General features: G+C 35.5%; 6 protein-coding genes and 1 pseudogene across 7 annotated transcripts; 5 read left to right on the top strand and 2 right to left on the bottom strand.

Moving 5' to 3' along the window:
* The first annotated feature begins 5447 nt into the window (after positions 1-5447).
* LOC121248838 (transcription factor MYB1-like) lies at positions 5448-8412 on the top strand. Its single transcript, XM_041147428.1, has 3 exons — positions 5448-5683; positions 5903-6032; positions 7871-8412. Exons 1-3 carry the CDS (start codon positions 5563-5565, stop codon positions 8397-8399), a joined length of 780 nt encoding a protein of 259 aa, XP_041003362.1. The 5' UTR covers positions 5448-5562; the 3' UTR covers positions 8400-8412.
* Positions 8413-13999: 5587 nt separating this feature from the next.
* LOC121248109 (transcription factor MYB114-like) lies at positions 14000-33899 on the top strand. The gene is given in 5 exon segments (XM_041146465.1): positions 14000-14117; positions 14252-14345; positions 29680-29715; positions 33466-33475; positions 33477-33899. Coding segments are annotated over 5 exon segments (681 nt in total).
* Positions 33900-34737: 838 nt separating this feature from the next.
* Positions 34738-38375, top strand: LOC121248837 (GDP-L-galactose phosphorylase 1-like). The gene is made up of 5 exons (XM_041147427.1): positions 34738-35107; positions 35732-36156; positions 36260-36445; positions 36548-36808; positions 37739-38375. Exons 1-5 carry the CDS (start codon positions 34996-34998, stop codon positions 38066-38068), a joined length of 1314 nt encoding a protein of 437 aa, XP_041003361.1. The 5' UTR covers positions 34738-34995; the 3' UTR covers positions 38069-38375.
* Positions 38376-44362: 5987 nt separating this feature from the next.
* On the bottom strand, positions 44363-45225 carry LOC121248836 (probable calcium-binding protein CML23). The gene has a single exon (XM_041147426.1). It carries the CDS (start codon positions 45152-45154, stop codon positions 44675-44677), a length of 480 nt encoding a protein of 159 aa, XP_041003360.1. The 5' UTR covers positions 45155-45225; the 3' UTR covers positions 44363-44674.
* A 10570-nt stretch (positions 45226-55795) lies between these two features.
* Positions 55796-58714, top strand: LOC121248102 (annotated as a pseudogene).
* Positions 58715-59610: 896 nt separating this feature from the next.
* Positions 59611-60214, top strand: LOC121248835 (polcalcin Bra n 1). The gene has a single exon (XM_041147425.1). The coding sequence runs from the start codon at positions 59678-59680 to the stop codon at positions 59936-59938; it is 261 nt and encodes an 86-aa protein (XP_041003359.1). The 5' UTR covers positions 59611-59677; the 3' UTR covers positions 59939-60214.
* A 370-nt stretch (positions 60215-60584) lies between these two features.
* On the bottom strand, positions 60585-64865 carry LOC121248834 (probable serine/threonine-protein kinase PBL7). 2 transcript variants are annotated; one of them, XM_041147422.1, is made up of 6 exons: positions 63896-64862; positions 63558-63815; positions 63305-63477; positions 63125-63204; positions 62868-63015; positions 60585-61134 (listed from the first exon to the last, which is right to left on the bottom strand). In XM_041147422.1, exons 1-6 carry the CDS (start codon positions 64656-64658, stop codon positions 60781-60783), a joined length of 1776 nt encoding a protein of 591 aa, XP_041003356.1. In that variant the 5' UTR covers positions 64659-64862; the 3' UTR covers positions 60585-60780. The 2 variants fall into 2 exon arrangements, with proteins under 2 accessions (XP_041003356.1, XP_041003358.1); XM_041147424.1 differs by lacking the exon at positions 60585-61134 and adding an exon at positions 62137-62795 and having other exon boundaries at positions 62826-63015; positions 63896-64865.
* Positions 64866-72089: the final 7224 nt, after the last annotated feature.

Here is a 72089-nt window from a genome sequence, read left to right as displayed (position 1 = left end):
ATTGAATTGAGTTGAGTTGAGTTGAAATGATAAAATATTGTTAGAATATTATTTTTTAATATTATTATTATTTTAAAATTTAAAGAAATTAAATTTTTTATTATATTTTGTATTAAAATTTAAAAATATTTTAATAATGAGTTGAGATAGTTTGAATGATTCACAATTACTTCACGCGTTATTGTTTAAGGAACTATAATTGCTACGACACTATCAAAAGAGTGAAATATTTATAATCAGGCCTGTGCAGGAAACCGATTGGCCCGGCCCGGCCCATCCGTGAAACTCGACCCGACCCTAACAGGAAAGGTCGGCTTCAACTAATACTCGGGGTTCGATCCGTACAACCCGGCGATATTTTACAGAGGTTTGCAAACATAAGTCAGGAAAACATCGCAGATTCGCAAGGGAAATAAAAGAAGACAAAAAATGAAGAGCCGGTGAAAGGTTGAATAATTCAATGATTAGTAGTGGGTGGTGTGCTTACCGCTTCCTGGGATTCACCGGCACAACTCTTCAGTCTTCTAAGTTTTTACAGTACAAATATCGACAAACTTTTTTTCTTTTGCAGAGGCAAAGAGTTTTGGTGCAGAGGAAGGACGCATTGCGTTTGCAGACGCAAAGGGTTTTATATATGCAAATTGTACAAAGGAATTGCAAATCGCCAGTATTTGGAAATCTTGGGTTTGATTCTTTTCTTATTGAGTTCGGGGAGGCCCCGCCGTTAAGGCCAACAAATCCTTCTCGATCCCATGTTCTGGTCGCCAGTGTTCTGGTTGATTAATGGGTTGAACGGGGTAAATTGCCAGTGTTCTGGTCGAAGATCCCGTGTGCCGCCGGTGCTGCAGATCTCCAGCCCGCGGTCCTTCTCGATCTCTCTCTCTGCTGCTTTTCTCCCCTGCTTTCCTCCACAACTCTGGGCGAAGTACTCCTTCTTAAAACCTGACGGGAATCACCGGCTCGAGCAGGTGGTGTTGCAGGGGTCAACAACCCTTGGTTTGGGCGTGTACTTAGTAAAAAAAAAAAAAACCCGGGTTGACCTGATGAGGAATCTGCGGGTCAAGTCGGGTCTATCTGGCACACTCAGAAGCACGAGTCGGATCGAATCGGGCTCAAATCCTGAACGGGTATAATTGTCCATTCCGCCGAAAATGGGATGAAATCTGTAGGTTCAGTAGACTGGATACAAGAAAGTCTCATAGAAACACAATGGTCATTACCACAAAGAGCAAAAAAAGCTTAATTCATTGAATGATTTCTTTAATAATTTAAAAAAAAAAAAAAAAACTAGATGATCAGGCATTGGCCCATTGTGACAGTCTGAGTCCCATACAACAACTAACATGGGGAGGTTGGAAGACCACCATGTGAGAGTGCAGGAATTTTCAAATTTTTAGCCCTGTTGTTAATGTTATGTATTAATGTTACATGGTTTTTTTATTTTTCCTTTGTTGCTACAGGTACATACAATGAAGGTTCAACATGTAAATGACACTAGAGGTTGAAAGGAGAATGACTTTTTGTAAAGAAATATGGAGTTGAGAAATTTGAAGTTGAGAAATCTGACAAATTTGTATTTCCAGTTAAGAAATTTGTATTAGAAGTCGAGAATATATAGTACTGATAATGCATCTTTGGTACTGACAACTGTAATCTTTTATCGTATCTAAAGTTTGTATTTTGATGTTTGTATTGCAAACACGGGTAGTAGCTTTGGTAAATGTACAAAGAAAGTAAATGCCCGAGCAGCATACAAAATTGTTTTGCAACGGCAGAAAGCAACAAACTCAGTTCCAAAAAAAAAAAAAAATGCTTTATGGCATTTACAAGTCGACGTAATCAGCAAATTCTCTTTCAAGTAAAATGTTGTCATTGTTTTGTGATGAGTGTTTTTTTTTTTTTTTTTAAAACTGTTGTTCCAGGCTCAAAATTTTGATATGCATAGAGCCAACTCCAAAAATCAAAGATGTGCCAAGTAAATCATAGATGTGCAAATTCTCCTTCAAGTAAAATTTGATATGCTTCTCACAGATGAGCCAACTCCAATTTTTTTTTTTTTTTTTTTTAAACATAGATGTGCTTCTTCCGACACTGTGAGTGCAAAAATCATGCCAACTCCAAAAATCTTGCCAACTCAAAATCCTCAATAAGTATTTCTCTGCCACATTTCATCCTGCAAACAGTGTTGTGGTGGAAAAAAAAAAAATCCAAGTGATAGAGTTTTATTACCTTTTTGAGGGACTTCAAATAAGTTACGAATTACTAACATAAAAAAATAAATGCAACATAATTGAATGAACAGCAGAAAAGTCAACTTAATAATAAGCTGTCATAATTATATTTGTAGAGAATATACCACACATGTTAGGCTCCGATCAATTTATTTACATTTAAAACTAACATGATACATCTACAGTCTGAACCAACCGAAAACTATTACAAAAGATACGATCCAGTATTGACACAACAATAACCCCTACTCTCTACGATCATTCTTTGAAGTTCATCCTCTTGCTTGTGAAGCTCATTCTCTCTCTATTAGTTTGTCCTTTTGTTTTGGAGCTTCATACTCACGCAACAATAAAGCATTCCCCTCTCTTCCGAAGTTCATTCTCTCTTGTCAGGATTTTCTCAAATAATACCGATTGAAATATATGTGCCCAATGAAGAATTGACATCTCGCTTCTTGCTGCGAACAATTCAAGAAGAAATGAAAAGCTGTCTCATATATCTAACATCAATATGATTATAATTTTTAGCCTTAGTGCTTATAAAACAGGAAACACTTAGATTAGCATACTTACATGAATGATTAGAACAGGACAGTTGATCAGTGGAAATTTTTCAATATTCTGCACTCAAACAATAGAAAACAGTATCATATAGTGATGATGATTTGTCTACTCCAAGTCTGTATTGTTCACTTTGAAGCACAAGAGATGTACAATATTGAATTTGTACCATTTGAGTTATGCTATTTAAGTTGCTAGCAAGAAATGCCAAACCTAAAATTCCATCTCAAAGAAAAAAGAAGAAAATGTTGTATTGAATTTGTTAAATGGAAGAGTAGAATGGGTATTAATTTAAACACTATAAAAAGCACTATCATCTTGTTGTGGACTTCTTTTACGGTATCACACCAAGAATCAATCAAAGCAAATAATAGCTTCTTTTTTCAATTGATTGAGGAAACATTGATATGGGACAAAATAAGTCTTGAATATGAGTAAAAATTGAAGGATTGCACTATGTGAATCGACAAAACTTTTGCTATTATCCATGACTATGAGAATTTTTTTCCAAAAAAAAAACTGAGGATTTGTCAATTTCGCTATTACCCAGGGGATCTTGACTAGTCTTTTGTCTTATGCTAACAATGTTCGCTAATCAATCGGATTCATTCCCAAAAACACGTCGACTCCTACGCAATGCACATGTTCTTCGAAATTAATACAAGAGAAAATTTTAAATTTGTTCTAATTTCGCTAAATTATGTCAAAAACATATCAAAACATGTACAACAATATTTGAAGAAGATTCTTACCATGTTGAGATGCAGATCTGGACGCAGGGACGTATTCTACCTTCCAATGTTTGTGTGCAGCCACAAAATCATAAAGAGTAAAAAAGAGATGAGACTTCGAAATGTATGCCTAAACGCTAGAATCACAGAGAAAAAAATTGATGGAGTAAACCCTAGAATTTCATAGAATTTGTCGCAACCTTAGAATTTCATATAATCATTTTTTAAGAAGATTATTTCTTACAAACCCTAGAAAAAGTCGCAAACCGCAGATCTCTTCCGCAGATCTTTGCTCTAGATCTTTCTCGCACACCATTGAGAGAAGATGTTACATTTTGGGAGAAATGTAATGGACTACTCGAAGAGGGGGAGATGAAACCCAGGGAATGGAGTGGGAGCTGCAGATTTTGAGGGGGAAATCACAATGCACGTGAGGGGATTGAGAGAATCACAGAGAAGAAGGAAGAAAAAGAAGAAGAAGGTGTCGCCGAAAACATATTCCGTGATTTGGGATTTTCGAAATAGTCATGGGATTTTTGCGATTCACAGAGAAGAAGAAGAAGAAGTTGGATTAGAAACATGTAGGGACTGAGGGTTGAAACCCAGAAGCAGTTTGGGGTTTCCGTCGAAGCACTCTTTCGAATACGAGCCCAACTGAGGGGTGGGGGGGTGACGCGGGGGATGGGGGTAGAAGAACGAAAGAAGAAAGAAACGGGGAGGGAGGAGAGGAAGAAAGGGCGACGCGGGGGTTGAGGAGCGAGAGAAACGGGGAGAAGAGAGAATGAAAATTCAAAACGCAGCACCCCGTCTGAGAGTGGGAAACGACACGTAAGGTGTGTTATGGCTGATGCAAACAGTGGGCTAACGTGAAAATTAATTCTACATGTATATGGTTATTATTTCTTTTTCATATTATCTTTCTAAAATACATCTATTATAACGAAATTTTTGTTAGATCCTCCACTTTTTTCTCTTGTATTCTCGGGACTTGTTTGTATTCTTAGAATATTTTATAATATCTATGAATAGTAATAATGAAATGATTTATTAATAGTAATGAAATAATTTGAGTTAAAATATTTTATTTAATTTTAGAAAATGAGAGAGAGGAAATTGAATAAAAATAATATAAAGTTGAATATTGTTTGAATATAATTTTTAGTATAATTTTATTTTAAATTTTAAAACAAGTTGTATTATATTTTGTGTTTTGTTTAGGAGTTTAGGAAAGTTATATTAGATTTTGTGTTTAATTAGATAATGATTAAGAATTCCTCAAAAAAAAAATAGAGATAATGATTAAAAAATAATTAGATAAAAATGTTAAAAATTAAAAATTAATTTATATTTGAATGATATTGAGAAGTAAATATCTAAGTTTATCCTGATACATAAATAAAGTCGTAATTTTATTTTATTTATTTATTTAAAAAAAATATATCGCGCATGACGGACGCGGGTTATAAGCTGGCATTGCCTTTTGAAGCGACGAGACAGTTACTTCATGGTTTTTTCAATAATAAAAAAAGAGAAAGCAAAAAAACAGAAGAAAAAAATGGCACATGGCACCACATCAAAAGAAAATGCTGGTCATCTGGTAGTTCTCGCTGATTTATTTATTTATTTAATGATTAATTAAATATTTTTTAATAATATTATAATTTATATTTAATTTTTTTAAAAAAAATATTTAAAAATATTATATATATATATATATATATATAAAAAGTAAAAATAAATTCTCGGGAGCTCCCAGCGGTGAGAGTTACCACCCTCACAGCAAACCTTGAAGTCAGAATATGGACAAGTTGCAGTGTGGTGAAGCCTGAAACACACGTTACGTTTGTGGATGCAGGACATGCACGTGGGCCTGTACAATAGGCCGGAACTTGTCTATATATATACGGACTTCTCTGCCGATCAATTTAGTAAAGTAAAGTAATCCACGTGACTTAACAAGAAAAAGTAAAGGCTTTTGCCCTCTTACGTGCTTTTAGGTGTTGGGGATAATCGATCAAGATCAACACTGGTGGGGATCTATGGAGGGTACTTCTTTGGGTGTCAGAAAGGGTGCATGGACTGGAGAGGAAGATAACCTTTTAAGGCAGTGCATTGAGAAGCATGGAGAAGGAAAGTGGCACCAAGTTCCTCTCAGAGCAGGTACTAATTTATAGCTAGAGATCTAGAAGACATGAGTGAGTACGTATTTATTTAGTTTGTCTGTTAATCTTTGGTTGGTTGAGCAAGTTCTTTCTTTCTTTCTTTCTTCCCCGATCAATCCAAGAGAAAAGAAAGCATATATGTTCTGTTGTAAATAAAGTAATCTTTGTTGGATCTTTAGTTAGAGAGTTTTGCTTGTTAATTTCTTGCCATTTGCAGGTTTAAATAGATGCCGGAAAGGTTGTAGACTAAGGTGGTTAAACTATCTAAAACCCAACATTAAGAGAGGGGATTTCGCAGTGGATGAAGTTGATCTAATGATTCGACTCCATAAGCTCTTAGGTAACAGGCAAGTATAGTTGTACTTTGATCATTACTTTAAACCTGCAATTCTTCTGGTGTGGCTGATTTTTTTTTTTTTTTTTTTTACGTTCTAAAACTTAAAATTATAAACTATGAAAATTAATCAAATCCTAATTCAGTTATGACATGGGAGAATACCGTGTCATGTCATTTACTAGTTTGAAATATTGTAGTAGAAAGGTAGTGCCTACTGTATAATTTATTTTTTCAATACGAAAAATATAGAAGTTTTGAGAACTATATTAATATATATACACACACAGAGACAAAGCTTGAAACTATTTTCTTTTTGAGATTTTAATTATACGCAAAATGATAAAAAAAAATTTAAATTATAGCCAAAAATTTCATCACTAGTGAATTTTATAAATATTCTATGCAATATTTTTTTTAGGTGAGGTGAGATGAGAATTTTGTGAATAATTATTAAATAATTTGTGAATAGTAATAAAATAGTATGAGAATAGTAGTGAGATAGTTTAAGTTAAAATTTTATGGAATTTTAGAAAATAAGAGAGAAAAAATTAAATAAAAGTTATTATAATTTTAAAATATTATCATAATATAGTTTTTTAATATTATTTTTATTTAGAAATTTGAATGTATTGAATAATATTTTATTTTTTGTTTAAAAGTTTAAAAATATTGTAATAATAATTTTAAAAATATTTATTTTTAAATGACGTGAAATAGGGTAAAAGTTTTGAAATTAAATTATTTTACAAAAAAGCCCATATATCATGAGTACTTCCATCTTGTCGGGACACTTTCGCCCATTGAATAACCACCCATGCTCTGTCTCTTTCAAGCCTTCTCTATACATCCCTTCAATTATCTCCAGGCTGGCCAGAAAGTCTCAGGGCATGTCTACAAAGGAGTCCAGTTAATTTATTTTATCAAAATCTTAAATACTAACGTATGTCATATCAATTCATTTTGATCCGTTTATATAAATAAGTTGAATATATCTAAAATTAATCTATTTGACTTAGTTAAATTTAGTATAATTTTATATAAATGTTAAAATCAAAATATCTATAAAAAATATAAAACTAACTATAAATTTAAAATTACAATCTAAACAATAAAAATATTGAAATTAAAATCGTAACAATTTTATTTTTAGATATAAAGGTATAATTTTAATTTTATTTTTTTAATGGGTCATAATAGGTTATAACAGGTCAAAATAGCTTGACTCGTTAAATAATTATGTTTTAACAGATCAACTCATTTTGACTCGAATCTATTAAGGCTAAATCTTAACTAACTTTTATGATGTTGTGCACCTATTGAGTTAACAGGTCGTGTCACATATTATCACACCCCTATATTTATGTAAGAAGAATAGATCATGACAGTCCTATATGCAGGGATAAATACTTTAAGTTGAAATATATTTTATTAAATTTTATAAAATGAGAAAAAAAATAATAAAAATTAAAAATTTTATTGATTATAATTTTTTAATATAATTTTTATTTTAAAATTTTAAAATATCCTATTATTTTTTATGTTTTGTTTAAAATTTAGAGAGGTTGTAATGATCAAGTAATTATTAAATGTCAAAGATAAAAATTAAAATTTAAAAAATGTTTTATGCATAATTGATTTTTTAGAAGGATATTATGATAATTAAGATTTGAGATATAACTCACTCTCAAACATGGCCTTAGAAATTCCCTATATATATATATATATATATATCAACGATGCCAAATCAACAAAGATCACACTGTACCACCAAATTAATTAACAGTTAATAAATTGCATGATAATTATTTGAGCATGATTTCGTTTATATTTTTCGTTATTTTTGTGCAGATGGTCGCTGATTGCTGGTAGGCTTCCGGGAAGAACACCGAATGATGTGAAGAATTACTGGAATACACACCAGCGTAAGAAGTTGATTTCTCCCATTGTAGACGTACGGGAAGAAAAAGAACAAAACATGATCGTCAAAACGAAAGTAATAAAACCTCGACCTCGGACCTTCTGCAAAAAATTAACTTGGTTAAGTGGCAAGCCTAGTACAACAATTGAAGAAAGGACATTCCAACCAAAAGACAATATTGCTACAAACATCATGTCTCCAACGTTGACGCCGTCAGAGAATAGGATGAAATATAGGTGGGAATGCTTGTTAGATGACAAGGAGGCGGGCAATGAAAAAGCCACATGCGCATTGAATACAGGGTTTGATGAAGAGCTGAATACTCATACTTGGTCGGACGACGAAATAGCATCGGCAGCAAAAGTGGGGGGAACTTTTGATATTGATCAGGATGGCTTCAGCTTTTTCGCCAACTCCTCTTTCGACGCGAGCCTTTGGGATTTTCTCAATACGAAATAATTAAGCGTCTTCACTCTTCATGAGCTTTAATTTCTTGCATATTATTATTTCTTGCATATTTTAATTACGACCCTTTTTTTTTTTTTTTTTTTTTTTTGCCCTAAGCAATGGATGCGTGCTATTATGTATTTAAGTTGCAAAAAATTATTTTTAGTTATGCAGTTAAGATGAGATGTTTTATTAAAAATTAAATAAAATATTATTTTTATTTTAAAATTTAATTTTATTATATTTTATATAAGAATTTAAAAAAATTATAATAATTATAAGAAGATAGTTTGATTTTATATAATTAATTTTCATGTACAGAAGGAATTCCTCAAAAGCAAGCGGCCAGCTTGGCTTATCAGGTAAAACTGTGTCGGTGGTGTTTGTGATAAAAATTTCAAATCTTCTGAGGGAAAATGTCAAATGCGAGAAAGTAAGATTTGATGGAAGAACTACGAGTGCCATAAACCAATTTATTGTCTTTCTTTTGTACATAATAATCTCGACCCTACATTAATTTTGGGACAATAATCTCGACCCTACGCGTATACAATTTTAATTTTTTTTCTTTTAAATATATTTAAATATTTAAAAAAATACACACATTTACCAGTAATGAGTTTCTTAACCATTAAAAATATAACAAAAAATAAAACACACCAACGGTCAAATTGAAGGTACAAAATTAAGAGACAACTTAGTTTTTGAAAAATGATATACCCACCGACAGTGGGCCGTCCCGATAAAATCTACTAACTGTAATTTTTTTGTTGGTTAAGATAGTGTTTTTTAATTTTTTTGAGATTTTTTAAAAATATTTAAAGGATTTGAAAAAATGTTTGAAAAAAAATACCCGAAACTTAATAGGAAGGTCTTCTGTCTGTAGGCTTATACCAATGATCCTACTACACCCACAAAGACTCTCCATTGAGAATGCCAATCTTTTTTTTTAAAAAAAAAAACATTTTTGTAAGCTTGTTAAGCATTAAAAAAATAAAAGAAAAAAACGCACAACCTCATTAAAAAAAAAAAAACTTCATTAACCACTATGTTAAAAAAAAAAAAAAAAACCAAACGGTGAATTTTGAGGTGGGAATATCATTTCCCTCCCCTAATTTCTTTTTAGTACTCCGGCTATCATATCTCCGTCAATGACATTGCACACATACGTTATACACTCAAATTTTTTCGGACCGTCTTAGGTTCCGTTTGAAAATTGAATTGAACTAAGATAGTTATGTTTAATTGTAAATTGAGTCTAACATTTAAATATTAAACTTTCAAATTACTAAATTCATCTTAACTCATAATTTTTTTTTAATTGGAATCTACAACATTTTACAACTCAACAACTTTTTACATGTAGAACCTACGACGGTCTTTTTTAACTTTTTATAAATAAATTTTAACTCATCTTAATATCAAAACACATCTAAACTCATCTTAAGTGAGTATCACAAAACTCATCTTACCATCTTAACTCATTATTATTTATAAAGAACTTAATTTATCTCAACTCAACTTAATGCGAAACAGGACATTAAGAGGAAGTACTGCATGTATACGTACGCGCCGTAATATTTTGACGTTGGTGATGCTCGATGCTTGGTTATTAATAATTCAATTTGGTTATTATTCTGATTTAATTTTATAATTATCAAATCCATAGATATAATTATCATTATGATGAAAATTTATTTTTATGTAATCAATTACAATCAAGAAAAAGAAAGAGGTAGTCCTAGAAGTCTGTTCCCCTCGTTCTCTTTTTTTATTTTATTTAAATTTCTTTGATACCGGGTACGGCAAGAAATTTAGTTTTTTGAGACGAAGATTTTTGTCATAAAAAATTGAGATTTCGTTCTTAAAATTATTTGAGACAAAAAATTTTCATCCCCATTGGCTCAAAAAGCTCGTCCCAAAATGAAAATTCTTGCCAAAAAATGAGATTTTGTACCTAAAGACTATTTGAGATGAGAAGTTTACGTCCCTCTTTTGTCCCAAAAAGCCCGTCCTAAAAAAGATTTTGGGATGAAATTGTATTAGACCATTCGAACGCAGTCTAATGCGTGAGTTCAAACAGATTTGAGCTTTTGGGATGAAAATATTTTCTCCCTAATACCCGTTCGAACAAAATAAATTTCATTTGAAAGGTACAGCTGACTACTATATAAATCTCATTTGAATGGAAAATAACAATATACCAAAAATATATATATTTATAGTGAAAACAAGCTTTTATATATTTCAAGAAAATTGAAAACAAGAATGGAATCTATACAAACATACCTCAAATAAAAACTAAATTAGTAGAGTACAGAAATACATATTCAAACTACAAAAAATAAAATAAATCCCATTTGTTTGAAAGAAAAATCTTTCATTCCCTACTTCAAAATATACACATTAAACCTACATCAAGCATTCAAATTTTGTAGTAAATAATATTATAACTATAAAGAACAATGTAAGATACCAAAAAAAAAAAAAAACATTTATAGCAAAAAATGAGCTTTTATATATTTCATGCAAATTGAAAACAAGAATGAAATCTATAAAAACGTAGCTCAAATGCAAACTAAATAAAGTGAGTTTGGAGCACAAAACATCCCTTATAAAAACAAAAAAGAGAAATATTAGTAGAGTATAGAAAAAATGTATATTCAAACTGCAAGAAAAAAACCCCATTTCTTTGAAAAAAGAAATGAATCTCCTCATTCCCTACTTCACAAGAACACCCCCAAATCTCTCTCTCTCTCTCTCTCTCAAGATTTCTTAGACTTCGTAAAGTTTGGGGTGCTTTATATTTTTTAGGACATCGTGGGCTGATTGAACGGTAAATTTTTTAAAAAATTAGCGCGTCCTAAATTCTGGCCAAATTTCATTGAAACTTAACAATTCAAATGAATGGTAATTGCATTTGAAAATAACCAAACTTCGTTCGAACATAAACTATTGTAGTTCGAATGGAATTTGTGAATTGAGAAAAAATTGGTGTTTTACTTCCTGGGCAACATCTGGGTTAAATTTGCGTTGGAACAAAATATAATTTGTTCGAACGGATGTATACCGTTTGAATGAATTTAATATAGTTCAATTGTAGTTGTAATTGTTTGAACACATTTGTTACCGTACGAATATATTTCTTACCTTTCAAACGGATTTGGTACAACTCGAACGGAATTAAGATCGTTTAAACGGATATAGTAAACCATCCGAATGGACAATCACTTTTAGGGGCAATTAATTTTGTCCCTAAAAGTCAAATTTGTTGCTGTGAAGCTTAATCTTGTGAACTATTTCTTTTAAAGTTATTTTGCTACCTTTACCTCTACAAAATCTTCATCTCCATTCAGCCATGTATGCATTAGGAGTGCCTTTATTAGTAGTGAGCCCTTTTATTGAGTCTTAGTCTATTGTGAGTATTGTTTGTAGCTCTATATCAATTTTTTGGCCTTCCGATTTTTGCCCTTTAGTTGATCATGGCCAGATATAGCCCATTATGAGCTCAATCTTTCAGCCAATCGCTAGCTCTTTGTTGGTTTTGACCCATTTTCAACCTATTGATGATCATAGCTCTAGATTTGATATTCTAGTTGCCAATTACTTCATCACCAACGTTATTTTTATCATCTCATCAGTGATTAATCAACATATATGAAAGTCACACTCAAATTTTAAACTTAAGATTTCAAAATTTTTCACCTTGAGCTTGATGGAGGATGTTAGGACTAATATCAAATCAAGAATTTGATTTAATTATTATTATGATTTGATTTCATAATTATTAAATCAACTCAAGATTTTAAATCTCAAAGTTCTAGATTGAGAGGATGTTGGAGATAATACCAAATCAGCAATTTGATTTGATTATTATCTTAATTTGATTTTATAATTATGAAAATCAAAATTGATTTTCATAATTATCAAATCAAGAGATTTGATTTGATGAAGATGTTTACTTTATTTATTTTTTACGCAATCTCCTTATACATATACATATATATATATATATATATATATATATATATATAAGGGACCAATATTTTGTATTCAATCTCAACTGAGAATAAGAAAATGTAGCAATCAAATTCTCTCTTAATCCTCATATCATTTTCTATTTATTTAAATTTCTATCAAATACGAGTTATCAGTATACTTGTGGTTCAAAGAGATATTTGCCTTTATAAAAATATGCAATCTAAATATGTTACAACGACGTCTAGCTACTATTATATATATACTTATGCTGGAACAAAAACTAAACCATGTTCAATTCGTCACCATGCAAGACTTTCAAATTTTAGACGATAAATGAGTACGTACTGGTATATATGTTTCCCTCTTCATAGTTGCCATGGGTTTCTTTTAGGAGCATGATATTTATGTGATTTCTTTTTAAAGTAATGCTATATATAAATTTTAAATAGATAAATTTTATACAAGCCTATTATAAAACAATGGGTCTCACTAATAAATAATAATTTTTTTTATACTTTTTTAAAGTGGGGTTCACTTTTTTACAAAAAACTTATATAGAGTTTGTCTATTTAGAATTTGTATAAATCATTTCTCTTCTTTTTAACATCTGTGAAAAGTGAAGTCAGCAAGCACGTGTTAAAAAAATTTGGAGTACTTTTTTGTTTTTTTCCAAATAAAATAAACGAAATCATCATGTACATCGACATCAAACACATCAATTTACCTTTTTTGTTATTTTTTTAAAAAATATTTGTTACAATTTATTATAAATAAGAATAATGTTCAATACAATTATGAGTTGTATAAGATTTATTTTAAAAATAATTAGAGTTCACAATTAAAAATTTATCATTTTATTCAAAAAAAAATATATATATATATATATATATGCGCACTTGTACACTTTATAGCTATAAATATTATTTATGTAAAAATATATAACTGCTTAAAAAAAACACTCTTGAAATTAGGAAGAATTACTAGAATCCTGATCGCCTTCATTTTCCCCGAGTATGTATTCGGAGGTCTCTTTCCATGTATTTGACCGTCAGGCAAGTCATTTTCCAAACAATAATGGGCTGGGTTAAACATACATGAAATCATTGGAAGAAAAAATATCTCCATGCAGGCTGATCCGTGCGCGTACGAGTCGCCGGCATCGAGAGCTAAGATCACATGACAAAACCTTAGGTTTTGTGGATGTGGGACGTGCACGTGGCGTCGGAGAAACCGTCCATACGTGAACACTGAATAGTACTGTACACCTACCCATCCAAAATAATTACATGGATTTACCAGATATGGGAAACAACACTACTTAAAAAGGGCATGTGAGTTTTGGCACCTTTTTTTAGTCGAGGGATAAATCTCTGCACGTAGCATTAATTCAACGCTCGTTCGTAATGCGTATAAGGCGCTTCATGGAGGGCTCTTTTGCCGTGCGAAAAGGGGCATGGACTGCAGGGGAAGATAAGCTTATGAAAGATTGCATTGAGAAGGATTGAGAAGGAAACAACACTACTTAAAAAGGCATGTGAGTTTTGGCACCTTTTTTTAGTCGAGGGATCGATCTCTGCACGTAGCATTCAACGCTAGTTCGTACTGCGTATAAGGCGCGTATAAGGCGCTTCATGGAGGGCTCTTTTGCCGTGCGAAAAGGGGCATGGACTGCAGGGGAAGATAAGCTTCTGAAAGATTGCATTGAGAAGGATGGAGAAGGAAAGTGGCACCAAGTTCCTCTCAGAGCAGGTACTCTAGTACTACTGCATGATCTTTGAACGTTTTTATTTCTTTTATCAATCATCTGATCCAGCAAATGTAAGTTTTGGATGGAGTAGTACTGTAAAGGTTTATATATAATACGTTGATATTGGAATTTGCAGGCTTAAATAGATGTCGAAAAAGCTGTAGACAAAGGTGGTTGAACTATCTAAAACCAAATATCAAGAGAGGAGACTTCGAAGAGGATGAAGTTGATCTCACTACAAGAATGCTGGGCTTTTGCCATGAATTCTTTTCCCAATACACACGGTGGTGGCAAATAATTGCCGAATCACACGAAAGCCGTTCATGGAAAATGAAACAAGCGTTTTCCCACAAAATTTAGTCCGCAAGTAAAATTATGTGGGAAAAAAATGTTTTTACGGCGAAACAGGGTTTATTGTGGCGAATTTTGTTCGCCACAAATAGTCTGGGAAAATACTTGATCCGTTCGTGGGTAATAATTTTGTTACGACGAAGTTATTGACTTCTTGCGGCGACCATTTGTCGCCTCAATTAAACGAAAGATGAACACGCGGGCATATTAGTTAATACGCCCGCGTTTTCCCTCTTTCCCTTTCTTCCCCCAATTCCCCCACCCCACCCCACCCCACCCCACCCCACCCCCCGTCGCTCTCGTCTCTCTTTCTCCCTACGATTTCGACCCGTAACATCACGGCCTGTCTCTCGCAACTACTACGACCCTCTACCCCCTGCAGCGAGACCACACGCAGTCATCTAGAGCCAATCCCCCCACCCATCGCGACCTGACCCAGTTTGCTGCCCTTCCCCAACCACCTCCTCCTGTCGCAGTCCAGTGGACGCACTAGGTCGACACGGTGAGCCTCTCTCTCTTCTCCCTTCCCCTTCTCTCTGTGTAATTTGTAGATTTTCCTGATTGTGTAATTTGTTAATATGTGCAATGTGAATCTGTGAAATTTGTGTTGATTCTACTCGGTAATGTGTAATATGTGAAATTTGTGAATCTGTGTATATGATTGTGTAACATATTGTGTAATTTGCGATTATATGGTTGTGTAAAATCTGTCTATGAAGAGGATGATATGTGGTTGTGTAAAACATATTCACATAAATTTCGAAGAAATTTATGATGCCTTTGTTCTGATTGAAAGCTTATATATGAGGGACCTCACCCAATCTCATATTATTTTCTGTTGGTGGTCTGCTCTGTTTCTACACGTTTCCACTAAAGACAGATCCTTAAACCATTTTGCATCATTATTACTTCCTTTATTTCAGTAGCTTTTGACATCTGCTCCAACATATCTGTATCTACTGAACTACTCTTTGAATTCTAATCTATTTACTTCATTGTCCTCTTGTCTTCACCAACTTAGTTCAACATTCTGCCCTAAGCCACACAACATAAGCAGGACACCTCCCTTGCCTTAGACCCCTACAATCCTATATATATATAAATTTTTGTTTATTGAAGAATTCAACATTATTTTGTATGGTATCTTCTGAATGTTCTTGTGCCAGAATTTTTCTTTTATGTTGCATTTGAATTAATTAGCCTATGTGAAGCCCAAATCTTTGAGGTCTTTATTTCTACGTCCGTGTCGAGTAGACTATATTTTAGGTACCAGATGGTATATTCCCTTGGGAGTGTAATTTGCCAGTTCTGGTCCTTGCAAGGTGGTTTGGACTGCTTTTATTAAGTTGTGTTATGTGAGAATTTTATGATGTGAAGAAGATGCTTACATAGTAAGATAATGTGTACGAGGATGGTGAGACTTATATTTATAAAACTCTTATGCTTTAAGGTTCCAAGAGAGGCCTGCCCTTTATTTACTTAATTCAGTTGAATTTGGCTATGCCTAATTCACTGGTGGGTTTTGTTGCCTATTTGGAAAGGAGCTTATTAAGTTGCTACTTCAGATTTACAAATTTTGTACTCTAGCCTCTCAAATAAAGAGAGGTTATGAAGGCAGTCAAGTGGGATTGAACCTGCCATTTGGGATTGTTATAAATCATGAGTAGTTTTTTTTGTTCACGGTAAAGAAATTAAGTGATATGTCGACAAAATGCAAAATATTGAACCCAGGGATTCTCTTATATAAGATTGTGTTTATTTTGGCTAATACATGGGTCACAAGATTCCTTTTTTAAGCTTTCTTACCCTTTTTTGTGAACTTCTTTTCCATGTCTTTGTTAATTAATTCAAGTACTTGCTAATATGTTCAAAAGAGAGAGCACAATCTGAATTTCCTCCAATAATTTATTTGTTTCTTTTTTTATCTTATGGTTATATATGGTGTTCATGTCCCATGCATAGAAAGAAGAAGTGTTCAAAAATTAATACTTGAACAATTAAATCTTTAAATGGCCTATATATCCTTTATTGCTCTATTAGGAAAACTAAATTTGAATAATAATTAGTAATCAAGTTAAGTGTGGTAACTTTTGTTGTATAATTTATTTTATTTAGGCATTAAATAGGATATATTAATATGTAATTTATTATTTTAACTTAATGATATATTATTTAATTTTTCTTTCATGATAACATAAATGAATGGATAATGTGGTTTTATAACAGTAGTTGTCATTTAATAATAATATAGTGGGATAGTTGATGATATGATTCCATGTGAACAAAATTTCATTCTTTGAAGTTATATGGAGTGGATATTTTCCATTAGGAGCAAAGCTCTATTCTTTTGAAATAAGACATTGTATATAGTTTTCTCGAACTGGTTTTAATATTATTATTACTCAAGTCAAACATTATAAAGATTTTCTTTGCATATTTTTATGGTCTATTTGGCACCTTGCATTTGGGTTTAAGAGATCTAGGATATACTCCAACCATGCTGTTTTTTGAACGAAGAGTTGAGATGGTGTCCTTTGGTGTTGAGATAGTCTCTTTTGGGGTATGGAACACAAAACCTATTTATGATTTCGTAGGAGTTTGGATCATCATACATGCATTTAGGATTGTTTTTGTCGCAATAAGTTGTTTGTTTAGTTTATGCTAGTCCCATCACACTACTACAATCTTGCTAGCTAATATGATGTTGTAAATAGAATGAAGTGTGTTTAATCGCATTAAACTATCGAATGTCCAGAGCTTGATTATAATATGTTCTTAAACTTTTTTTTTTCCCACCAGTACTAATAACACTACTTTTGGAGCACGGAATTACATATCAAATACCTCTATTCAAACATGGAAGTCTCATTTACATGGACATGTCTATTTAGTATTACTTGTCAAATAAAATACTTGCTTAAGCAGCTATTAATTTGGATAGCTGCCTCAAAATCTACTTGGCGCACATGGACTGAAAAATGGGGAAGGCCAAAACACGGAAATCACTCACCAATTTAACAGTGCATCACACAAGAATTCACGGTCCAAATTGGCATACGTGCCAATTTCTAAACTTCCTTGTTCACCTCTATCTAACCACACCCCACAATTTGATTTTTACACCTATTTTAGAGTTGAATATTTTTGAATCTTTGACTTATCTACATATATGTGGGTTATGTAATCACAATAACTCCACTATAACAAATACTGCTTAATTCCTTCAAATACCATGTTAGCCACCAATTCTATCATAGCTATAAGCATGATAATAATACACAAAACTATGCATATTTCCTTCCGAGTTATTGAGATACAAAGCTGGTCTCTGGGGTATGGAAAGACTAATATTATTAATTTTCCCTTCGAAGGTCATTGCATAGTGTGCCAAACCTATCCTAATTAGCATTGAACAGTAGCTGGGCAGTTGCATATGATGGATAAGTCTTGGATGCTTATTGAAGACAGATTGCATTCCACTGAGTATGATGAAGGTGTTAGGCAATTCTTAGCCATGGCACAAGTTCATGCAGTGACAACTGATCAAATTAGGTGTCCATGTAGGAGATGCCGGAATAGAGCTTTTCACTCTATTCGTATTGTGGAAGATCATTTGTTTTTAAAAGGATTGATCCAACCTATACGGAATGGATTTTCCATGGAGAAGAGGATCCGATCCTAAATTCTACATTCTCTGATGAAGAATTTGATGATGCATCTTCTTATAATCACTACATTGATGATGTCGACGAGATGTTAGATGACATTCGTCATGGGTCGTTTATGGATGAGGAAGGTAGCAATGAAGGAAATGCAAATGATAATTATCAACCCTCCACCTCAAATGCTCCAACCAACTATAATTTCGACGAGTTGGTTGCTGACGCACGACAACCACTTTATCCTGGATGTGCTAAGTTCTCGAAGCTATCATTCATCGTCAAGCTACTTCACATCAAGAGCATAGGTGGTTGGATAGTGAAGTCCTTTGACATGGTGATCAAGCTTTTGCATGATGCATTTCCCGACGCTCTATTTCCAGATTCATATAACGATGCTCGTCGCTTAGAGCGTGGCTTGGGCTTTAATTATGAAAAGATACACGTGTGCCCAAATGACTGTGTGTTGTTTTGGAAGGAAAATGCATCGTATAATGAATGCCCTAAATGTAAAGCATCTAGGTGGATTGCAAGCACAAGTGAGCAGCGGATGATACCACAAAAGGTTCTTCGATACTTCCCCTTGAAGCCACGCTTGCAGAGGCTGTTCATGTCAACGAACATAGCCCAAGCCATGAGATGGCATAAAGATGCACGTGTTGACGATCCAACATGCATGCGACATCTAGCAGATTCAAGGGTATGGAAAGACTTCAACAACAAACATGTTGCCTTTTCCCATGATCCTCGCAATGTTAGACTTGGGTTGGCGAGTGATGGGTTTAACCCTTTCAATAATATGAGTAGGCCGTACAGTATTTGGCCGGTACTACTTGTGCCCTACAACTTGCCCCTTGGTTATGCATGAAAGATCCATACACCATGTTGTCGTTGCTAATCCCTGGCCCTAAGTCACCAGGGAATGATATTGATGTGTTCTTGCGTCCTCTTGTTGATGAGTTGAAGGAATTATGGGAAGATGGTATTCGGACGTTTGATGCGTACAGTAGACAAATGTTTAGCTTGCATGCAGCACTACTTTGGACTATCAATGACTTTCCCGCATACGCCAATCTTTCTGGGTGGAGCACGAAGGGCAAGTTGGCTTGTCCTTCATGTAGATCTGACACAAATTCACAGTGGTTGGTATATGGGCGAAAGCACTGCTATATGGGGCATCGACGGTGGTTGCCACCAAATCACAGTTGGAGACGGAAAAAGAACTCTTTTAACGGGTGCGAAGAGCATGGACTCCAACCATCAAGGGTCAAGGGAGAGGATTTGCTAGAACAATTACGTGAAGTTGCACATTTCCAGTTTGGCAAATCTACTTCGAAGAGGAAACGAACGCCGAATCAACTAAATTGGACCAAAAAATCTATCTTCTTTGAGCTACCCTACTGGTTAGATTTGGGCTTGAGACATAACCTTGATGTCATGCATATTGAGAAAAACATATGCGATAGCGTGTTGGGAACATTGCTGAATATTGAAGGAAAAACTAAGGACTCCGCCAATGCCCGTCGTGATTTGGCAAACCTTGGAATAAGGAAAGAATTGCATTTACAACATAATGGGGACCATATGACTATGAGTCTTGGTTGTTACATGTTAAACTTAAATGAGCGAAAGATTTTCTGTGATTGGTTATCAAAAGTGAAATTTCCTGATGGTTTTGCATCGAACATTGCCCGTTGTGTGAATGCTAGTGAAGGGAAGATCAGTGGAATGAAAAGCCATGACTGTCATGTCTTCGTGCAAGCACTGTTGCCGGTTGTGATTGGTGGGTTCTTACGGTCTGATGTGCGTCAAGCCTTAATAGATTTAAGCTCGTTCTTTAAAGAATTATGTTCTCGAACTTTGAAATTATCAGTGTTAACATGTCTTCAAGCTAATATTCCCATCATTCTTTGCAAACTAGAAATGATATTCCCTCCAGCTTTTTTTGATATCATGGTGCACCTTGCCATTCACTTGCCAGAGGAGGCATTCCTGGCAGGACCCGTGCAATACAGGTGGATGTACCCATTCGAAAGGTATCTAGGGAAGTTCAAGCGGTACGTCCGCAACAAAGCGCGGCCAGAGGGCTCAATTGCTGAGGCATATGTGCATCTCGAGTGTCTTACATTTTGCTCTATGTACCTCCATGATATTGAAACTAGATATAATCGCGAGGAACGCAACAAAGATGTTCGTATTGGGACAACTGATTTGGGAAATGAGCCAAGTTTATCTGTTTTCTCACAAAAGGTTAGACCATTGGGTACAACAAGTTCTCACAAATTAGCCGACACACTATTGGTCAAGGCTCGATGGTATATACTTAATAATTGCATGGAGATTGAGCAATACATTCAGTAAGTGGACCAATATATGAGTTCTTATGCACTTTATGAATTGTTATTGCTAAAACTACCTTTCCCTCCTAGTAATCGATTTGGTCACATATATTGACAAGGAGCACTATAACAAGATCCAAGAAGAGGACCCTCAGAACATTGACCGTAGGCACCAGAGTCAATTTCCATCGTGGTTCAGATCACGCGTAAGATACGAACACTGTCTGTCATTATAACTACATTCTTCTCTAATTAGTTTGTAAAACTAATTCACCTTAAATCTTTTCTGTCTGGTAGATTCGAGAGGTGCGTTCAGTTAGGCCTACTGCAGTAACAGATGAGATATATGCCTTAGCATGTGGTCCAGATCCGTGGGTTGCGTCCTATGCTGGATGCATAATGAATGGTATTCGCTTTCATACGAATGAGCGTGAAAGGCATCGCCGAAGTCAAAATAGCGGGGTGGTTGTGCATGGCGAGCATCAGGGATCCCATGTTGACTTCTACGGTGTGTTGCATGATATTATAGAGTTACGCTACATGGGTTGGCGTAAGGTATATCTCTTTCAATGCGCATGGTATGACATTGGTGACCCGAGAAGAGGGATACGTGTTAGGGACAAATTGACGATAGTCAATACTGCTAGGCAATGGTATAAAGATGAGCCTTTCATTCTTGCCTTCCAAGCAAGTCAAGTCTTTTATCTCAATGATCCAATATTGGGGGGAAGTTGGCAGGTTGTCCATAAAATTACAAGTAGGAATGTTTACAACATTCATGCAAGTAATACTGTTGAGGATGGGATGGATAATGACGAAACATCAGATGGTGACTTAGATGATGAGGTTGACAATAACACTAACAATTGTCCCCCTATTCTCGAGAGTGGACCAGCCATGACCGAGCCATTGAATCGAGATGATTCAGAAAATTTGCCTGTTGATCCAGCTTCCATATCGGGTCAAGACCCGATACAATCATCTGACCAAGAGTTTGATATTGATGATGAACTATCTGACGATGACTTGGGGCTGGAGGATGTATGTGCCGATGATAACTCTGGTAGCGAGGCTGAGAATCAGCTGAATGAGGAAGCTGATTCTGATTAGTAAATGTCTAGCTTTGTATTTGGGACTTGGTTGATAATGAACTTGTACGGTGTAGTATTTGAATTCACGTGGGTGTATCTTAATGCAAAATCACATCCTTGTATAAGTTTAATATTTTAGATGTGAAGTTCGGTTGGCTTCTTCTTTCTAAGAATTAAATTCGTGCATATTTCTTACTTTTGCTTTTGGGCTTGCCTTTTTCCGATCAAAAACCAATATAAGATCTTCATAATGTTAAGCTCGAGAAAGTATGATTGATTTATATTGAGACCTGTAATCCAAAATCCTTATGTTTATTGCATGATAAATAAATCAAGATAGAATATTAAGGCTGAAATGAAGCTTGGTCATGCATTGTCCATTCTGATATGTATATTTACTATTATACATATCAGAACTTTATCCACTGTGTTTGAGGTGCATGGTCTTATCATGCACTTGGAATAAATGTTCTCAAATATTCAATTCTAAGACTGACTATTGGTTTAAAAAAGGATATTATTATTATTATTATTATTATTATTATTATTGTTCTATTTGTTTAATTAGGGTTTTAGTCATTAGACATTGGGAAAGAAGCAGGAGATAGAGTAGAAATGGAGAGAGTGTGGCTTATATTGTTGCATGAACAATGCTTATAACATTTTTTAATATACACTCTTAATATTTAGGTGATCTCCCTTTCCTAATATATATGTACAAAACTAGCTTAGTCAGAAGTTGGATAAAGTTTTTAGAATTGAAAAAATATATCAGCCCCATGATGTTAGACATGCTAATATAATATATATATATATATATATATATATTATATAAAGAGCTCATGGTCTAGCATGTAGTTGAATGTATTTCTTATTAAGGCAGCAGCCTAGCTAGTGCTGATTGGTGAGTATAGTTTGAGCCGGATCTCTTTGTGTTTTTTTCTAAGTAATACAAATTAGCAAAATAACTATAAGTTCAAGTACTTATAGAGATCCTATCTACTGCACAATACACAACAAATCATCAAGTAGTTTATATAAAAGTAGAAGAACATTGCATAAAATACCTATTTATATGATCATCATGTTATGTATGATTTCGACCTTGTTGCTTTGAAAGGACTGGACTAAATGCAAAAGATACATGTTTTGCATTTAAGGACTGGTATTTTTTAGTTGGAGTGCTTCTAATAAGGAAAACTTAAGTAGATGTTGATAGCTACTAAAATAGGACAAAAGGTTACTCACAGGTGGTTTTTGCGTTGTATGCAGATTTTAGGCTGGTCTTTAAAGGCAACGTGCTACAAACCCCTATAATCATTTCTATGATGTCAAGTGGCTGGAAGGTTGTGGCAGGGGGATGATGCCAATGTGAAATAAATTGCCATAGCATAAGCATCTAGATAAACAGCCGCATCCAAAACTATTATCCCACAAATGGAGGTATATGCATGAGGAGGATCACAAACTCTTAACAGGGTTGCAAAGGGATCATGAACTGGCCTTACATCTCGGATTGCAACCCAGTTGGAGAATGATGGTTGTGGCACAAGTTCAAGTGGGAGTATTGTCCAGTCCATACAATAAACTAAAGAATATATATACAACACCATATAATGCAAAATCAGGAAATGCAAACAAACCCATATCTAAAATTACAATCTATATGCACACACCCATTTAGGTGGTCATAAATTTGAACTCAAGTTTGTTTCCAATAACACTCAATTTTGAGGTGTTGTTGGAAACATGGGATTTAATTACATAGCATACCGTGAGCAGTAAAATAGTTGAGTAATTTAAAATGGAGTTAAAAACATATTAGCCCTGCCAACAAAACATGTTTCATATTGTTGATATGTTCCAACTCCTGTCCAGGTGTGTTGCCATAATTTCTGATTATGGGATTCAGAAATAGACGTCCACAACTCCAAGATATTTGGTTTGTTATTTAAAATGGAATAAATAAGTGAATCATTCAACTAACCATGTTTATTATTGATGGTATTCTCACAACTAACAGCCTAAGTGTGTTGTTTAATTTTGGATAATGGTATTTAAAAAAATGGTCCATAAAATTTCTGGAATACTGTTGAAGAGCAAAATGGTAATTTTTCTTATGATAATATACAACAAGATTGGCCTATGTAAGGGGAGGGAGATGTTGTAAAGGGCGGGAGGGTAATTTTTTTGAGATGGGAAATGGCGCCATGATGTCAACTCCTAGTGGCTGGTTGGTATTTCCCATGGACAGGTGTCCCTCAATCCTGTGTGTTAGAGAAATCTTTATTTTCTTCTGGAAACCTCCACATCTGGTTCAGAAAAAGCACGACACACTTTGAAGTCCAGAAATATCCAAGGTACTCTTGAGCTGCTGTTGTTCTTCCAGCATCTGTACTATGCTTCCAGCAGGGCCATCAGGTTTGGTAGTAGTTTGATTTGCATTTTCCAGATTCTTTTCTTCCACTTTGGATCTTTAAAACTATCTTCTTCACATGGAATTACTGTAACAATATTATCTTATTTACAATTGTCTTCCTATGCATGGAGCTACTGCTTTTCTTCCATTTGAGCATTTTCAAAAGTTTAAAACCTATTACATAAACTACACATAATGGCTCCTCTCATTCACCTACTGCCACGAAAGCCAGACCAACAACCAGGTACTAACAACCCTTTTGTCTCTCTTGCCTTATTCTGTGACTGCGTGTTTTGTACTGAGATGTTAGATTAGGTTTACACAGGCCACCTACAACCATTTCATCATACTTTTGGATTTTGTTTTCTCTTCACAAGTTGTTTATATTTTTAGAATACTGGATATTATTTTTGTTATCTACCCCACTTGATTTTGAGTTACTATATTGGGCAAATGTTTTGCATGTCAATGGATGTAGAAAACACTGATTTGCCCTGTAAACATCTACATGCTAGAAAACAGGCAAGTAGATTCAAATACATACTATAAAAGCTAGAAAATGTATTGGATGTCATAAGGGTAGATGTTTCCCTGATTTATTCAGGATTTCAGTACACTTATAAAACTGTTTTTAACAATAGCAGGAGGTGTCCATGATAAGTCTTGGATTTAATGATATCTTATTTTAAAATAAATTTATCATTTTTATTACACGTGGGTGACTCAACCCAGCACATGTTGTTTTAGGTGGTTTCCAGTTTTCATGCAAAATGTTAAATTCACATTACAAATGTACTATACTTGGCCATAAACCAAGTTGAGTTCCCACTAGTTAGCCTGACACCTTTGTATTCTCATAGAAAGAGAATACATTGCATTATCCCAGATTGGGCATACAGCTTGGTGTTTATATTTTTCAGTTGGAAATCCTCCAAGAAAGGGTACATGTACTTAATAGCAAGAGCCCATAAACTCTTAATATTGCTTTGATTGTTTCTAGATGTGGATTTAGTTTGCTTACAAGTAGAGTATATATGAATGGTACCAACATAATAGTTAGAGGTTGAAATATCATTTTACATTATATTTAGTAGGTTAAATAGCATCTTACTCTATTCTCTCACAAATTGGTTGCATGTTAGAACTGAGTTAGGTTTGAAATTCCAGCAAAGCCAAGGATGGTGAAATCTATAAAGTTTCGGGGGGGCCGAGCTCGACACGGTAGCGCTCTCATTGGTAGCAATCAAGAAGCAGATGCGTTGCCGCGGAGAACCACATTGCGGGACGAGCCAGAGTCAAATGAATCGACGCAGGATGTAGGAGCTGCGTGCGCAAAAGAGGCAATGGGTGGAGCACTTGTTGGAGAGAGTCACAGTAATACAGGTATGGGTTCCAATCTGGTTCCTGAGGAGTCAGTTTATACTATGTGGTGTGGTAAAATTATATCTTTCTTTACAAGTATATAATTTTTCCTGGTTCATGAATGCAAAAAGGTGATTGGGTTACACGATATTAATGTCTTAATGTAGATCCACCTACTAAGAAACGAGGTCGAGGGCAGGCGAAAGGCACGCTATTTGAACGACTTAGGAAGATGGGTAAGATCCCTTTGGTTATACAAGATGGTCATCGAGGGCCTTCGTGCGAGAATGCCTCCATATTCACTGGTCGGCTGACGGGGATTATTAAAGTACATGCCGACATGAGGCATGCTAGTTGGAGTTATGTACCCGAAGAGGAAAAGCAAGAGCTCGTTGACCGTGTGCGGGTAGGACCTTACTTTGTCCTAAGAAAGTGATGAAGCTGGTGACTTACTCATTTGTTGTAATCAGGCATGTTTGATGAAAAATCCTTGTAATGAAGTACATATTTCATATTGCAGGCAGATTTTGTTCTGGATTGGACAAAGGACAACCATCGTGAGATGGTTGAAAGACATTTGGGCGATAAGTATAATGCATATCATTATGCACTACACAAAGTGTATTTAAAATATGCATCACATGAAGAGGCCCTACGTGGTGGGACGGACATGGTGGAGAAACCTGTATGGGAAAAGCTATGTGAACGGTGGGCAAGTTCGACATTTAAGGTATATTGTAATTTTATTCAGATTAGTATTAAGTGAATAAAATAGAGTAGGTTGATTTTTCTATTGCCTCAAATAGGAGTATATGATACAGTAAGGGTTTTTTCCAATTATGTTAAGCTCGAGAAACACACTATTGGGAAATGAGATTTAATTTTTTAGAAACAAGTGCAGGAGAAGTCCAGAAGAAACAGTTCAAATAGACAAAAACTAAAAGTCAAACATACCGGTGGACGAAAATCCTTTATACGGATATTAGAGGAGAAGGTTTGTGATAACTATGGGTATATATAAGTCCTCACCAATATGTTCAAATAAGAAAGTATATTTACTATTGCTTGTGTGTTTCAGAGGGAGACGGCGCCAAACATAGTTGCATTTTATAAGGAAACACATTGGTCAACTCGAAAGGGTAAATTCATTAATGCAGCAAGTGAACACAATTATGTAAGATTGTGTTTAATTTACTTTAAGTTAGACTATAGTAATGATAGGTATTTAACAACAATGCTGATTTTCCTTTCATCTACATTTTTCAGAATCTAATGGTGGAGAGGTTAGGTGAAAAAGAATCTGAAGAGGATGTTGAAGCAGTAGCTGACACTATATTCAAAGAAGTATTGGGACAAAAATCTGGGTACGCAGTAGGGATGGGACACATGGTTATTCCCGACCCCTCTCCTTCAATGAAGAAAAGTAGAGTATTTATTCGTCTCTCGGAGGAGAATGAACGCAACAAGAACGATGCGGAAATGTACAAGAGCAAACTAGACACTCTGATGCGAGATATTGAAGCGTTGAAGAAGAATTTTTCTGAGCATGAGAAAGTCTTATTCAACTATCGAATGACTGAGATTGAGGGAGGTACTGAGTCTCATAGAGAGACTCATCAAGATGCTTAGGCATCTCACTTTCTTACTATTTTGTGGAGGGCTTTTTTGTGGGGTTTTTTTATTTTTTGTGGATTGTTTATTGGATATGTAACAATCCAATGGCCAAACTGTTTTGTCCCTCGATAGTATATATTTGGTAGTTGCATATTATAGTTAAGGTGGATAAGTTTAAACCGGTAGTGGAAAAATCAGATAGTGAATTGACTTTTGAGTTGTTGGTAGTCTCTCTTGAAAGGTTGGGGGAAAAGAGTTGCAATCTTTAGTTGAGTAGCTTGATAGGGACATATTAGGTTCTTATGAAAGGGTAAGTTCTCTTACAATTACATATACTGGTTTAGAATTTGATATTTAGATTTGCAAAAGTCTGAAAACTGAACAAGTAATTCCATTTCACCAGTATTCTCCTCTTACAAGTTGGAGCAAGTCTTTTGATCAGCCATATGGATCATGGAATGCAAAGCAGGAGTTGGTGGAGATGAAGAGCAGGTTCAGATAAATGTACTATTCGCTGGGGCTGTATTTATTCTGCTGCAATGTAAGAATTAATACTTGCTTTCCCTTTTTTCCAAGTCATGTATGCACAATTCCAGTTCTAACTATATATCACACACACCCCCAATTGGAGCTCCATAAGCTTCAGGTTTTAAATTCTAGTATAAATATTTTGGTTAGTTTATATGGTGAGATAACCTCCTAACTAAGTAGCACAAATAGGTTAAACTGGACTGAAATAGTTTAATTATGTGCAAATCAGAAAACTCCTCATGGTGCCTAGTTAGTACCAATTGTGATATTATTAATACTTATATACATAAACTTAGACTTGGTTGCAAATAATGAATCCAATTTATTCTCTGACAACATTGATCCATTGCTATGATAGATGGGGAGTCACAAGTAGAGTATCAACAATTAATTTTCCCTGCTCTTGTATGTTTTATGAATTCAGATGGGATCAAACTTTTTAGAGATATATAGAACTGATATTCTGCACACGCATGGATGAGGCTATTGCAAACTCTATTATGAGGAATATGCAACTATTGTACTTAAGATAGCATAAAAATAATGGTAGTAGGTATTTCATTTATATTCCACAGGAATATCACTCTCATTGATATAATGTCATTTTCGAAATTCATGTTTAGAGTTAGGATTATTACTCAAGCAAATCCTAATATGGTTGTATGGGCAAGAGTTAATTAATTAAAATTAATGTACAAGGTATGGATGCACAATTACTATAGCAGCTTACTCTACCCCTACTGTCATGTTATGCTCCAATTAAGTAACTTAGTTTGACAAAGTGCTTGTTGAAAATTTCAGGAAACATGTTAGCACCGAGTGTAATTTGTGGAGCAAGATTGGTAAATCTGAATGTTGGAGAACAAGATAGGGGGACATCTATTGCCCTTAGTAATCTGTCTATATATCCAAAGCACTTATCATAGATGCTGTTGGAGCAAGAATGTTATAATTCCCTCATGTACTGCCATACACAGTTGCAACTCTTATGTTTGTACATGACTTTGAACTATTTGGTTTCAATGAATATTAGCATATTTGTCTATATGATGGTGTAATCACAAAATGTTGGCAGGTTTGTATATAGCTATGATGGTGATTATATATGTATATTGACAGGTTATTATTAAACAAACCATTTCGTTTGTTTGCTGCATGTTGGTGTGGTATCTTCCTCAAGTTGATAATTTTGTTGTCTTGTTTGGCTGAAAACTTCTTGTAGTCTAAAAGGTTAAATTTGTACTAGTTGTCATTGGTAATAAGGACACTTTTATAACGTGTTCAGATGGTTGAGGTAACAGATTTGGACAGTAATTTATAAATTACTGTCCAGTGGTTTCTTGGGAAATCAGCAATTGTCCATTTAATCGATTAGTGGGGAAAAAGAAAATTGGACGGAATGAGCTGCATGGACTCCGAAAAGACTATAGACGATGAGAACTGGTAATGTTTATTGGTGTGTTCCCGCAAAAGGTTGTCATGGATAAATAATGTATTCCTTGTGTTGCCTTTTTTTTCCCACGGACAGGTATGGTATTAAATGAAATGGTTGCAATGATCTAAGTTCACTGAGAATCATTGTTTCCCACCAATAAACATCATGGGACTGACTAATTTTCACCACTAATGTCATCAGAATAAAGGCTATTTGCATTTACGCATATATATTGTCAAAGACAATTAACATGGATAACAGAATTTTGCAAGGAGCTTGTGTAACGGGAAATACCTATTTCCCAAAATATATTGTGGTGGGTAGTAAGTAGTCCTTTCCAGATGTGTGCGTTACTATTATACAATTGTGTCCCAAAATTATCGTCCAAAAACCAACTGTAGTGATGAACTAGTGGATGGGAAGAAACTTCATGCCACTAAAGTTTCCACAAAAACCATCATGGATAAAGAGTTTTTCCCGCCAGTAGCTTCCATGGAGAGATGACCTATTTGTCACCACAAGCATTTGGTTGGCAACATATTTTCCCACGGGCAAAACACTGATTTGCCGCAAGATTTGGTCGTGGGAAAAAACCTACCTTTTGCCATGATAAACATATTTGGTGGGTAATATATTTTTCTCCATGAATTATATTCCACGACCCAGCCACCAGAAGAATTGGTGGGAAAAGTTTTTTTTTTACTGGTCCATAACTTATTCCCACCATTGTACTCCATTGCAAAAACTGTCATTTGTTGTAGTGTCTAATGATCAGACTCCATACGCTCTTGGGTAACAGGTAATTAAGAATACATATATACATACACACACATATATATATATATACATTTAGCATTTTTCATATATATATATATATATTTCATTCAATGATTTTCTTTTTTGGCCCTATTGGAAATTAAACCGACTGCACATTAACGTCGAGCCAAGAGTAGTCAATTGATTGAGTTTTGGCTCAACAGCACGGCGTTATTTTTCTTTTCTTTTTTTCTTTTGAAAAAAATGCTATATATATATATATTTTTTCATTTTTTTGTTATTCTCAATATCAAAAGCAAAACTAACTTTTGGTCCTAATTTACATATGAGAAAAATGTACTAATTTGCACTAATATTAGAGTGTCAACTATATTAATATATGCTATCAAAATTATTAATTTTTTTTTTCTTTTAAGTAGCAGTACTTTTTATCATATTCCTATTTCAGAAATTATATATATAATCTTGCTTATAAGAGTTGTACAAATAATGTTATTTTCCAAAAAAGTGATAGAAATACAATTAGAATATATTATATATATATGTATGTATTATATATAAGACTGCATCAAAATACATAATTTGGCACTGCATACGTTTCTAATTAGAGAGTGCAAGAGATGTAAAAAAAAAAAAAATATATATATATATAGTGTAAGAAATTAATATTGTCCATTAAATTAAATATAGTTTATTTTCTTTTATAAATATCTTTGTCGTCGTCTCAGAATGGCAACATTTTTAATTAGTTGTTTCCTGAACAAGTTTTCTGTATAAGGTTGAACTGTAGGTAGTAAGGTCTGTTGAGATATAGAAATACTCTCAATTTATCTTATGATCTAATCTTATTTTATTATTATAAAATTTTAAATTTTTATATAAAATTTAATAAAAAATTCATTTTTTTCAAATATCAAAACAATAATAATTTTAAAAAATAAAATTATAATAATATTTTATTTAATTCATCTAAAATCATTTCATCTTATCTCACTATCTAAATGAACACGACTACTTTTAGACATTAAGTTGAGTTGAATTTTTTATAAATAATAGTGAGTTGAGATGGTAGAATTAGTTTTACAGAGTACACCTAAGATGAGTTTAAGGTCTTATTTAAATGTTAAAATGAATTTAGATGTATTTATAAAAAATTAAAAAATATTATGAGTCCTGTATGTAAATAAATATTAAATTAAAAAAATTATAAGTGTTATATTTATAGAAATTTTAAATTAAGACGAATTTAATAATTTAAAAATTAAGTATTTAAATATTAAATTTAATTTAAAATTATATTAACTGAATTGATCTTAATGGATTAGTCAAACGGGGCAATGTTACAATGCGTGGCAAGATCTGGGAAGTTGCTGTCCTCGTAAACACCGTGGAATTGTTGCTTTTTCAGCTGACCTTTCGGCCACTCGGTCTTCTTTTTGTAATCATTTAGGCGACCTGTTCGTCTGATTTAAATATTGAATTTAAAAGGTCAGAATCTTGTACTAGCGTTGTGAGTTGTGATGGGTCAGTTGCTGTCTGTTTGCTTTTTTAAAATTGGCACGGGGTGGTCCGGATGGATAATATTTTTTAGTTATTTTCAGGATAACGTTAGATATGGTGCGGTTTAAATATTGAAACGAGATGCCATAGTCGTATATAAAAATTAAAAATTAAATAAAATATTATTTTTTAATATTTTTATTATTTTGAAATTTTAAAAAAATTAAATTATTTTATATTTTATGTGAGAATTTAAAAAAATTGATGAGATAAAATAATTAGATGAAACACTTTACCATCAAAATTAAAATAGTGTAGGGAAGTCTTGCGTGTATAGTTAGCAATGTTACAAAACTTTCCCAACCTCTACACGTCACAATTTTTTAAATTTTTAATTTTTTTTGAGTTTATTCTTTTTAAATTAATTCATTCTTCTATTCATTATTCATATATTAAATATTTGATAAAAGAAAAAAAATAATAAAAATGAAAAATAATATGGTGTGTGGAGGTTGTGTGAATAGTAAGAAGTTATGTAGATTTTTTCTTAAAATAAATTGAAATTTATTTAAAAAAATAACTTTTTTCATGTATGTCTAGGTACTAAAACCCACCTAATAAACTTTGTAAATCATTTTCTTATGGGCAATGTTACTCTGCCCCAGCATTTACCACTTGGCGTACTGCCCAATCCTTTTTTTTTTTCACATTTTTTAATACATTTTTATTTAAAAAAAAATAAAAAAAATACATCAATACACTTAAAATCATTAAATAAAAAAATAATAAAAATAAAAATAAAAAATGACCAGCAGTCAAAACAAGTAGGCAAATCAAGTAGGCAAAGAAGCTTTTCCCTTTTCTTATTTCTGTTGGACCTAGGCCTACAACCCGAGCAAACCGTCTATGTTTTTGGGCCGACCCGACCCGACCCGACCCGCATATTAAGGGTTTCTAGTCGGGTTCGACTCGGTTTTTTTTTTTTTTTTTTTTTTTTTTTTTTTTTTTTGTAAATTTAATTTGGTTGTTGGTTTGAACTTTGGGTATGTACTGACTCGCCTCTATGTATCGGCATCTCCGAGGCAAATAAACACACGTATTTGCTTTCCACTAGTGTCAAAAAAAAGCTTTACCCAGAATCGAGTATTTTGAAAATATCGGATTTTCGCACGGAGATGCGGTATAAATCGGAGATTCCCACAGCATACAATTATTGAAAAGGAAAAAAGAAACAAGCTTTATTCTTGTTAAACGGAATCAAGACAAAATGTTCAAATTACATGTGTAACAAAGCAGGAAGACCCATCAACGTATCATCGTCTTATTCGAAACATAAGGCAAGGTGATGATACTGGTAATCACAAGCCATTGAAGGCCATAGCTAGCAAGGTCCATCACCCATGAAAGGAGAGAAAGGAAACGAGGTAAAAAATAAAGGAAAAGCAGAGACGAAAATATCAAAACTTGAACATCAGAAGGAGAAGAGAAGAGAAGTCGATGCAAACCGAACGAAGCAAACAAAACAATCCATTGATTCCCTCCTAGTAAAACTTGTAGCTTTCGCCATGTGTCGTCCGTCGCTCCAAGTAAATCATTTCAGACTCTCGGGTTGTAGATGATAGCGTCGTGACGAAGAGAAGTGGGAAGGGGGCGAATGGAGGCGATGCAAAGAGAAGAGGGGAAGTGGGATGTGAATGGCTAGGGTTTCATGTTTTAAGAGGCGGGTTGTACGGGTCGAACCCGAGATGTAATTAAAACCGCTTGTTCGGTTCAGGTCGGATTGGGTCAAACGGACGGATTGGGTCAAGCAAGTTTTTGCACAGGCCTAGTTGGACCAATATATAACTAGCAAGCTTCAAAAAGGCCCTCGAGTTCATCATGTATGGGGTTAATTTGGATTCCAAAGTTTAATTGCTCATGGATTTAATTAGCAGTACTAGTTTGTAAATGGGTTTAATTGCTCATGGATTTAATTGGCAGTCATTGTGAAATGCACTACTCAAGACTCACTCCTCCAATTTGTTTAGCAAGCATCTTCTAGTTATATAAATCGTCGCTAGCTGATCATCGTACGTAAACCCTGCACTGTATTAATTCAATAATCACAACATATACTTTTCTCTCACTCGGATCTCTTAATTTGCTATCTCTCCCTTTTCTTATCAATCTAGCTAGCTGATCCTAATTTTGTACGTACAAAGATGAACAAGTCAACGCATGAGCATATATGAATAGGAGAATTTTGCCTATTTTTGTAATCTTTGTTGTGCAGATGGTCATTGCATTGCTGGCAGACTTCCAGGAAGAACAGCCAACGGTGTAAAGAACTATTGGTATACACATCTACGTAAGAAGTTACCTTCTCGCATTAAATTCGACGTGAAAGATAAACAAAAAGACATGATCATCAAGAAGGTGACTGTAATAAAACCTCGACCTCGAAGCTTCTCCCATTTGTTAAATGGGAAACCTACAACTAAAGAAAGCAGCTTTCAACAGAAGGACCATGCAGCTATAAACATGTCTCCATCGCTGATGCCATCTGAGAATACAATCAATTGGTGGGAAAGCTTGTTGGATGACTGGCAAAGTAATGAAATAGACCCATTCATGAGTAACGTAGGTGGGTTATGTAAAGAGCCAAGTCTTGGGGCTGATGTCTCTTTTGACATGAACAGCCTTCAGGATTTTCTTGGCGTGGAATAAGAAACAAGATTGGCCAAATAATGATCCTTGAGAAATGTTAGCAATCGTAATTATAAAAATGAGATTTACAATTTGCATTGATGTTGATGTGACAAATCAGATTTAAAGTGAAAAATTTTATAATTTGACACATCAAATCATATAATTTGTAAATTTTATTTTTATGAACATTTTAACAAATTAATCTAACATTTCTCAAGATCTGCAGCTCATCGATCTTATTATTTATTTCCATGTATTAGCTATTAATTGGTCATGCAAAAAGTAACAAAAACTCGGATACATATGCTATATTCAATTATTTAAATAAAATGATAAAAATAATAACTTGTGTATGGTGTGGAAATGATAATTAGTAGCATCTCTTCGTTTATATATATATATATGTGAAACATGGGTGTTGCAAAGAATGAAATAAATATTTTTTTTTAATAGAGGACAGAAACAAAAACAAACACAAAAAATTTAAGAATTCGGCTTACATCTCTCGAGAAAAAAAAAAAAAAAAAGATTGAAAAATGAACGGACGAGACGATTGAGGTAAAAAAAAAAAAAAAAGTTAATATCGTCTGTTCAATAACTAAGACAGACATGATTATTTCAGTTGATATAACTAAAAAAATAGAATAAGGAATCCATGAAAAACTGGAGAAAACGTACGTACGTAGAGTATATAAAACCACCTCTTGCATGAATAGCATATATACACGTGGAAAAAAAAAAAAAAACATCGAAGGACGTAACTAAACATGCATTGGGTTATACTGGGGCTTAAAGTAGAAAGCCTTTTTTGAGGAAGGTATGTAATTGAATGAGAGGTTCACAGAGCGAAGCGAACCGCACCGGCACGAACAACATTTAAAAGAAGAGAAGCAGAGAAACTAATGGAAACCTGCCGTGAGAAAATAGCAAAGAGGTTGTTGCGCCCAGCCGACTCTTTCTTGGGAAAAAGAAGAAAAGAAAGGAAAGAAACGTATCCACCAGTCCCGTCACTTCCACCACCTTAAAAATCAAACCAAAGAAGGAGAAGAAGAAGAACAACATCTCGTAGCAGTACAACCACCATTCTTTTAAGGCGGTGGCGGGTTCAAGATCGATGCTGAAGATCAAAAGGGTTCCGACCGTTGTTTCGAATTACCAGGAGGACAATATTTCGCAGAGCGCCTCGGGGTGCGGCCGGAATTGCCTGGGAAAGTGCTGCTTACCTGGTACGCTTGTGTAATTTCCCAATTTTTTAGTAAATAATTGTTTGTGGAAATAAATAAACTTGTGGGTTTAGTTATTTTTGTGTGTTTTTCTTATTCCTTCAATGTGGATTTTGTTCCGGTCTAAGAAAATTCTAATTAGAGGAATAGAAAACCTCCGGTGCAAAAAGATTTATTTTTTAGTTGAATTTAAAGATAGTTTTGATGATATTGATATCGTTCTCTCTCTCTCTCTCTTTTTTTCCCTTCAACTTCTGAGGAAAATCATCTAGGTGTATTAACATTAAGAAAATTGAATCTTTCTCTGTATTCTTTTCATTCATTTCTTGGATCGTACTCGAAAGGTTATTTCAATTGAAGCCCAAACAACTCGTATCTAGGCGCGGTCTTCAGTAACCACTTGATAAAAAAAAAACCTAAATATCAATGGTTGAAGACTTGATTGATTACATGTTCTCTTTACTTTCTTGGCTTTTCTTTGCAACCAAGGAGAACATACTGAAAATCATTGCTAAGGAATTTTTCCCAACTAATATTTCTGTTGAAACAAGCATAGCCCATCTTTAGTTTTAATTAAGTTTTTTCTCAACATTTTGTTTGTGTATTTTAATTGATTTGTTGATTCAGTTTCAAGACTTTCGCTATATGCATTCAAGATACAAACAGAGGATCCTATTAAAGATGGCAATGTTAACTCGTCTGAGGAACAACCTCCAATATCTTTCCTCCACAATTTGTTGCTTGGACAGTGGGAGGATCGAATGAGCCGAGGCCTTTTTCGCTATGACGTAACTACCTGTGAGACAAAGATTCTCCATTGCAAATACGGATTCATTGCCCAGCTGAATGAAGGACGCCACCAGAAGAAACGACCCACTGAGTTTAGGGTTGACCAGGTTCTTCATCCTTTTGATGACAAGAAATTCAATTTCACCAAAGTTGGCCAAGAAGAAGTGCTTTTCAGGTTTGAACCAAACAATGACAAGAGCTACTTCTGCCCCAGCTCAGAAGTAGCTTCAGATTTGCAGTCCCCTAGTGTTGTTGTCATCAATGTAAGCATACTAAGTATTAGTACCGCACGATTTTCTCTATTGAGCTTATGTCTCTGTAGGACGTGAGATTTTGCTTAAGGTGGAATTGGATTTTGATTATCAGGTGAGCCCAATTGAGTATGGACATGTTCTTCTTATACCCCGTGTTCTCAACTGCTTATCACAAAGGATTGATCCTGAAAGCTTATTGCTTGCTCTTCATCTGGCTAAAGAAGCTGCAGATCCCTTCTTCAGAGTGGGTTACAACAGTTTGGGTGCTTTTGCTACTATTAACCACCTGCACTTCCAAGTATCTTTTCTTATCCTATTGGCCTATATAGATTTAATGCTGATATATTAAGTTGATCTAAAATCTCAACTTCTGGTTTTTGATTGTTTAATTTCTACACAGGCGTACTACTTGGCAGTGCCCTTCCCGGTTGAGAAAGCTCCAAGTCAAAGGATACTTGCTAAGAAGGGGCTGCATAACAAAGGAGTGATTGTTTCGCAGCTCTCGTGTTATCCAGTGCGAGGTCTTGTTTTTGAGGGTGGAAATACGATTAGGGATTTGTCTGATGTAGTAGCTAGTTCTTGCATTTGCTTGCAGAACAACAACATCCCTTTCAACATTCTCATCTCTGATTGTGGGAAAAGAATCTTTCTCTTCCCTCAGGTATTGTTCCTCCTTATAACTGCATTTTCTGACATGGTATCTTCTTGGTGGCTTGGTGGGTTTCTTAAGCATATAGTCACTTTAACAGATAAAAAGGAAAGAGTGTAAATCTTACAGTTAGAGTCTAGAGTAGCTCCATCTATTGAAACGACAATTTGTGACTGAATAAAAGAATTCAGCGGTATCTAGCTAGGTAATAGATGAAAATTCCTGCACTTTTGTCCGCTATAGTTTGAGGGTTATATTTTTATATATATATAATATGTTAATTTATGGAAGTGCAGAGATTTACATGGTCTTGGTCGTATTCTACTTCATCACAAGGGAGGACATATTATGCTTTCTGCCTTTGTTGTTTCCATCATGCGGGAGAATATATTAATAGGACAGAACCATTAGATTCTTAACCTCTTCTCTGTGTCGATAAACTACGTCCATCCTTATGGGGCCTGTGACCAAGGCTACATGCCCTAGTTGATCATGTTGCCACAAAAGTGTTGGCGGTAGTGTTGGCAATTGGCAATAATTTCACGTCTAATTGCAGCTGTGTGTAGGACAGGCTGTAGGACGTCTTTCTGAAGTCTCTTTCACCTAATTCAAACTCACTGTTCTGAATATCTTCCTTGAAGTAGCTTAGTTTTTGTATGTGGCAAGTTAGAACTCTGATGAGCTTAAGTAGACCCGTTTGGTGGATCTCTCACCCCATAAAAAGTTAATTTCTTCATTTACTCTAGCCTGTATTGGGTATTAATACCCGGGCAGAGGGTCAGGGCAGCCACCCTTGCAACTTAGGATACCTGGAAATGGGCATGGCGCACATAATGAGAGACACACACTGATTACCCTAGTGATAGTTTGCCAAGTACCTCCCGGTAATATTGTGCTTTTCTTTTGGTGGAAAGACTAATTTGGTTGCATCTTCTATGTCAGTGTTTCGCAGAGAAACAAGCACTTGGAGAAGTAAGCCAGGATATCTTAGATACTCAGGTAAACCCTGCCGTGTGGGAAATCAGCGGACACATAGTGCTGAAGCGAAGGAAGGATTTTGATGATGCATCCGAGGCATATGCATGGAGACTTCTTTCTGAGGTTTCTTTATCAGAAGACAGGTTCCAAGAGGTGAAGGCTTGTATACTTGAAGCAGCAGGCTTGCAGGAAGCAAATGTCGAGAATACCTTAAACAAGGAAGTATCTCTTTACAAGCCACCTGCTGGTCGAGCTGCCCCGCATTTACCTCGGGATTGTCTAGTCCATCAATGAAGCGGTGGCTGAGGATAAAGGTATTCTCTTTCGCAGGCTATTTGCAATGAAATGTTGCAGCAGCTTCGGATAGGAAGTAAGGAATCACCGTAATCTGCGATTGCAGTCGGATGGATGTCTACGAGTTTTTCATAGTTGGACAGTACTATTGCTACATGTTTTAGCACATATTCAAAAGGAAATTGTGTTGAATTCTTAAAATTTTGGGTTTTATAGCATTTTTTACAACTCTCAGATGTGTAGTGTCGTCTCCTGATCAGTGATCAGCAGCATAATAAATCTTCTTGTAACGATTTTTTGTTGCTAATCTCTACAAGATAGTAATTAATTACTTCATAAGTTTGTTTGTGTTTGAACATATTCTCGCTTGAGACCTTCTTGTAGAGGTTGAAGAAACTGAAGAAGAAGTTGAAAAAAATATCCCTGAAATCGTCTGACTGTTTTCTTTTATCTACCCCCTCTTTTCACGTGTCTCTAGGGAGTGGTGAGGATTAACCGTCTTTCCTTTGCATGTCTGACATCCTCTATTCTCTCCACTTTATTTTTTTTTCTTCCCGTTTGTTTCTTCTAGACACCCTCATTTCCCTTGTCTCCTTATTGTCTCTCATTCTTCTCTCTTTCTTTGTCTTCTAGTGATGGAATCTCCTTTCTTGGGCTGGGCTCTTCTGGGTCTAATATATTTTACCCATTCCAGTTGTCTGCGATTCTTAAAGGCGCCAACTGTTATTGCAAAAAATCGCATAATAGTCTAGAAGGGGAGAAATAGTCATTTTCGACCCGATATACTATTCGGGCGTCGATCGGTGTGGTTTGAAACCCCCAGCATGGTCCAGTGTGGCAATGTGTACGTCCATGACAGTAAATGAAAAATAAATACTGAAAATATAAAAGAGATGGAAATACACAGATTTACATGATTCGGCATAAAACCTACGTCCACGGGGGTTTTAAGGAGGGAGTATCCACTATGATAAGCTTGTTTTACAGTCTCTCATCATCTCTCCTTTCTCATTATATAATAGAGATCTTGAATATATTTGCTGGAGAAGATGTTCTCGCTGGAGCCCCTTTTCTAGGGGTTGAAGAAGCTGAAAAACAAGTCCAAGTCGAAGTCGAAAAAAATCCACCTGAAATCGTCTAGGCATTTCCTTTTATCTACCCTCTCTTTCCGTGTGCCCCTAGGGAGTGATGAAAATTGACTTTTTTTTTTACGTATCTGACATTCTCTCTTCTTTCAACTTTCTCTATTTTTCTTCCTGTCTCTTTCTCCTGACACCCTCATTTTTTTTTGTCTCATCTTTGTTTCTTATTTCTCTATTTGCCTTTGTCTTCTAACGATGAGATCTTCCCCTTGGGCAGGGCTCTTCTGGGCTTAGTATACTTTACCCATTCCAAAACTTTTCAAATTCAGTTAGTTTTGGTTTACAGTAATGACTAATACATTCTATAGGAACTTCGAAATGCTTATGCGGAATCGAGCAAGTGCTACAAATGTAAGGTTGCTCAAGAGATTGGATGAATAAAGCTACAGGACAAAGCATTCAAAATTGGTTCATCAAACTCGAGTTCGAGTTGATTATTTTATAGAATGGATCTATGAATATAAAATCACGATCGATTATTAAACGATATAACTCGTATAGCTTGTATCAACACAAATAACTTCTTCATATTTATTATTTTTAACTTTATAACGGGAACATTGTAAGTACTTAAAAATATAAGATGAATTCATACTCTAGTATTTTTAACTGGAATATGCATGTTACTTGAACAAACATTATAAATATAGTATATATGGCCAGATATGTAAATTATATTAACATATCTATTAACTCAAATTAAGTTTATTTTTAAAGTTTATAATGAAGTTATAATATATAATATAAAAATGTATTTTGTCAAAATTAAATCACTCCTTTTTTTTTTTTTTAAAAAAAAGGGGGAAAATATCCCCTCAATTTATTAAAAGCCATCGCTTAAGGCAGAAGAATACCAACGTTACAAAACCAACCAATAAACCGAAGAGCCTAAATCAATAAACCAACCAACAAATATCTATAGTCGAAAACTTTGCAATCCCGACTTATCCATCCGAACAATTCTCCTCAATAATCTAGGCAAATTCCAATCACCTTCATAGCAAATGGACCTCCCTTCCTCACCTTGTCTTGCAAGAAAATCTGCCGATTGGTTTCCTTCACAAAATTGATGACCCACCATGTAATTAACCCCGCCAAGCTCCTTAATTAAATCATCCCAAAAATCCCACAAGTACCAAATCGAACGACCCTTAATGAGCCAGTCCACCACCAATTTAGAATCACTCTCAATGATCACATTAAAAAAATTAAGTTATTTGCACAAAACCACATCTTTTCGAATGGCTCTTAACTCAGCTTCATTATTAGTACCATAACCAAAGTGAGCGGAGAAAGCCCCTTGGACCCTGCCAAAATTATCCCTTATCACTCCCCCACCTCTGCTACTCCCTGGATTTCCACGGCAATTCCCATCACAGTTTAATTTAAACCAGCCTGTAGGAGGTCATGTACAAGCCATCGAACGATGTTGATGGAACAATTTTTCTGGCAAAGGCACACCTAGGTTGCATAGGATTTGTTCATCATGTGAAGACAATGGACCAGATGCCGCCAAATCACCTGCAATTGTACGCGTCCAGTATTTCACCGACCACCAAACAAACTCAACTGAATCATGCACCCCTTCCTACACGTTATCAAGCAAGGGATTAGACCAAGCAAAATACCTTTGACAATGACCTCTTTGCACAACTAAACCAGACCGATACTCTCGCCCACCAAGACATCAAACGCAACTGAGGAATTCCCATCTCTATGCTAGCTTTTTCCCATACAAGACTTGCAAACTCACCTCCACTCAAAACGTGATCAATTGTTTCCATATTTCTAATTGCACAACAATCACAACACGAGGCCATCGATACACCCCTACTCTGCACCCTTTCATCCACCACTAGAGCTTGATATCAAGCTTTCCAAACACATACAGACACCATTTTCGGAAGCAACTTATTCCATATCCACTCATGCCACTGTAGTGGTTCCCTTCTTAGTCTAACCACTTCCCAAGCACTAGCTGAAGAGAAAGCACCATCCTTGGATGGTTTCCAAATAAAAGCATCAGGCCCTGCCTTTCCCACTGAGATACTCTGAATTATTTCAGCTGTGATCTCTGCTCCCACCAAGTGCACCAACTAATCATAATCCCAGGTATTATTGGACCAACAATCCTTCAGTTGCAACTTCTTATTTTCAATATCCTCCACACAGGTCGAAAGAGGACCTGATGCAAGCCATCTATCAAACCAAAATGAAGCATTTCCACCTCTCACCATAACCTGCATGTTCTCAATGACTGCAAGTAAAATCGAACAATTGATTTCCAGAACCTGGAATCCGATGAAGAGGTAAGAACATGATGACCGGACTTCAAATATTTAGCACAGAAGAAATCAGCCCACATATTATTCATCGACATAATCCTCCAAGCAAACTTCATGTGCAAAGATCTTTGAATTTCCAATAGATCCCTCAGTCCCATATTATTCATTGGTTTAAACTAGATAAAATGAAATTTATCTGTTGATAGGTAACCAACGAGAGATTAATAACCCAGAGTAAATTTATAGCCATACTCGAAAGGACATGGCGCAACAAAATCAATCGTCCCCCTTGTGATAGAATTTTAGCCTTCCATCCCGCTACCTTATTACAAATTTTAGGCACAAGAGGTTCCAAAATTCTTGCTATAAGCCTCCCCACAACAATCAGTACCCCCAAATAAGTCACTTGGAAACTTCCTTCTTTAATGCCCATCAGTCTCATCAAAGCACATTTATGGGAAGGATTAATATGCTTGGAAGGATAAAAAGTAGATTTTTATTTGTTAATACTCTGACCCGACCATCTTTGATAAAGTTCTAGTGTCTCAATGAGCCTCTTCACCGACTATCTACCACCATTCACAAAAATTAAAATATTATTTGTATATAGTAAATGGGAAATCAAAGGCGCACCAACCGGATGGAAAAATCTACCAATTCGGCCCTCTACAAAATTCCTTTTTAACAATCGCGTTAAGACTTCCTCCATTACAATAAATAAATAAGGAGATAACGGATCTCCTTACCATAAGCCCCAAGAAGGTTGAAAAAAACTTTTGAAGGTTCCATTCATCATTACTAAAAACCATGGAGACAGAACACACTCTCCAATTAATCTACAGAAATTAGAAGAAAAACCAAAAGCTTTGAAAACCACCAAAAGGAAACTCCAGTCCACCCGATCATACGCTTAGCCATATCAATTTTCACCATTACATTACCTCCAATGGATCTTTACTCAAAAGAATGCGCCATTTCTTGAGCAAGCCTGATATTCTAAAAAATACTATGCTTAGGAACAAAAGCACCTTGTTTAGGTGAAACCAACTAATGTAAAAATCCCGTCATCCACTTAAGAAGGATCTTCGAAAAAATCTTATAAGCAATCGAACAAAGACTAATAGGACAGAATTAGATAATAAATCACTCACGAACAGGCTTAATTAGATAATAAATACGCTATTTCTGAACATAAAATGTAAGTTAATGATAAATTTCGAACTCAACTCACGTTGGAATAAAAGTTATATATAAAAGAAACCAGTTTGATTATCCGCTACTCACCCAAACTCAACTCATTTTCGCTGCTTGATAACACATGCTGAACTTTTCAAGTAACTTTTTAACTTGCGCAAGTTAGTTAAGAGTCTGAACAGTGTCATGCAAAGGAAATGAAGGGAAGATGTGGAAAAAGAAAACTAGAGAGGCTGAATTAAAGATGAACGAACAAAATTACAGCTAACCAGTAGGCGTGGAATCAATGAAGTTGGTTCTCAACAAATTCTTAATAATATATATTACAACGTGGTGTACGTAAGAAGTACTGGGGCAGAGATCAGAGAGAGAGGAGCGTACGAGTTAACTGATCATCAGAATAGCAAGCATGTGGAGATAAAATCTCAACTGTCCATTGATTACATTGCCTCGTTAACCTAATAAGAAAGCTCCAGCTTTTAGTTGTCTATATTTATTAATATCAACTTATTTATGAACCCACCAACTAACCAGTACTTTAGCCTAGGAAAAATAATGAAAAAAATATAAAAAAAATAATGATAATTATAGATCAGATTAAAATCAAACACTTTATAAGTAGCATTCATGATTTGATCTCCCGATCGATCTCAATTACCTCTTATATAAATATTTATAATTAAAAAGATTAATAATCTTAATTTTAAATAGCTACAATTTATTTCAAATAAAATTACAAAGTAGTTTCCAGTATTTTTATACATACAGTAAAAAAGAAAAACTAAATACGGTCAAAGGACGCAATAATATTGAAATTAGTCTTGAAAGTTGCAAAAGAAATCAGATTTCCGGGAAAGAAAAAGTGGGGTGGCTGGGTTGCAGAAAGCAAACAAAATACTGGCTTATAAAACCGCGTTGAGCTCAGCATTGATGAAGAAGAGATCGTAAAAGCTGCGAATTATCAGGAGTAGTTGAGAATCCTTTTCTCGAGAGGAATCAAAGGCCTATTAAAGCAACTACTCCGCGTTGAGCTCAGCAAGTATGCTGCACTGACGTTTGACTGAACTAATGCCGCGTATACATCACCCCCACAAAACACTCCACATTATTCACGCCAGTACCAATAATGGCCCCTCGATCACAATATAATTACGACGTTGCATGCGAGAAAAGTAGAAACTTCTAATCCCACTAATGTTTTTTAAAGTCAAGGTCAGAGTTATTCGAATAGAAAAATCAGTGACCCGGAATAAAACAAATCCTTTCAGCAACGACAATATATATATAGAAAAATTCTATTCACCTTGTTACTATCTCACTTTTATTTTACTAAACAAGATGTGGGTATATTTATTATCATTAAATAATTATTTATTATATATTTTTTTATTATCTAATAATAATTAATGTATCACGTATTATTTAATATAATTAAAATAAGATAAAAGTGTAATTTATAATATTATTCATATATAATATATATATATATATATTGGACCACAACAAAAATAAAAAGTAAAAGTTCGAGACTTTGATGCAATTACCAAACTGCGAATTACCATTAATTCCACCGCCTCTTTTGCTGCTTCCGCTAGTTCTAGGTTAAAGTCAAAGTTATTGAACAGCTAGTTAGATAGCGAAAACAGTTGTGGAAATAATCAACACAAACCACAAAACATGAAATCAGCATTCACAGGATTTTCATCATGAAACCATTCTTCCTAAAGCGAAACATTAATCTGCAAATCAAACCTACTCCTAGTTCAATTCCCATTTTAGCTGCTTTCAGTACATGAACTTCCGTGACCAAATTACAGCTTGCGAGAATAGATGTGGAAATTACTGGAAACTACAACCAAGTCCGATTGATATTGATCTACGTCAAATATCTAATGTACCTTTAATCTATGGTTAACTTCTTTTTTTTCACTATTTTTCCATGTTCAATATAACGTACCGGTGGTTCTGATGAGACGACGACCAGCCTAACCTTTTTTCATCATGTTCTTGAACTCCTCGAAGTTCACATGGGCATCTCCATCGGTGTCGACGGCGCTGATCATCTTGGAACATTCTACCATCGTGCACTTCTCGCCAAGACGTTTCAGCACCGCGTGGAGCTCGCTGGCGGAGATTAGCCCGTTCTTGTCGAGGTCGTACATGTCGAACGCGTCGCGGAGCTCTTTGGTGGAACCTTGGGAGCCGTCAGATGAAGATCCGCCGAGGTGGAAGTCCGCGAACTCTTCGAGGTTGATGAAGCCGTCGCCATCCTTGTCGACCTCGGACATTATACGCTTGACCTCGTCCGACGAGGTTCTCGACCCGAGCGCATGGAGAATGTATTTCAGCTCGTCGCACGAGATCTTCCCGTCCCCGTTCTTGTCGAACTTGTTGAATATCATCTTGACCTCGTCCATGGAGCCCAGATTAGAACTCGAAGAACGGCTCGAGTTTCTCGAAGCCATTCTAGGAGAGAAAAAAACACGCACGCAGACGGAGAAAGATAACTTGCTACGGTGATCTTAACTCACACAAAAAGCGACAACGCGGTTTTAATTTGTATATAAGCTAGCGTGTGGACTGCGAAGGTTTGAGGAACAAGTAAGGAAGATATTTTTTTTTCGTACGGCACGGCAATGATCATATATGCCCGGGCTTGATCATGATCCATGACCTGATTTGGTGAAAGAAGTAATGGTCAACGCTTGGAGACCAATAAGATATTGACACATCCGAGATGTATGTAATACAAGGAGTTGTTGCTTGCACACAAGGCAATTATAGTTCGCATCAGAGTTGGAGTCTCAGCCAGATCATGAGATTCCTACCCGTTAGCGCGTTAAACTTAAAACTGTCGAGCAACGTCGTGATCCAACGCATTATTATATAAATATATATATATATATAATATGTTATATATATTAATAATTTATTTATACCGAATTGGGAATTAGGTAGCTTGTGATCAATGATCATCATCATGAGAAGTTCGTTGAATGGCTTGAAGCAAAAGTGAACATTGGAAAGGGACTTGAGTTACGCAAACGCGTGATCCAACTCGTTGGCACCAGTTCGAACCACCGAGTGCTCACTACCCAAACACTTCTATAAGGAAACAATTTTTGTCTATAAATCTTCCATATTGCTTCTAAAAAAAAACTTATATAAAGGAGTCGTCCTTGGGCTTGGCGGTTAGGGACAGTTGAGTGTATGTTGGCTGGAAAAGCGGTTAGTTTAGTTACGTGTCAACTTTTTTTGTAATACTCCGATCCGTACGTGCTTAAATGAGGTGGTCCTTTGAGATCAGCAAATGATAATTAAAGAAATTAAATAACATAATAATTAGTCATATATATATAATATATATTAATGTAATTAGCATGAACCACATAAATTCCTCTCTCCTGCCTTTTGTGGGGGTAAATTAAAAAGGTTAATGTGCCTTTCTTGTAACGTGGTTCGTTTAATATTTACTATTTTGATGCAGAAAGATTCTCTTCCAAAAGACAAAATCACAATGAAATTTAAAAAGAAAAGAAAATTGATTCCTTGCGTGGAAACATGTTATAATGTCATTCTTAGAAGGCATACATGCATCTCCGGACCAGAGAATTAATTAATGTTATATATATAATATGAAGTAAGAGATCACTTGTTATTTATCCCTTCGTTTCAGGGGATCATTTTCTCGCCTTTGAAGCAAGGGATCTAAAACTTAACCCATAATTATTTGAGACACAGACTTCCTTTATTTATTTATTTATTTTTGAATCATTCATAAAACTTTCATTCACTGTAACTTGTTACAAAGTTTGTTCTTTACAGTATATTTTTGTATAGAAATTGGTACTTCTTCCATCTAGACTTACTCCTAATCATTCAAGAGAGCAATTTTTGCCAAATTGTAAGCCACTTCATTGCTTTCCCTATGGCTAAACACCACCTTCCAGTTTCTGTGTTGATATCTCAGCTGCTTTATGTCTTCAACAATCTGATCACCCCATGAGTCCACCTCCTCATCTGACATTACAGCCTCTATCAACTCCTTTGCATCCCCTTCAAAAATCACATCCACTATGTCAGTCTCCATACAGAATACCATGGCTCTCCATAGAGCCATACCCTCTACTAAGAAAGGGTTTTGGAGATCCCTTCTTGAAGCATTCATTGTAGCCACCATCTCCCCCTGTCTATCTCTAATCATCACACCCATTTCCATCTTCAAGAGACCCTTATTCAGAGCTCCATCAAAGTTGACTTTAAAAGCAACACCAGTAGGGCACCTCCAGTAACATCTTCCTCTCCCCCCCCCCCCCCTTATTTATACCAGTTCTCTTTTTAGTTGCAGAATAAAAACCCTCAAGCCCCATGACAGTTGTTTGTACAACCTTAACTGACCCCTAAAACTTTTGCTCAAAAACATATTTCTTTCTTTTGTACCATAAACCCCTCATTATTACAACCACCCTTTTTATAATTTTTTTTTTATCTATGCACCTGCAAAAGTCCAACCACATCTATACAAAGTCATAGTCACCAGTAGGCCACTTACTGATAGGACTCAGTGTATCCCCCCATACATCAACAGCAGCAGGGCAAGACCACCTCACATGAGATACAGTTTCCTCATTCATTTTGTAGATTGGACACAGTGGATCTTTTACCTTTTTTTTCTTCTATAAATTTTTCCTTGTAGGCAATAAGTCATTAACTGCTCTCCACATAAAAAGCTTTGTAGCAACTAGCACATTTAGAGCAGAAGGTTCACCACCTATTTGCAACATCATTTGTTAGACCATATGGTAAGCACTTCTCACCGAGTACTTCCCATTCTTAATTTGGCCCCAAATAAGTTTATCTGTTATGCCCCCTTGACTGATGAGAATTGATCTTACAACCTCAGCTTCCTCCTTTGAAAAAATTGCATTAACTATATCCACCTTCCAGCATCTATTCACCTCATCAATTAAATCACACACTTTTGCCTCAGCTTGCAATATCGATATCGGAGACTGCACACAGTGAGTAGATTTAGTTGGTAGCCATTTTTGTGCTCAAATCTTTATATCATTTGCATTCCCCACCCTCCATAATGCCCATTCCCTTATCACCTCCATTGCTGACCATTTACTTCTCCAGATTAAAGAAGGAGATCTGTTAAGTGTTGCCTCAAGCACCTTCGAATGCTTATAGTATTTTTCCTTATAAATTTTAGCAACTAAGGATTGTGGATCTTTTAGTAGCCTCCACCCCTGTTTGGCAAGCATTGCTAAATCAAAACTTGTCAATGATCTGAAACCCATTCCTCCCTTCATTTTTGGTCTTCCCATTTCACTCCATTTTCTCCAATGAATACCATTCTCATTTTGACCTTGGCTCCACCAGAATCTTGAGAAGAGGCCTTCAATCTCAGTGCATAATCTTTTGGGCAAAAGGAAAACACCCATTGTGTATGTTGGTACAGTTTGTAATACGGCTTTGATCATTATTTTCTTCCCAACTTTTGAGAGAAAAATGATCTTCCAGTTTTGAATCTTCAACCATATCCTTTCTTTTATTCCTCAAAAAGCATTATACTTGGACCTCCCCACAAAGGCAGGTAGGCCCAGATATCTTTCATAGCTGTCACACATCACAACACCAGCTTCTTGGTTGACCCTCCTCCTTACATTACCACTTGTATTTTTGCTGAACATTATAGAAGTTTTTTCCTTGTTTAATGCTTGGCCAGAAGCAGATTCATAGAGTTGTAAAACTCCATAAATTCTCCTCCATTCCTCTACTTTTGACCTGCAAAGAAGCACACAGTCATCAACAAAAAGTAGGTGATTCACCCTCAAACCACCTCTACACATTACATTCCCCTTTATATCCCCCTGCCTTTCAGCTGTATGAAGCATTTGGCCGAGACCTTATGCACAAATGATGAAAAGGTAAGGGGACAAGGGGTCCCCTTGCCTTATTCCTCTAGTTGGCCTTATAGTTCTCCCAACCTTTCCATTTACCAACACAGAGAAATTGATTGTTTCCACACATTTCATGAGCAAGCCTGTTATCTTGACCCCAAACCCCAGTTTTGACAACATTGCCCTCATGAAAAGCCATTTAACTCTCTCATAAGCTTTTGACATGTCCAGCTTGACTGCCATACTCCCTTCACCACCCTTCTGCCTCGACTTCATTGAATATAAGATTTCATATGCCACCATTATGTTATCAGTTATTAATCTCCTCGGGATAAAAGCACTTTGGTTTTGGGAGATCACAACATATAGGGCTTTCTTTATTCTATTTGCTAGAACCTTTGCAATGAGTTTGTAAAGCACATTACACAGGCCAATTGACCTGAACTCCTTCACTGAGATAGGGTTTTTTACTTTGGGAATCAAAGCAATCAAGGTATGGTTTAACTCCATGCTTATCTCACCACCATTCAACACATTTAATACTACTTTACAGGTCTCATCTTTGATAGTTTTCCAATGGTTTTGGTAAAAACCGGCCCCAAAACCATCGGATCCAGGGGACTTCATGGGAGACATTTGCTTTAAAGTCATTTCCACTTCACCCACAGTAAAATCTCTCTCTAAGCCCCTCCTCATACTATCATCAATTTTGGGACTAGTATGTTGCACACAATTCACAATATCAACAGTGGAAGGATTCGATGTTGTATAAATCTTCCTGAAATAATTCCAGAAAGTACACTCCAACTCAAGCTCAACCTCCACCACCCTTCCTTCCTTATTCATAATGGATTTAATGGTATTTTTATTTTTTCTTTGACTTTCACAGGCAAGAAAAAATTGAGTATTCTTATCACCCTATGCTAGCCATTGTTTTTCGGTCCTTTGCTTCCATCTCAAGTCCTCCTGCTCCAGCAAGAAACCCAACTCTCCTTCCAACCTTTTTATCTCCCCCATTTTCTCTGGTTGTTCATAAGCTTTCAGAGTGTTTAACATTTCAGTTTTTTCCTTTATTGCCCCCTCTCTAACCCTTATATATCCCCTACACCATCTACTTAAGGCCCTTCTACATCCAGTTAGCAAATTCTGAATCTTTTTCAAAGGCCTCCTCTCATTCTTATCTTTTCCCAATTCATCCATTACAATTTTACTACACTCCTCCTCCATACCCCAGCTCATCTCATACTTGAAGTTTCTTCTCTATTGAAAACCCTCAACCATCCCTCCCAGTTAGAAACAAGGCTTGGGGTCAGAAACCTGTGTTCCAAGTACCTTTGCCATTCTCTCCATGAATCTGCTCATCCACCTTTGGTTTGCAACCCCACGATCAAGTCTTTTTTTTATGAGAGTATGGTCCTCATGCCCATTCGACTAAGTGAATTTATTTCCCAGCCAACCCATATCATATAGCCCAAACGACTCTAACCCCTCTCTAAAACGAGTCATCTGCCCCTCAATTCTTTCCCTCCCTCCCACCTTTTCATCCTAAGAGATTATTTCATTGAAATGCCCCACCGCACACCACGCAGTCCCCTCTTGAGGCTTTAACTCTTTTAGAAGATCCCATAATTTTTCCCTTTTAGCTTTAGGGTTTCCATAAAAACCAATCAACAGCCAATCACCCTCTCCCCTTCCTTTAACCCACAAGCTGATGTGCTATTAGGAGTAATTGTAATTCCACCTGGTCCTCTTTTTTCCATAACATCATCAGCCCTCCACTCATTTCCCTAGGTTCAACAACTATACATCCCTCCATACCCAATTTCCTCTTAATCCCATCAGCTTTTTCAGTACGCATTCTTGTCTCTATTAAAAAGACAATCTTGGGTCTCTTTTCCTTTGCCATTAAGCAAAGGAACTGAACTGTCTGAGAGTTTTCAAGCCCCTGCAGTTCCAACTAAGGATTTTCATGACTTTTGGTGGGGCTGCCCAACAGCCTCTGCCAATCTGTGCTCAAGGTGCTCCTCATCACATAATTTCAACTTCTTCATAACACCATCAGTGTGCTCCTGTTACCCTCCCATTTTTAATGCTCACTAGATTCGAAAAGTTATAAGACTTCCCTTTTTCTTTGGCCCTTCGCTTCCAACAACCATTTTTCTTCATACTAGACTCTACAATCTTCACTTCAGCACTGTCACTTTCTGCCTCTTCTTCTACCTCATTTTTTTCACTTAATATGATCTGGCCAGCACTCGCACTCAATTCCACCTCCTCTTCCCCCTTCTCCCTCCATTTCTTCTCACCCATTTTCATCTCTGCCCCAAGATCCTCACCTCTTCCCTCCTTAAATGTGTTCTCCTTTTCTACCACCATAGCTGGGCAGTCCTTATTAACAAACTCTTCACCCCTGGACCTCTCCTTCCCTTTTTCTTTTTCCATGCCAACATCCTTCCTCCATGGTTTTTCCTTCCCCTCACTCCCAAATCTAGCCTTATATCCATTATATCTCTCTTTTTGAGCAACCTCTGCCCTCAACCACGAACCAAACTGTGCAACTTCCCCCCCCCCCCCTCTCCTACCTCAATCCAGAACCCTTACCACACCCTCCCCTCACCATGTACTACCCAACCACAATTAAAACAAATATGAGACAACTTTTCATACCTTAGTGTTGTCCAAACTTGCCTCCCTTTCACCTTGACTAGTCTCCCCTGAGCTTGTGTTTTGTGTAGTTGGATCTCCACTCTGATTCTTAAGAATTGTCCCCAACCAACACCATCATCTGGAACCTTCACATCCATAACCTTCCCCAGAGAACCACCTATATGGACCCCTCCTTCTCAAGTCATCCAGACCATTGGAAAATCATAAATTTGTATCCAAAACAATTCAGTGGAGAAGTTCCACTGATTTGGTTGAGAGAATTCATCGAACACCTTTAAGACAAAAAGATGGCTATCGAATAGCCATGGTCTTCCCTATAGAATCCTTATCTTATCTGCCTTTGTCCCGAAAGTTATCATGAACAGATTCCTTCCAACACCTTGAAATTTTGCCGGACAACTCACTCTCCAAATCCTAGTCATAATCGCAGCAACCACTTCACAACCAATTGCCCTCTCCATACATACCTTCCCAATCAAGCTTCTCTCCCCCTTCTCCTGAACGGCATCACAGATACCGAATCCCAATCAATCCCTACCTTCTCTTCCTTAAATAATCGAAGATTACGACACTTCAATGTGAGTCCCTCTATCTCTTCACAATTCGAATCTACCATTTCTCGATCTCACTCCTCACAGATCCCTCATGACGATTGCTAACTTTTTTACCACCTCAGTTTTCGCGGGAAAGAAAACAGAGAGGAGACTCGCGACTTCCTTTATTAGGGTAATTATATATATATATTAACAATAATGATTATATTGGGGGGGGGGGGGCGTATAACCACTAGATCTCTAATTTAAACTTTGATTCGTTATGAATTAGATTCATATAAAATATGGCTGATTTGGATCATTCTAGTTCCACTGAAACTACTTTGAAATCTCATGAATGTAATCCCCATTACTTTCAATATCAATATAATATAATGTACCCTAATAAAATTCAAGCTAGTAGCATACTGCTTAGTACACATGTACCATAACCCTTCCAACTTCTCTCCAATATTGATACGTGTGATCTTATGCTTATCATGATCTGTGATGGAAGTTTAATTTGATCTGGTCACGTACTAATTTGTTTCTTCTTAATTTGGTTCTCACGATGGGAACCAATTAATATTGCTTAATTATTCCTATGTTTGCTAGCTCAATCTATTAAAACTTTGTATATTTGATGCAAATAATAACATGATTAATTATAAGTCTAAGCTTCAATTCTCGAAAGATGAGGAGACATGACTTATTGTAATAATGCTTAATATTCTTGTTGGTGAGAGGTACTCCATCTCTCTGATCTCTCTCTCATTGTTTATCAATCTTCATTTTGTTGACCTAATTAATCATGAGTGAGGTTTAAAAAAAAGATGGTCTCTAATTGCTGGGAGACCCAAAAGATCAGCGGATGAAATTGAAAAATATTGGAATTCAAGGTACTCCCACAAGCGCATCAAGAAATATTACTTCTTGTGGAGATAGGTTTCGCAGCAAAAAGCACTACAAATATCCACAATTCACTTTTCTCCGCTATTTTCCTTCACCCCCAAGTTGCGGCAATTATGGTGTCTCAATTGAGAATTTAACACGGAAAACAAATGAGCCGCAAATAATAGCTTTTTGCTGCAATTTATTTTTTTGGAAAAAGTCTAAAAAATTCGCCCAAACAAATGTTAACAATGGTTAATTGTCCCCAAGAGTAGTTGTTTGGCGCTTTTTAAGCCGGAAATGTTTTCCTCAACACTACGCGCCAGAAATAAGTATTTGAAGCGAGTGATACCCGCAGAAAATACTCATATGTGGTGAAATTGATCGTCGAAATAACTTGTATCAGAAAAACTTATTTCCAGCGAGTTTTTGTCTCCGGAAAAGGTCCCTTACAAAATTAAAAATAAAAATTTTGCAATAAAACTGGAATAGATTCACTAAGGTTGTATTTGGTTGTTGAACCAAATTCAATTCATCTCAAACTAATTATTGATGGGACCTACTACTTTTTCAACTTTTTATAAAGGAGTTAAACTTATCTCAACCTACTTCATACATTTCAACCTAACAAGTTAAACTCATATCAACCTATAAAAGTTAAACCAATATCAATGGGATCCAAAAAATACTACTATTCACAATTCAATTAAACTCATCTTAACATCTAAACGTAGCCTAAGAAACAAAAAAAAACCATATACGTAGGGCACATCTTGTTACAGAAATTAAAATTTGGTGAATTAAACACAATGTTAAATCCTTCACTTTAATTTTTTTTTTAAAGTAATCAAGAACCTTATTCATAAGAAAATGAGGCATAGCCCAACTGTCCAAGTACAAATCCTTCACTTGAATTCAGGTTCTGCCTGAATTCAAAAATCAGGTTACATGACCTCTTTGGACATTTTGAGCCACAGATAAATGCACCTCAATTACCATACGCTAATTGGTTTAAAAAGATTCTTAAACATTAGCTGACGGGAATAACCCTAAAAGGCTTTAGCAAAGCAATGAATTAAAAGAAAACTGATTGAAGGAATGGAAATATTTTGTACCTGAACTGGAATAACAAGATCATACCATTTCAAGTTTTGTAGGCTTCACAATTTTTTTATCTTACCTTCTTGAATAATCCAAAGCAATAGCAATCCCAAAACAAGTAACACATCAAGCGGAGACAAGCAAGAATTATATAATTTCATACTAAACAGGTATACATTATTTTAATTTACCAATGCATCAAGTGCTAGAGCAAATAGTTCATTTGAGGTAGTTCCAAGAAAAAAGCAAACTTCTAGGGGTGTAAAAAAAATTTGGTGAACCGATGAATCGGACCGGACCGGACTGGATTGAACCAGTGGCTTTGGTCCGGTACCGAGTTTGGTTCGACCTGGTACTAGTTTTATTTTATTTTTTTAAACCGGTCAAAATCGATCCAGTTTCTATTTTTCTTTTTCTAAAACTAGACCAGACTGGTTCATATATATATATTATACTTTTTTATATTGTATCATATGATAAATTACTAATTAATATAATATTAAATTTTAAAATTTTATATCGCTATAGTCTATTGTATTAATAGTTACACTAATACTATATAGTGCGTATTAATAGTTATACTAATATTATATCAACTATATATTATAATATACTACAATATATTATCACTATAGTATTATATACTATAATATATTATTACATATATTATATAATATATAATATAGTATATTAAAACCTGAAAACCGGACCGAACTGGACCGGAACTAGTAAAATCTGAAGTATCAGTTTAGGGGTAATCGATGCGGAATCAATTCTTGAAAATGTAAAACTGATGCATTCCAGTTCGATCCCAAATTTTATCCAAAACTGGACCAAACCGGACCCGTTACACCCTTATAGACTTTTGTAAAATCTTAATGACATACGCAAAATCTGGAAAACCATCATGCAAGATTCCATTCTTGAAAAGGAAGATTCCCCCATATGCTATTTTAGTCGAACAGGAGTTGTTTGTACTCTACCTGCAACTTGGGAATATCATCCATTCTAAATTGAAAATAACCAAGATGTGATCAATGTGAGAAATGAGAAAATCACAATAGTTTAGGATAAGTTGAAATTTACTTCTCAATTATGACTCATCATGGAGCATGCAAAAGAATACAATCCATTGTACTGGGATATGCATAATAACAGTATAGAATAATCTTGCACCAAATGGAATGGGGATAATATGAATGTTTTTCTTTCAGTTTTTCATAGAGCACTGGCATTGACCTAGCTAAATGCCAGTGCCTAGCCAGATTTTGGCTAAGTAACTCAAAAGTGGTATGTATTAGAGTAGTCAAGATTTCAAGGCTCCACTTTTGAGCTACAGTAAATTCATCCCTTTCTTCAAATTTTGTTAGCCACTATTCATCTTCAAAATAATATTTTACTCTAAAAATATTTCCAATGGCTACTATTAGATAATTAGGTTGAGGAAAAAAATAGTTGAAAAATAATAATTTTAAGTATAAATTAAATTATTAATTAATATATAGAGTGTATTTGTAAAATATAGAAAAAATAATTAAAAAAATTTGTTAAAATATTTAATATTATATTATTATTTCAACTTTTGGATGGATAGACTAATGTGGATTAACCTCTCCAATAGCCAAAACTTTAACTTTTAGTCAAATTTTAGGCTTGGCCATTGTCAATACTCTTAGCTGATCTTAGCTACTAGTTCCTAGCATTAATTTAGGTGTTTCAGCTTATATACTTCCTATGAGGGAGTTCCCTACCCAAGCCCTTGAGATGGGCCCACAAAGGACCACGAAGGCCCAACCTGGCCTAATGCTATTTCTCTAAGGGGTTCATGCACCTCTTAGGATACTCGACCCATGAGCTACACCGACCCAGGAGACAATTCCCACGTGGGAAAGATAGATGATAGGGATAGATAGGACTCGCCACCCTGTCAGTGACATCTAGAACTTGAAGACATGTACCAACTAGAGGGTGGGAAACATGGACGACCATTGTTTCCTTGACAAAGGGTATGGGGCAACACTACACTGATTATCTACGGGTAAGGCGCCACTCGGGACATATATTGTCCTTTTTTTTCTAATGACCAAGTGGTAATAAACTCCTAGGATATCCTGAGATCAGATTTCAAGTACACTAGTTTTTTTGGGTTAGGTAATCATTTGGCTGGGGAAAAAAGTTCTCCAACCTGCTGCAATAAGGTAGTCCCCAAACGTCTTTCTTCTTAGCAGAGCAAGATTTTGGGAAACTGGCCATTTGATTTAATTGGATCAATCAGAATTTCACAAAGCATTAAGGAAATTCCTGATTTTGTAATCATGAGACATCCTGCTCCTGGTTAGAGTGAGATATTTGGAAACTGCTACGTCAATTACCATGTATTCTGATTCCATGTTTATATTTTTAACTCTATACATGGTGTGCACAGGTTGGAGAAGATGAATTTGGATACATGCTTGCTGATATATTAAAGGAGAATAATGTGATCAACAATGAAGGAATGTGTTACGCTGAGAAGTGATGGGGAGCGAGAGTTCATGTTTTTCCGTAACCCTAGTGCTGATATGTTGCTCCAAGAGGCTGAAATTGATTTTGATTTAATTAGGAAGGTAACTGAAAATTGTCATTATATCTAAACCAATATCAGGAAAGATTATATATAGTTATAATAATAGAAAGAAAGATCTTTTAAAAGAACAGGTATTTTATAGAGTAAGGCTGAAGCTATTCGATTCAAGCATCCTATTTGTTATGCTTAAACTAACTCGTTTCAATTACACATAATCAACAATGTAACAGTGAGCCTCCAAATTTAAAACTTGTGTACACATTTAAACATCTCGTCAATCCTTTTGGCAACCAAGCCCAGGATTGACGTTTGTTTCAACACCTTGTTGAGCCCATCCTTCCTATGCTCAAAACGGACACCCCATGTCAAATTTATTTATGTCCATGCTAGATGGATCCTCATTCTCCCCCAAGTATTCACCGATTAAATTATTGATGCATCTCTCTTTATCCCCCTATACGGTGGCAGGCAAAAATCTTCCATTATGGTTCTATTAGTCTTATTTCTGAACCATGCAAGTCAGCCCACATCTCTGCAGCAAAAGCTGCAAAGGATGCTGGTGTGATTGTATCATATGACCCGAACCTGAGGCTTCCATTTATGGCCGTCTGCAGAAAGTGCTAGAGAAGGAATTTTGGGTATATTGGAGACTGCAGATATTATCAAGGTAGTTACCCCGTAAGAGATGTAGATTATGTACTTCGGGATTCTCAATTGATTTTTTTCCGCTGTTCTAGAAGAGAGGCAGGTACAAGGAAATGCAAAAAAATAAAATTTCTGATTAATTATTTTAATGAATTCAGATAAGTGAAGAAGATATTTCTTTTCTAACTACTGGGGAAGATCCATATATACGATGATGCTATTGTTCGTAAATTATTTCATCCAAATCTTAAATTACTCCTTGTCACTGATCGAGGGCCCAGGCCCCAGATGGCAGATGGTGTGGGCACAGGATTTGAAGGTGGATACTGTGGCCCACTGATGCTGGGGATGCTTTTGTTGCCGGAATATTATATTATCACAACTAGCTGTTGATCTCTCCTGCTTGCTTCAGGTACTGCCTTACATATACAATACCGGACAATGCTTCTGTCAAGTCAATGCGTCATATTGATGTGTGTCCTTCGAGTGAAACTAATTTGGTTACGAAATGCATGTTTTATTTATATTTACTGCATAATCCTTTCCGTTACCTTTGTCATCTCATGAATTATTGACCCAACCATTAGAGTGATCTACCCCTGGCCATCTAATAAATGTCAGTGCTGTTATCATTGATATGAGGTATGAACCAATATACTAGACATGGCAAGAACAGTCAGGCAAAACTAAAGAGTTTGAAATGGGATATAGTTAGATAATCACTTGAGTATTAATAGTTTTAGGAATTGGTATGTTGTGAATATTAGTCTAATGACATATATATTTGTTACCAAAGAGAGTATGGCCTCTGGATACTTATTCCTTGAAAATAAAATATAATGTCCTGCATGGCTTATACCTGCAGTCATTTACTGATCTTACCTCTGGGGGGAAGGTTGGCTGATCTTTCTAATGATAGTTATTGAGAAACTAGGATGTCATCTTGATATTTTGTGAGTTTTAAGAAAGCACCTTCTAAATCCACTTTCATCAATTAGTCCATGCAGGTTGTATATATATTCTTCACCATATATATTTCTTCTACAGTGAAGAACTCATGCATCGTAATAATGAAATTCGCTTGATTTTTATTTTAATTTTTCGAAAAATCCTCAGATACATCAACCAGCCACATTTTTTGTTCGGTTATGTTATTTTTCTTTTCATTTTATATGCAATGCTTCTCAACCCGCAAGTTGATTCTGGAGCTAATATCACCTTTACTAGATTCTCATTTCCCAAGTCTTAACCAGAAATAAGCTTGATAACGTTACTTGTGATCTGTAGCCTTGTTTAATTGACATAATTAGGGTCTCAGCTTCTTTAACAACCGTGTAGTGCATCTGCACCTTAATAATTGGTTGGCGATCTATCGTATTTAAATTGTAGAAAGAGGACTTACTGAGAGACGACGCGCGCTCTTAAGTTTGCTAATGCTTGTGGTACTGCACTGACTGTGATGGAGAGAGATGCGATTCCGGCTTTGCCAACTAGCTAGAGATGCTGTGCTGAATGCCATGCATGCTTCAGTGTACTGTACATTCTTGTTTCTTTGCTCTTTGTTGAACACGATGATGATATAGCCGAATGAACAAAAATTGATAATAAATCATTTCATCATATGCGTTAGTTTCTCATCTTGTAGTACTGTAATCCTTAGCCTAATATTCCTAATTATTGCATTCCAGCAGATTCAACAGATCATCTTCTAAAAGAGCTCTTTGGTAATCGAAAACACTCGAGATGTATGTCAACATAATAGGCATTGTTTATTGTTAGCCATCGAAGATAAGATCCAACTTAGGAAAGGTCTTTTACGATTTCTTGGTTCTTGGATCTTTTGATTATTCAGTACTATCCTCTTCTTTGAAAAATAAAAAATAAAAAAAAAACTAGGTTTTGAGGTTATGCTAGTACGTACTGAGACTGGATATATGTTGTCTAAGTTTTTTTTATGAATTTGGGAGGAAGGACAAGAGATTTACTATCAGAGAAGTTGGATTAATATAGATTTTCCTTGCGCTTTCTCCCCCTGGTTAGCTATGTTGCTCGATCGGCTTATTTTGGATAAATTAGTAGGTAATTCAGTCGACCAGTAAAACAAATTAGAAAATAAGATAGGAAAATTAATAATTAATGGACAACCCGCACTTGATGATGATCGAGGTTTCAGTCAGACTTGCTCACGCTAAAATAGTAAATGATCTCCATGCAGCGAATACATAGGAAATGTGAACACTTGTAAATACCAAGCGTCTATTTAGGAGAGGTCTTTTACGATTTCTTGGTTCTTGGATCTTTTGATTATTCAGTACTATCCTCTTCTTTTAAAAAATAAAATAAAAAAAAATCTGCATGCGACATGTCTTAGGCAACCCCATCTCGATTCTCTTGTATCTGGTAAATATTGGAACCCTTTAGTGGATGGAGTGGTTATTTTGATGAATGTAAGAAGTTAATTGCTTCTACCTTAATTTCAGTAGAACAGTTGGGGGTTACATTTGATAGGTGATCCGAGTCTTATGCTAAAACCACGAGAATGGAGGACGGCCTTAACCTTTGGAAAACCATCTCTTTTTAAGATCCCAAGTCCTCAACATTCCAACATCTCAATCTCCCATTCATTCCAAACCAAAACCAAAGAATACAGTGTCGATATCACCAACGCAACAAAAAGAAATGGCTGATGATTCACAGGTCATTGCTGAACGTGAGCGTATTTTCAAGCACTTTGACGCCAATGGTGATGGCAAAGTCTCCGCTGCGGAGCTTGGGGATGCCCTGAATAAAATTAGCTCGGTCACAACGGATGAAGTGGCACGTATGATGTCCAAGATTGACACTGATGGTGATGGGTACATTTCGTACCAAGAATTCATGGCTTTTGCCAGTGCTAATCCTGTTATGCTGAAGGATGTTGCCAAGATAGTTCAACCCTAATTTCTCACCAAGTGATCTTCTTTTCATGTCTTCCCCATATTTTGTTTGTTATTCATTTGCATGACTACTAGAGTTGAGCTGATCATGAGGGCCCATTTGGATTTTTCTCATGATAGAATTGTTTTGGTGGTTAATTACTACAACTGTTACTTCTTGAATTCTGATATGAATGCTTGTTACTGTTCGCTAGACCAGTCTGTATTTTAAGGCCCAATTGTGCCGAAAATCTATCTTATTTGGACTTGGTCATATATCTTCATTCTTTGCAAAATACAATGCTTGTTCGCTCATTTTTACTTTTTATTTATTGAGATGAGTTATTGGTTTATCTTTGTTCCTTCTTTTTTTTAATACAAAAAAACAGATTTTTCATTTGGAAATCGGATCATATGCCTAACTCTGGGCAGTTTATCTCGTAATGACCCCTGTTTACGACTTATGAGGATGATGTCATGTTGTGCTCCACACTCGTTCCTTTCCCACTAACCAAATCATGGGCATTAACATATATTAATTCATCAATTTTTTTGTTCTAATATTCCCTTTCACTCCTGTGGACCGGACTTCCTTTTAATAAATTGAATCAACAGGCAGCTAGAATTATGCAACCATGTTTCAAGATCAAATGAGGTTCAAAGCCATAGGGACTCTGAACTTGAAAAGATCTATTACACTTTTCCCTCGTAGAAAAGGGACAGGTAATTGAAGATATGTACACACCAATCATTCAATAGACTCCTATTCCTATTTACAAATTCAACCCTCTTCCACTTCTAACTTCTCGGTCTCTTAAACAACTTTAAGAAAAATCGGAAAATCCAGAAAGTTCAATTTCACATGCCTCATCGGCAGAAAAAATTATCATCATCTTCAAACTCAGAAACTCCTAGCATTGCCAATGCTAAGTGACTTCTCATCTCACTATTGGTTTGCTGTAATTGAGGGTAACAATCAATAACACATCCGTTTCCCAGAAATCCGGGCTTCTTCCTTTTGGAGAAAAGAGGTGATTCTTCACCCTTCAATATAGCAATAATCTCTTCAATGCCAGGCCTCCGAGATTCTTCATTGGTTACGCAGGAAGCCGCTGCTTCAATCATTCGTGCTATTTGATTCGAATTTTTCAAGGTACATTTGATATGTGGATCAAGCAACTCTTCAATGGCTCCTTTCCCTTTCTGCAAGAGGGGTTTTGCCTGCAAAAGAATGTCAAGTTCATTGTTTCAAGTTTTCACTTCTACAAATATATCGAGCAGAGATATTTAAAAAGCATTTGAATTTCTGCCCCCACAAAAACAAAAATACCTCCCAAAGGTGGTGGTAAACTCTTTTGCAAGTGAATGAAAAAAACCACAGGTATACTGCCTACAGGCACCAAGTAGATTTGAATAATATCTGTGTTTAAACACCGCTTTAAATTCTGTGTAAATTAGGTTCAAGCACTAATTCATCCAAGAGATCTACCGAAGTACAGCTTTGTAGCAGCTCAGATACAACCATTCAGTCCGTCAATCTGAATAATTTTTTCTTTTTTTGGGTAACATAATCTGAATAAGGTTCCAAGTGAGAAAACTCTGGTCAGATTTGTTTCTCATTCACCATCAATTCTTAGATAATCTGATTCTTACTTTAAAAAGCCAAGAAGTCTTAGGACTAAGAGGAAATATACAAACGAGATCTTCCTGGATTAGGTGCTTCATAAAGTTTTTAGAGATCCTATTCTCATATAAGACATGATTTCTAGATGGAAACACTAGTAAGTGGAATAACTGTTAACAACTTAGACAAAAATGAAGGTTTCATAATTTCCCTTTTTTTCTTCAAACAGTTATTCTTGAGAATAGGCCTCCTCCTTGGTGCCGAGATAATAAAAAGCAAGCATACAGGATATTTTGTTGTCGTCAGATGAATTGTTGGCCATTATGATATAGTTTTCACATAGAATAATTGATATAAATGCTTACTTTTGACATCAACAGCACAAAATAGCCAGCCTGTATCGGAAACGCAAATTCATGTAAAGAAATGAAGTAAGTTTTGGAGAAATGCATGTTAGCAAGGAACTGAAACATGCAGATACCAGTCAAGGTGTCCTGGTATAGTTTTCCCTACTTTCCATTCCCTCTTGCCAGAAGCTTTCCAATTCCATAAGTTAACAAAACGCACTATTCATAGAGAAACCTAGTTGTCTGGTACTACGCAAGTTAAACTACAATATTTTGGATTCCACCAATTAGGAACCATGCAAGAACCTATGGGAGTGCAATTCAAACTAATTTTAGGCTACTAAAAGTATGAAACCAGTGGCTTTAGAGAATCTGAGTGCAGTTAAAAGTATTAATGTAGCCGTCTGTGAATCTTAAAAACTATGGAACGAGGGGATTCCTTGGACCAAATGTCTAAAGCCCAATTTGAAATTCAATCCAATTTGGAAGTTCATTAGTTTCAGTGTGGACTCAAAACTAAATTGTCTGTTTTAAAATGCAACATTCAAGGTGCAGCACCAAACAGTTTTGGCAAGGCATAAAGAATCTCATACTCCTAGTCATGAGAACAATTTTGTACAGTTTAATAGCCATATGCCAAGGTCATATATGGTGTTCACCCATTTATATCTGCCTCCTTATAGAGAAAAATGTTGATCCCATCAAAAAACAATCTTTACAGAAAACTAATCAAATGGAGAGATTATCTAATATATCAGAAAACTGATGCAGTACTCTGGGACACCATTGATTTATAAGTTCTTTACCGATTGAGTGGTCCACCTGATCGAATGAATGTGTGTTTGACCGTTTGGGCTATGGACAATAATTTGTTATTGGAGAACTTTCTTTTTCCAATATGAGAAGCATATAAGGAACAACCAGTACATCACAAAGTCAGTGGAATTGAAGGCAACTTAAAAAGAAGCGGTAGTTTAACCTACCCATAGGAGCAAGTTTTCTTCTCCCGGTGGCCTTCTAGCTTCAATTGGCTTCCGGCCAGTAATGAGTTCCAGTAAGACTACCCCAAAAGCATATACATCAGTTTTATCGGATACTTTCCCGTGCTGGAAATACTCAGGAGCCAAATAACTGCGTATATAGTTCCATTCAATTCATGGAAGAAAAACAAGTCTTTATGTAACAATCAGCGAAAAGATTTCCTTTCTTAATGCCTAAAGAAGTTTCCTTGAGATCATACCCAAATGTTCCTTTGACAGTTTTGCAGAGGAAAGGAACTGATGGTGCAGAAGTCCACGTAGCTAATCCAAAATCGCATAACTGAACAACACCGTCAGCACATAATTATCCATCAGAACGACTTGTAATACCATAAGTTAAGTGGGAAATTAAATAAAGCCCAAAAGAAAATGCCCTCTACCTTCGGTCTCTTCTTTGAAGAAAGGAGAATGTTAGAGGGCTTGAGGTCTCTATGAACGACACATCTCTCAGTTCCATTATGTAGATATGCAATTGCCTCTGCAATCCCAATAGCTACCTTATACCTCACAGACCATGGAAGTGAAGAACCAGCTTTTGAGCCCTTCTTCTTCCCTGCAAACGTGTGTCACAAAATCACTTCAAACTCATAAAATCCAAATCAAATTCCCAAATAAAAAACCTTCAAAACATACCATGCAGATGGCGCTCTAAGCTTCCACCAGAGACATACTTGTACACCAAGAAAAGGCCCTCCTCTGGATCAATACAAAAACCCACCAGAGGAACAACATTTGGGTTGTGAAGAGAGCTAGCAATCATCAATTCCCTACAGAATGCCTTTGCAGATTCCTTATCTTCCTTGTCCAATCGCTTAATCGCCACGGCCGTTCTCAAGAGCCCAACTCTCGCCCTAAAGACACAGCTCAAAGCCCCTCTTCCCAAAACTCTGCCTACCAATACAACAAAATCACTTACAATCATATAGAAAGGAACAAAATTTGATTCAAACAAACGAAACCCATTACAGTACCTTTCGAGAAATTGCGAGTAGCCGAAACAATTTCACCATAGCTGAATCTGATCAGAGTATTGGCCACTGGGGAAATGCTCCTCTCCAATGACTCGATTCTGCGCCACTTGAGCTCTCTTGCTCGAGACTCCGTCATTCCACTATCCAAATTCACCATCAAAATGGTAGCAGCAGTCGACGAATTCATGTTCAGAGTATCGAGTTCAACCTGGGAGCAAAAACTGAACCTGAAAGATGAATGAACCGATTGTGGCTCGGCATTTGTCAACTCCGCACCACACCCACCAGACTCTGCGAGCAGCCATGCCTTGTTGTGTTCCAAATTCTTGTTGCTAATGCTGTTGCTTTGGTCAACCTGGCTCTGGTTCTTGCTAGAGCTTCGCCTGAGGCGAGCTGGAAGAAAACGTGCCAAACCAAGTTCCCAAATCATTTTCCTCAAAATGGACTTGACTTTGTGCTCATTGTAGTCACAGTAGTGATTTTTAGTTAGAGCGGAAGAGTCATTCGGGCCGTAAGGTGCCTCCCTTGAGCTACTACAAGTGCCTTGGAGAAGCCCCATTTTGAAGCAGATCTCAATGAGAGAGCACGGAAACCCAGAAACCAAAAGGAGAGAGAAATATAAAGAAAGGTAAAGGAAGGACCCCAAAAAAAAAAACGAAAACAAAGTGAAAGCTGCTTTGCTTGCAGGGTGGGGGAGAGAATTTCTGTACAGAAAAAGAGACCGAGAGAGATGGGTAACTGGTGTGGGCAATATATATAACATGGAATTGGAATAAAGAAATGCTACATTATAGTGGGAGATGGTGAAAATGTAGAGAGGAGAGGTGTATGGTGCTGGTCCCCCAAGGAGACTTCAGATGAAAGAACGTGGTTATACACTAACATGGTGTTTGTTTATCAGTTTATGAGTAATGCATATATTTTAAGAAGAGGACCGTGGGTTGAATCAGTCGATGTTCAAACACAGAGAGAGAGAGAGAGAGAGAGAGAGAGAGGGGGGGGGGGGGGGGGGGGGGGGGGGGGGGGGGGGGGGGGGGGGGGGGGGGGGCTTGATCTTTAATGACAAAAGTGGGCTAGTGTTAACCCACGCAAGGGTAAGCTCCATGGATAATTTTGGATGTTGACAAAAGAAAGAGAGGCGGTCAGTGCCAAGGGAAAAGGAGAAGCTTGTAGCTTTTTTATAGGATTTTGCAAATTGGATTAAGAAATTGATACCACACAAAAATCATCCAAATCAAACCGAGAAGAGAGAGAGAGAGAGAGAGAGAGAGAGAGAGAGAGAGAGACAGGGTTTTCTTTTCTTTCCCTTTTTTTTTTTTTTTGGATTTGGTCAAGAACGTGAGGGGCCAGTGTTATGATGATGTGAAGAGGTAAAGGGAAAGCTTGTGACTTTGTGGTGAGGGTCCTTTAGAATTGGATTTGGAATAAAGATAACATTAAGATTAAGATTAAAATAAATAAATAAATAAAAAGAATTATACGAAGCTGAATTTTGTAGTTTGGTGACCAGCCAACACCATCCAACCTCCAACAACCCCCTCTTGACAGCCCAGCTTTGCTAGGATTAATTGCCATGGTTATCCGTCAGATCACGACTCCTTTCTGTTAGTCTCTAATAAACGTATGATCAAAATTATTGTATTTAGTTTCAAAATTTAAATCCACCGCACACACCTTTCTTCACTCATCTCTGAAGCCTGCGTATTAACATCAGACTCTAATATGTTGGGTACGTAGGTAACCTATTATCATTATTATTCATGTTCTCTACCTCTAATCTAATTTTGCAGCCATGCACAAGTTTTCAAACGATCATAGCCGACAACGTTATTTTTTATTAAATCTTATCATCTTTAATATATAACATATTTTAATTAATTTTAGTATTCTGTTACTTAAACATAAACTACCTAATATATGTCACATTGACCAGTTACGACATAAAATTTAAGATGAAAAGCATCATTTCCCTATTCCTTTGAGAAGGTATATGATTGGAGACATGATTTTCATCTATTCTTCTGAAGTAAAAGTGGGACACAAATGCTCTTGAATACTTATGAAATAAGAAAACCAAGGAGTGGCCGTAAGGCACAGCCGATAAAACAACCGAATACGTACGATCGATCTGAATTTATGAAAATTAGGATCATAAATATCATAACACTGTATCAGTCTTTAGTTTTCTTTTCAATCATAAATATATGAATAAACATTGATTAAACATGCTAGCTAATGTGAACGGAAAGACCCACAAGTGTAACCACTTCTGTCTTTTTATTCTTTTTTCCTCATGTTTTGTCGGTTATTTGTTCTTTCGAGGACTATGAGTAAATAGCATGTAACATTATTAATGTGCAACATGTTCAAGGAGCTGCTGGCTTAAGCTTGAGCCAGGCTAGGATGCATGCACGGCTAAGCTAGTACTTACTAACATTTTTTTTATTTTTTTATTTTTTTATAATAACGAATCAAATTACATTCATTAAAAAGAATATATAAAGTTGACTTAAAAATAAGTTAGTTATAAACGTTAATAACTTTCCAGTATACTTTCGTGACTAATATGGTCTAGTCCAAACTGCAGATCTCTAAAGACCTAAGTCTAACAAATAGCATAACTCTATCCACGACAGAGTTAACAGTAACCGGGTGACAAAATCTCATACCCCGACTAAGCGGAGTAAGGTGCACAACCCCACAATAAGCACCGCCTAAGCAGAGGGGGGACCACTTCATTCGGACTAAGATCCGAATACACTATTTTTTGGATTTATATTTTTCTAAAAAGTAAATACAGGACATGAATTAAAATACAATAGGAAAATACTGCGAAAACAAAAAAAATAGTGCTCCAAGAGATTGTTGTGGCACATGCTGGGAGGAAAGCCGACGGTCAATTTTGGAAGTCCCAAACTCACAGGCTATGGAAACGTCGCGCGTGTTGTTAGCAGAGGGCTTCTTGGTAGCACATGAGAGATACGCGCCAAACGTCTTTGAGATTTTCGTCCTGCGCTTGAGGGCTACTCGCCTCTCTATTTGGCGCCGCATTCAGTGGGCTTGAAAATTGGTGGCTGGGCAACACTGTGGAGGGGCGTGTGTGGGTCTATAGACGTCGAAGGTTCCAGATCTGCAATTCTTCTTTATTTGGCCGCAAAAAATACCAAAAAAATAAAAAATAAAACAAAATAAAACAAAACTAAATGGAACACTGCACAGAGAAATAGGGAGGGGGAAAGGAGTCGAAGCTCCCACTCCCTCTAACCTGATCTGTAATGAAAGTTTAGAGAGAATGGAGAATATTTTTTCATAGAGAAAGAGAGCGTCACTTCAATCATTCTGGTACTTACTACCTTAACCATTATTAATTGGTCACAAAAAAAGTGGACCCAATTTGATTCCCTAGCTAACAAATTTGTTTCATCTCTTTCATGGAGCCCAAAATATCGTGCGACAAAAGGAGGGCTCTCTGGTACGGTTGGTCGCCACTTAGTTCAGATTAATTGGTCAAAAAAAATTAAGGCAATTGGATAATTAGGAAGATATATGTCCCTTGCATGTGAGGCAGCCAACTGTCGGTACCTAATAAATTGGACCTACAAAGTAAATCAATTATGATCTTAACATTTTGGCTTTCTATAAAATAATCTTTCTTTTGAAGGTGCAAAATCATTGTGTATGGCACAAGTAATTAGGTTCGATCATTTGTGCTACTGCTCTGCTCACTCTTTGAGGCATTTACAACATTAATGTAATCATGATGGGATTGCTATGATTGATCAGATCAATCTGTTTTTCATTTTGAAATATGATCAGCACTAATATTTTTTAATTAGACCCAAGATCATTTCTTAATTAGAATTAGGGGATCTATAAGAGTAATTTAATGGATCTGAAAGGCTAGCTGGAAGAAGTACTGTCGTTTTGGGACAAAGTATCACACCCACTGTAAACGTCGGTTGGGTGCTTCCTCGACTGATGACATGACGAGAGTTGCCATGCAAATCTTGTATATATTATATGTATTATATACGTAGCGGCAAACTCTAGTCTAGCCGATGTAAAATTTAATGGAAATAATAGCTTAATTAATTAATTATAATGCATTATACTAAAGAGAGATGATAAAAAAATATAGAACGTCCTAGCTGCGATTGTCTTAACATGTGTTTTAATTATGTCAAATATCGTAACTAGAATATATATATATATATATATAAAAGAAATATTTTAACCATAAAAATTTTTATAAAAATAAATTTATAAATTAACGTAATTTGATATAGTACGTTATATTACAAAATTACTTTTATTTTAAAATTAATCTAACATATTATATGAGCTCATATATATAGCACAAGTAGAAGACAAGGATAATACAATTATAAGTCCATAGAAATATAATTATTCTACTTTTTCTTTAATTATATGGGGTTATGTGATCTTTTAGGGAGATATTCCTCTTAGAAAATGTTTTAGCGAGATCAATGATCATAATATAAAATATTGAGAAACTACTCAGCTTCAAAGCTTAATTAAGCATATGATCAGTTTATAATTGGGGTCCAACCATGCTAATACCTATTAATTACCACTCATGCTTATTACGTACATATTTAATTGCTAGGTGAAACTTGAACATTTTATACTTACACGGTACGTGCTAGCTACTTTATAACGATATTCCTAATTCTCTCATTTTTTTGGTAAAAACTTCCAACCAGTGGGATCGAAATCATGCAGTTAAGGAAAAAACACAATGGCGGCTCATAATGAATTAGATGTGGATATATATATATATATATATATATATATATGCGTAATATTGTTAATTTTTATTCTAAATTGAAACATTCTAAATAGTTTTATGTCATTTCAACCATTTAATTGACAGTTACTTAAAATTTATCACATAATAGATATGATTGGAGATGAAAAATTTAAAGTAAAAAATAATATTTTTTACAAGAGCCATTGGATCGTACATACATAAAAAAAAAAATGCAAACTATATGCCCGTTTAGACGTAGCAATTTATGAAATTGGAGTCAGTAGTACTGCATACTTCACCACGAAATTATAATAAATAGCTAGGCCAACGAGGAATGGTTTTTTTCCATGAAAATTTGGGAATATTATTCCCTGCATGTGGTCCTTCAGAGTACATAGCACCATATATATAAGGTATACACGTAGTCTATTTCCTAAGGGATCGAATTAAGTTGCTTAATTTCTTACGCATCAAAATTCCTATCTAATTCTCCATCGGCGACAAATGCATTTATTGATCTCGTAAGCACCTTTTTTTTTTTTTTTTTTTTTAAGGAAATCATTTCATTAACAAAATGAAAGAGTTACTTAGAGTTTGTATCAAGCCATAGAGCTTGTGATACCGACATTGGGACATTTGCCCCCCACAACTCTATACCCTCCATATTCCAAGCATAACGGGCAAGTTTATGAGCTAACTCATTATCTTGCCCATAGACATGCCCCATTTTGCACTCATAAAAAAACTACATTAAACTCAGAGTTTCTTTAAGCAAATTCCCAAGCAAAGATAAAGAACAACTTGATGTTTGTAGTTCTTGAATCATCATTAAGCAATCGCTTTCAAGAATAAGATGCCCTTGTGAACACAGAATTGAAGCCTCCTAAACATAGCAAGGAGTTCGATTGTTTCTAGGTGAGCAACTTCCTCTTCAGCTTTGCTAACAGCTATGATGACTTTACATTTCTCATCTCAAAGGATAACACTCACTCCTGCCTTGTGTTAATTGAAAAAATATAGCACAATTTACATTAAGTTTGAGAAAATCTTGGGAGGGGAGGGGGAGGTTTCCAACTGCATTGTGTTGCCGAGTTTGAGCTTGGATTAGATCTCCACTCCTTGTGAAATTTCTGTAGAGATAAAGCATGGGCAATCACATTCTTTGGATCATAAGAGATATTATCATGAGGCATATTGTTTCTTCTAAACCACAACCCCCAAGCCGTTAGGAAGAAAGTTGTCAATTCCTTCATTGTTCGTTTCTCTATCAACAGTAGAACTACATCCATAATATCCTGAATTCTGTCAATATCTTTCAAAATAGGTAGAAAAATATCACATACAGTGCCAATAGTACTCGAGCAGTAGATTAGTGCATGTGGGAGATCCTCTGTCTGACCTTTGCAAAAATAGCATGTCTTCATGAACATCAATAAACAGTTTTTGCAAGCCAAGCAAAGATCTTGACCTTTTGGGGAATCTTCATTTTCCATACAACAAATTCCATATAGCCAGAGGTGGAACTAGGATTTGGTGGGTAGAGGGGCAATTAGTAAAATGTGTCGTATATAAAGGTGAACAGTAACCGATATTTAAGGTAGCAAAGTGTGTCACCAACATTTAACATTAACCATATAAGGTTGTTATCTAGGGACAAGTTAAATTATTAAAGCCACCATCTAAACATCTGACTTGAGCTCCATCGGACTCAAGTGAAAGATAAAAATTAAGATAGAAATTGCTATGGAAGATTTTTTGAAGCAAATGATAAAAATTAAATAAACAAAGATAAATTTTTTTATTGAATCTAAGATTGAATATTGTAAAGTCTATATAATATAGATAAAAATAGTTATGCAAGATTTGTTGCATTCACTTCTAAATGTTGACTTGATGGTAGTATATATGTACTTACTAACAAAACTAATCCAAACAAGCTAGCTAGTGGAAGACTTAAAAGGAAAAGTGTAAATAAATAAGAAAAATGAGGTTGTAAATTTACCAAATAGCTTATAAAAAAAGACCAAGATATTTTATTGCCTCTTATGAGATGTAAAAGAAAAAAAAAATGAGAATGTGAGATTTTATTAATGACAAAAAATAGGTATAATTATTAAAAATTATTAAAAAACTAAAAGAAACCTACACAATTAAGTACTAAATGAGATTAAATTTTTTTTTGGGTGGAGGGGAGATTATCTTTATATTAGGATATCTTTGAAAAAATCATATATTAAAGCATATTTTTGAAAAATTTTGAGGAGACTACAACCAATGTAGGTCCGCCCCTACATATAGCCAGAAGTGTCATTCTTAAGTTATAAAATGAATAATAAAATCAATAGTTTCCCATTAATTCAAGTTTTTGAGACAATTGGTGATTTCACATAGTATCAAATCAAAAACCCTAAGTTGAACCCCTAAGAGAGAGTATGGCCTACACGTGAGGAGGAGTGTTAAGAATATAATATAAATAATAAAAACTACATATTCACATTAATTTAAATTTTTAGAATAAGTGATGATTTCAGACACATGAATAGAGAATGACTATATAATCTAACGTCTACTAATTAACTTTAGCTACAAAGACATTCTACAAAACTAAATTTATAAATTGATATATTTTGATGTGATGCGCGCATATCATATAAAATCATATTAATTTATAAATTTACTTTTTTTTTTTTTTTTTTTTTTTGTACCTGTAACACTTTTTATATATACCACTATTGAAGATTCCAAGAAAAAAAAAAAAAAAAAAACAAATAATGGAAGTTACGAAAATTGTCTTTTCTTATTAACTGATTGAAAGAATATAAGGATTCCTATACAGTGGATTACACCCATGTTAGACCAGTCAACAACCTAGCTTGTTTCCAGCTTTGATCGTCATCTGCAATTTGTTTTGCAAGAGCATGCATGCATCTCGAGATTCAACGTAGCTAGCTGCTATATTAAAGAGCAGCAAATCTATATATATATATATATATGGTCATTAGCTAGGCAGTACTAACTACGAAGCACCAACACGATTAAAGAATTGATGAGATATTGGAGCGCGCGTCTATTTTAAAATTAAGAAAAAAGGAAAGAGGATGTAACAATTCAAGGAAAGTCTAGAAATCACATCTCGACCCGATACAATAAAAGAAAATTAACCTCCCATGCAGTTAATGTGAGCACAATATCCAAACTCTTAGAATTAATGCCCAGCTTGTGACCCTTCAACCAAACTGTGCTATTAGAAGAAAAAAGAAAGAAAGTCTTTCACTGCAAAAATGAAGAATTTGGCAAGTTAAAAGAGATCATATTATGGAGGTAGTTGGGCTAAACTTCTTCATCCAACGGCAAATTAGAAACGTAATTACTTGGGTAAAAGAAAAATGGTACTGAGTTGGCGTTCTAACTCCCTCAGTCTCC

The sequence above is a fragment of the Juglans microcarpa x Juglans regia genome, chromosome 2D, assembly GCF_004785595.1.
Source record: "Juglans microcarpa x Juglans regia isolate MS1-56 chromosome 2D, Jm3101_v1.0, whole genome shotgun sequence".
NCBI lineage: Eukaryota > Viridiplantae > Streptophyta > Magnoliopsida > Fagales > Juglandaceae > Juglans > Juglans microcarpa x Juglans regia.
This window is presented reverse-complemented; position numbering and strand designations above follow the sequence as displayed.

Excerpts from the sequence above, each read along its gene's own strand:
- LOC121248834 (XM_041147422.1), bottom strand. The coding sequence starts at position 64,658 with ATGTTATATATATTGCCCACACCAGTTACCCATCTCTCTCGGTCTCTT. Across the intron at positions 63,478-63,557 it reads CTTAGAGCGCCATCTGCATG|GGAAGAAGAAGGGCTCAAAA; the intron begins GTATGTTTTGAA and ends ACACGTTTGCAG. Across the intron at positions 61,135-62,867 it reads AAGAAAACTTGCTCCTATGG|GCAAAACCCCTCTTGCAGAA; the intron begins GTAGGTTAAACT and ends ATTCTTTTGCAG.
- LOC121248837 (XM_041147427.1), top strand. The coding sequence starts at position 34,996 with ATGCTGAAGATCAAAAGGGTTCCGACCGTTGTTTCGAATTACCAGGAG. Across the intron at positions 35,108-35,731 it reads GGGAAAGTGCTGCTTACCTG|TTTCAAGACTTTCGCTATAT; the intron begins GTACGCTTGTGT and ends TTGTTGATTCAG. Across the intron at positions 36,446-36,547 it reads TTAACCACCTGCACTTCCAA|GCGTACTACTTGGCAGTGCC; the intron begins GTATCTTTTCTT and ends ATTTCTACACAG.
- LOC121248836 (XM_041147426.1), bottom strand. The coding sequence starts at position 45,154 with ATGGCTTCGAGAAACTCGAGCCGTTCTTCGAGTTCTAATCTGGGCTCC.
- LOC121248835 (XM_041147425.1), top strand. The coding sequence starts at position 59,678 with ATGGCTGATGATTCACAGGTCATTGCTGAACGTGAGCGTATTTTCAAG.
- LOC121248838 (XM_041147428.1), top strand. The coding sequence starts at position 5,563 with ATGGAGGGTACTTCTTTGGGTGTCAGAAAGGGTGCATGGACTGGAGAG. Across the intron at positions 5,684-5,902 it reads CCAAGTTCCTCTCAGAGCAG|GTTTAAATAGATGCCGGAAA; the intron begins GTACTAATTTAT and ends TGCCATTTGCAG. Across the intron at positions 6,033-7,870 it reads CATAAGCTCTTAGGTAACAG|ATGGTCGCTGATTGCTGGTA; the intron begins GCAAGTATAGTT and ends ATTTTTGTGCAG.